Below are 71826 nucleotides of genomic sequence, written 5' to 3' on the forward strand. Positions count from 1 at the left end.
TGCCAATTGATTTAGGTCAATGAGTTATTGTCTTAGAGTTTCAGTTTTTTTCTCTGTTAAATAGGGATTATTGAACAAGTTATGTACCTAGGACAGTGCCTGAAAGTTGGCAAGTTGGGTTAAATAATCAGTAGCCACTTCATCCCAAATCCTAAAATACATATCAAACTGAACCCATCATTCCTGTTTAAGATGAGAAGCAACTATACTATCCCAGGGCAGGGAAAGTCTCCTCTGGAATCCAGGCCCAGAAATTACAAGGCTATTTGGCTTGTATGGCCCAATTAATAGTCCTCTGTCCCATGGGCCTCTTCAGATACCCCAGCTTTTGCCCTAGGGGGCCCTCAGCTCAGCAACGCCTGCCCACCTGTGAGGACAGAGGCTCCCCACTTTCCTGATGAGAAAAAAGGTGCATCAAAAGGAAGCAGCCCCTCTGGTTGCTGAGCTGTGGAAAATAATTAAACTGGGGAAGAAAAAAACACTTCTTTTAAAAATCAGGTTAAGTATGAATGTACAGGGTGTGGCCCCTGCATAATTAGCCTGTCTGCTTGTAAGGCGCCCTTGTGTCAGGTTTGCACCAGCTGTCCCTCCTCTCTATTCCTCCTCCTCCCTGTTCCTGTAGGTGTGTCTCTGGGTTCTGTGGCTGCCTGTCCCACTTCCTACTCAGACTCCCTCTAGAGAGGTCACTACCTTGCAGACCCAGTGAGCCTGAAACAGACCAGCCAAGTGCCTGCAATGGAAGCTACAGATGCCTCCCAGAGCAATGGGGCCAACCCAGAATCCAGGGAAGCCCACAGCCTTCCAGGCCCCCCTGGCAGTCTGGAGAATGGGGCCAAGGCTGATGGTAAAGTTGCCAAGACCACCAATGGGCATGGTGGGGAGACAGCTGAGGGCAAGATCTTAGGCAGCACCCTGAAGCCAGGTGAAGGAAAGAGCTCCCTGTTTTCAGGGAATGAGTGGCGGCGGCCCATCATTCAGTTTGTGGAGTCCGTTGATGACAAGGGCTCCAACTACTTCAGCATGGACACTGGGGAAAGCAAGAGATCCCCCTATGCTGGGCTCCAGCTGGGGGCTGCCAAGAAGCCACAGGTCACCTTTGCTGAGAAGGCGGAGCTTCGCAAGTCCATCTTCTCAGAGCCCCGGAAGCCTGCCTTGCCGATTGCCGAGCCTGGTGAAGTCCGAAGGAACAGCTACCCCCGGGCAGACACGGGCATCCTCCTGCACTCCAAGCTGAGCTCAGAGGAGGTCCTGTGTGACTCCTGCATTGGCAACAAACAGAAGGCTGTCAAATCCTGCCTGGTATGCCAGGCCTCCTTCTGTGAAATGCACCTCAAGCCCCACCTGGAGGGCGCTGCCTTCCGCGATCACCAGCTGCTTGAGCCCATTCGGGACTTCGAGGCCCGCAAGTGCCCCCTGCATGGCAAGACCATGGAGCTCTTCTGCCAGACGGACCAGACCTGCATTTGCTACCTCTGTATGTTCCAGGAGCACAAGAATCACAGCACCGTGACAGTTGAAGAGGCCAAGGCCGAGAAGGAGGTAACTTACTGGGCCCCTCACTGGCCCTCCAGGCCTTCCCTCTCACCACTCGTGTCTCTCCATCTGATCTCCTCCACTGGGGATTTCTAAGATTGGGGGCTTAAGTCTTCACTGCCCCTGGCTCATTTTTGCTTCTGTACACCCCCAGACTTGGGGTCAAAGACAGTTCCCCAATCCTCTAAGGCATCAGGAGATAAGGACTTTTCCTAGATGAGCAAATAGAGGCTCAGAAAAGATTGGGTGCTTGGCCAAGATCATAGGATAAATCCAAGTTGATAACAGAATCAGTACTTAATCCTGGGCTCTGTGCCTTGGCTGGGGGCTTTTCTTCCTTCCTTCCTTCCTTCCTTCCTTCCTTCCTTCCTTCCTTCCTTCCTTCCTTCCTTCCTTCCTTCCTTTCTTCCTTCCTTCCTTCCTTCCCTCCTTCCTTCCTCTTTTCTTTCTTTCTTTGTTTCTTTGTTTCTTTGTTTGTTTGTTTGTTTGTTTCTTTCTTTCTTTCTTTCTTCTTTTTTTTTCTTTCTTTCTGATTTATTTCTTTCTGATTTCTTTCTTTCTTTGAGAGAGAATTCTTAAATTCTCTTTAAGCAGGACTGGCCCCTGGGGAATGGGTCATGGGTGAGGGGAAGGAAATTTTGACCTTTAAATGTCCTTTTTTTTTTTTTTCCTGGCTTTAGAGTTTGCTTTTGCAGGACAGTGACTTCTTGATATTCTTTTTTTCTTCTTTTCTTTTCTTTCGAGGTTATACTTTATAACTTTCCCCCTTTATACTTTTCCCCTTTCTCTTTTTTTATTGTTGTTCAAGTAGAGTTGTTGCCATTTTCCCCCCACCACTTTTCCCCACCCCACCCACCCCCAACTCCCACTCTCAATCCTATCCCCCTTTGGCTTTGTCCATGGGTCCTTTATACCTGTTCCTTGACAATCCTTTTCCATCTTTCCCATGTTATCCTCCTTCCCCCTCCCCTCTGGTTACTGTCAGTTTGCTGATTCCCCCAGCCAGTCTCTTGACTCCCTCAGTGGCCTCTCTGTATGCTTTTTGTGTATGGTTGCATGGAGAATGTGCCTCTGTCTGTAGGTGGAAACTATTAGTAAGGGTTGTTGTTTGTATGTGTGGGGTGTGTATACACATATGTGTGTGTGTGTTTACAGGCATGTGGGGATTTATGTGTACATGTAGATGTTTACATATATTTGCATATGTGATATGTAAGTATGTTTGCATGGGCTCTATATATGTGGTTATGCCTGTACTTCTATGCAAAGGAGTAGAGGCATGTGAAGGTTGTGAATTTGGTAGAAATGGAGAAGGTGCTCTGGTCTAAAGGCTGAGCTTTGGCAGCTGCCCCTTGCCCCATAGAGGTTGGACATGCTATTTCCAGCAGCCACACAGCTTCCTGCATGGGCAGCCTCCCACTGGGATGAACCTTCTAGTGGTCAATGCAGGGGACCGATTTTCCTCAAGAGCTTCTTCACCACTCAGAATGGGGGCTGCACAAGACCCCTCCATGACTTTCCTTCCTGAGCCAGGAGCTCTCCCTGCACCCCTTGCCCATACCCCTGGGCAGGGATGGAAAAACTGGAGATGGGGAAATACTCAAAGATGCTTTTCAGAAGCTTCATTTGGCCCAGGAAGAAGGTGTTCCCAGTTCCCCCTACTTTCCCACCCAAGCCTGGCTTCAGGCTTCATACTGGGAAAGAGATAGGGCAGAGGTCATGGAACCCATCCTTTGGAAGCTTACTTGAGGAATCAAAACAGAAGAACAAGCAATCATCTTCATCCACTGCAACCAAGAAACTGATTGGGTTTTAAGAGACCTGACTGAGTTCTCTTTCTGGTTTTTGCCTCTAATCAGCTGTGGACAATTCCCTTCTATTCTCTCAGTCTTGTTTTTCCTATACATGAAAGCAAGGCTTTGGAATAGACAAATTACCCTTATGGAGTACTTTGAATCTTGGAAATTGTCTTCGAGGCCTCATGGATGAGAAAGGGACAAGATTGGTGCAAAGAAGCCAGGACTCCAGGTTCCCACATCTACTACAACAGCACACACTCTTATTTATCTGTTTTATAGGTAGGGTTTGGCCCCAAATTTTATCTGAAACAAGGGTATCATCAGTTAAGAAAAACCCAAGTGCCCCTGGAGGACAAGAAAGGCCTTGGGTAGCTCTCCTTGGAGGCCCCAGGAGCTTGGAGTTCATGCCCTGACACTGGGGCCTATTGAGTGGGGTAACACTCAAAGACACAGTCCTGGCCCTTGAGGGATCACGATGCAGATAGAGCTCAGACACACAAACAAGTTGGAGCATCTACCCCGTTACACAGTAGTAGCTCTAGGTAAACATCAAATCATAGAGGACAGAATGCCAGGCTGCATGGAATATTAGCAATCTCATCTGTCTCCTCTTCACCTTGCAGATAGGAAACAGGCCAGAGAAAGGAAGGGATCCATCCAAGCTTGCAGAGTTTGAGTAAGAGTCCGCCTAAATTCACTTCCAGTATTTGAGAAAAGCATTGAAGGGATAGGATTCAGAATATGTATGCTTTACAGGAGCTTTCAGGGAAAAGCATCTGATCCACTGAAGTGATTTTAATGGTGGGAGCTTCATGCAGCATGTGTGCTATCAACATAGGAGTAGACAGGAAGGAGTGGTGCTAACCAGCCAGGAGACTGAGATGGAACAGAGCAATTTGTCTAGGCCTGGCTCTGCTGGAATGTAAGAAGTGGGGAACATTGGCACAGAGTGGAATTACATCAATCCTGGCATCTTTTCAAGGCATCCTCTTCAGACCCAAACATCAGCCCCCACACAGCTTTTTACAAGGAGCTCTGTCCAGAACCTGTTATACAGGCTGGCTGATGAATACCCAGGTTAGATCATCTTAGACCTATTGTGGCTAGCTACAGGAAGCTGTACATGACACAGGGCTATGGGTGTTCATTTGCTGGGCCTCAGCTCTACCTCTAGACTCTGAGCAGAGGCAGTGTTGGAGCAAGGTCACTTGGTATGGCAATAAGACAATCCTTCCTCTGGTGGACCTGAGATCAGAATATTTTTGATTTCACTCTAAATGCCATAAGGGGTCCCATGGATATCATCTTGTCTACCACCTCTGCCTCTGGACATTTCCCAGGCTAGATTAGGTTGGTAAAAATTACCATGCCCATGTGCATCCTTTCTTGTGTCTACTCAAGTCCCTCCTGCCACATTCAGTTAGGATGGACTCCCCCTGGTGAATGGCTGCCTGCTCTGGGGCAGCCTCCCTGACTTCTGCACCCACCAGTGTCCTTTCCCTGTTTTGGGTTCAGGCTAGGCTCTTGGTTGGGAACATGGTAAGCCATGTGTGGAGGAGCACTCAGTCCAGCATCACTCTGGACACATAAGTGCCCTGCTCTTCAGTGAGGCTCAGATTTAGCACCTCAGCCACTCTTCCAACTCCATTATTTGGCTTACTTTGTTACTCTGACTGTGCCCCATAGCTTTGCTTCTCACCTCGTTGCCTCATTCCTTCATGAAAACTGAGCTGCTAGGCTGTTGGGCATGGGTAGTCACTGGTCATACAGCCTTAAAGGCTGTGCTGGTGTAGGCAAGAAAGCTCTTTGGACAGATGACAGTAACTGGGGTTTAGGAAGAGAAGTCAGGCTAAAGGCCTGGGATGTGATAGAGGGGCTGAGACCACTTTCCCAGGAGATTTGGGGGGAGAACTCTTGCTCTAGGACAGGGTAGGTAAGAAAAGGATGTGGGATGATTTCCATGGGTGCTGAGTGTGAAACAACAAAATACAAGAAATTTAGAGATAGGAGGCAAAGGAAGAAAGTGAAGAACAAATGGGTAAGACACACACACCAGTCTTTATCTGTGTGCTAGGAACTGACCTTGACATTGACATGATTGCTGCTGACAACAGTCCCATGAGGTGGAGGTTACCTCACTAATTTTATAGATGAAGAAATAGGCTCAAAGATGTCAAAAACTTACCCAAAGTTACAGTACTGGGGACTGGCAGTGTTGTGGTTCAAACTATTAGTATGCCTGCAGCCCAGGCTGTTTCCTTTCCACCATTTTAAACTTTTTCATAGGACTGGCAGGCTGTCCTTGGAGACACTGAGTCCAGTGGCTTCTAAAAGCCAATCTCTGACCTGAATTGCCTGATGAATTGTTAAGACACAGATTCCTGGGCCTTACCCCACAAGGTTCCAAACCAGGGGGTCAGAGCCTGGGATCTTTATTTATGTTTTTAAATTATATTTTATTTTATTTTAATTTTTAAAAATATTTCATTTATTTTATTTTTAGACAGAGGGGAAGGGAAGGAGAAAGAGAGAAAAACATCAATGTATGGTTGCCTATCACACACCCTCCACTGGGGACCCAGTCCACAACCCAGGCATATGCCCTGACCAGGAATCAAACCGTCAACCCTTTGGTTCATAGCCCGTGCTCAATCCACCCAGCTATACCAGCCAGGGCTAGGATCTTTATTTTTAAGACTCCCATGGGGATCCTAATGTATTGCCAGGCTGAGAATCAAGGATCTAGGTCATTTTCACCAGTAGGAAGCCAAGGCCCAGGGAACTGGATTACTTCCTCAAGGGCCATATCTTGTCTAGAGATACCTGGGTGATGTTCTTCCCACCCTATTTTACCTCTTCCCTGTTCTAACACCTGAGGAAGAAGAAGAAAAGATAAGCCCCAATTAAGAAGACTAATAATGGGCTTGTTGACATCTGAGTGGAAACGTGGAAATCTATCTAGATTTTCAGACTCTTATCCAGATAATTACCATTTGTCTGAGAGTACAAATTTGGCAATTAACTGGCTCATTTGGCAAATGTTACAGTCAATGGCCCATGTTATTAATTTGGCCAGAGGAAGATCACAGCCTGATGTCCAATCTCCCCTCTCCTGAGGGCAGTGCAAGTACACATGTCCAGGAAAATATTCAGCTGTGTCTGCACCTGAAGGCCCCATCCAAGCTGAGACAACACCAGCTGCTGTGCCACTTTCTACTTTCAAGGAAACCTCTGATTTCAATGCTGAGTGGCCCACACAGGGCCTGTCCCAGGCACCAGAGTGAGAGGCAACCAGACAAGTGTGGGAGAGGGAACAAAGGAGACATTTAGGGACAGTCCTGAGCAGGGTGAAAAGAATGAAGTGGAATTAGGAGAGAGTCAGGAAGGAGGGGTAGATAGGGAGCTGTGGGAAGCTGAGGCCCCATCAGACATCAGGGACTTTAATCACCTACCAAGGGAGGAGGGAGAGAGGGAGAAAGACAGCTGGGGCCTTAAGTGGCACAGAGAAGGGTATGGGGAGGAAAGGGGAACAACAGGAGAAAGAGATGGACTCACCTGTGACGTGAGAAAGCCTGGGTGAGCTGAAGTAGCAGGAGTGGAAGGAAGGATGATGTCCTGGAAGGTACAGAGGACAGCCTTGAGGCTAAGAGGCCACATGATAGAGTCAGAGTGTTGTTGCATCTCAGCTTCACCATATGCCAGCTGCGAGAACTCAGAAAAGCTGTGCTGTCTTTCTAGGCCTTGGTTTCTTCGTCTGTAAAATGGGGATAATACTACTCGCCTTTACAGTGGTTTGTGCAGATTAAAGGAGAAATGCCTGGCAAATAGTAGGGGCTCAGTAATACAATTACTATCCTTTCTTCCCTAGTGTTACAGGACAACCCAATATCTTTGGAGTTTTCCTTTGTTACATTATTTTCTATATCCTGGCCTTTCTAGCAGGGCTATTGACAAGAGGGAAACAGAAGCTGGATAGATCTCCAGAGGTCTCACTCTAAACCCTCCTCATCCCAGAAGTGAGAAAGGACCACTCTAGCAGCACAGAGTTTCCAGTCTAAGACCCCTTCCAAGATCCCACTGTGTTCTGCAATTCTGGTCTTGCAAGGTGTGCTGTAGGAGCAAGGCCTCCTCCTAGCCTGTGTTAAACTTCCTTAGTGTGCCAAAGAAATAAGACTACTCTCCCTATGCTAATTGATTTTTCCACCCACTGCTGCAGACAGTGCATCTCTACTTTTGACTGCCCTCACATGGTTCCAGACCAGCCACCTCCCCCTCCTACCCTGGTTATTGGCAGACACCTCTCCACACCTCAGCTAGCTTTACAGGCTTCCCTCCCTCTTACACAGGATGGACTCCCATGGACTGACTCCCTCTGCCCTTGGCCTAGGCTTTTCTATTTTTCTAAACATCATCAGATTCTTCTTCATCAGTGCTCAGTTGCCTTCTTCCCTCCTCCAGTGAATCCATGCTTGTCTGGGTATGACCTTTCCTCACCTGCAGGCCTTGATGCAGCCTCATCCTCTTCACCCCTCATAGCTCCCAGAGGGTCTCCCTGAGCACTTCTGCTCACTCCACACTCTTAACTATTTTGGCTTTCACCTTTTCTGAACAAATCTCCCACTTACAGCTAGTTAATCGACCCTCACCCCCTTTTTCTTTCCTCCATTCTGTTTTCCCCGCTAAACTCCAAACTTCAATTATCCATGATGAAAGCCTCTACTTTGCACCTTTGGTCTAAGTCTCAGTCTCCTGGCCTTTCTGTGTACACTTCACTCTGTATCCTGACAGTATACACATTACACCTGGACCCCAATGCAGTGACACATGCTACACTCATTACTAAACATCAAGATTTCACCTGATTTTACTTGTCCACTGCCCTCACTTACTTGTGCCCTGCTGGCTTGCCTGCCACACTGCACTTAACCCTTTGGTGCATGTAAGGTGCCACAACAGTGACACTGGGATCAGTATTCAGTTCTTTCTCCATGCCAGGCACCTTCTGAGAGCTTCATTCCCTGATACTAGTTCATCCCACAGCCTCCTTGGGGGGCAGTCCTCTTCCTACCTCTATGAAAGATAGAGAGTCTGAGACACCGGGAAATTAGGTACTTTGTAAATACCACCTGCCTGGAGGTGATGGTAACTGGATTTAAGCCTTTGGCTTCCCAGCCCTGTGCTCTGGGTGGACTTCCTCCTGGATTCCCCATGCTCATTTCATGGAAAGCCTGCCCTTCCCCCCACTCCCACCAGGCCTGAGGTGGGATTGTATGAACTTTTGTTCTCTGCTTTCCTGTCTATCAAACCTTGTTTAGGGGATGGTGAGGTGGGGATAAGAAACTTAAGTGCTAATTTCTCCACCCCTGAGCCAGTGGGAGGGAGGCTTCCAGCTGTCCCATCAAACTTAGGCCAGTGTGGGAGTTCTCCAGGGATGGAGAAGTTGCCTGGGACAGACCTGTTATCCAACCTCTTGGTCCCTTCCTCACAGCTTGGATCTGCCTTTCAGGTCCAGACTTCTTGGGACTTTCTAGGACCCTGGCTTTGCCAACTCTGTGTTGGGGACTCTTGAGCTCTACATCTTCAGACAGTGTGAGGATTGAGTCTCTGCTGTCCACAATGGAGTCTTACTTTTTTTGCTCTCTATCTTCCCACCACTGTGGCTGTTCCCACTGGGTCAGGTTCCTCCTCAGCCTTTTTCCAGAGACCTGGCTAAATCTCCATACTTGCCTTCTTTTATTCCTTCCCCTTGACAACAATTTTCCGTCTCTGGTGAGGAATTTTCCATGCTGTGGGATTTCCAGCTCATTGCTAGAAGGATAGATGCTTTCTGAGAAGAACCTGTAGTCTCCTGGATGGAAAGCCCAGGAGTGTGTTTTGGGCTGGGGGGTGGAATCAGGGACTTTCTTTTGGGGAGCTCGGCAGTGCCTGCCCCAGGTCTTTCCCACCTTCTCTACGAGCATCCCAGCCCTCTGGACACCTTTTCTGAACAATCCAGGGAATTTCTCTCCACCACCAATTCACTTCCCTGGTGTGTGCAGAAGGTTCTCCATCAGCAAGCCCATTGGTGACGTGAAATGTTCAGGAAGTGTGACGTGTGGGGAAATCTGTGCCCAGCTGCTCAGGACTCCTTGCTGATGGAGCTCATATTCCTAGTTGTTTATGGCTTCCTCATCTTGACTATTCTTGTCGATTCTTCAAAGAAATGGCAGGAGAAAGGGGTGGACTTTGCATTTAAAACCCAGTGTAGCAAGGAGACTTGGTACACTCCAAGGCTTTCTCATTGACTTGGTTTTTCTGCCTGTTAGGTAGATATCACCCACCTGTCTTCCAAGCTGGAAGGTGCTCTGAAAATATTAGTGGGGAGCCCAGCAGAAAAATAGGTGCCCCTTGGCTTGCCTGAATTGAATTGGCCTTAGCTTCATGCCTCCTCTCTTGCCTCTATTGTAGTTGCTTTTCAGAGTAAGTCATTTTTCCAAATGGAAGGTAAGTATGGATATAAGAGCTCATGTCCTAGTACATTCCTGATAAATCTTCTCAAACTTCTTCATACCCCAACAGCCCGTGTTCTGCTCTTGAGCAGGGATCCCTACAACCTCTCCTGCTCTTCCCGCATCTACCCATAACTTCCTCACTCACTAAATAAAGTTTCTAACTTGTCCAAACTGCAGCTTGCATTCCTTTTTCCATACGCAGGTTTATAGCTGTGCCTGCCCAGACAGAGTCCTCAGCAGCAGTAAACCTGGCTCCAGCTTGCAACATAGGCCTCATGTCATGCCATAGAAATGTTACACACTGTTTTTGCCACAGGACACTCCCTGGGCTGGGCTGGGCTGGACTGGGCTAGGCTGGACTGGGATGAGCTGGGCTGAGTCCCCTCCACCCCTTAGCCTGAAAGAGGCAGGAGCTTTCCTCCCTCTTCCCAGTGGCCCTAGGTCCATTAAAAGGAGTGGAAACCCCATAAATGGGCCTTCCTCCAGCTCACATTGGGTGGACAGGACTTGCAAAGGTTTAGCCCTTTTAAAGATATGGTCAGGATGTCCAACCCCAGAGGTCTGAGTTTACAGTGAGACAATATTTTGGATCCTTGGCAACTGACATGGTGCCTGGCCTATCTGAGGTCCCGATGAGGGTTTGCTAAATGAGTGTCTGAGTGGATGAGTGAACTCTGTCAAGTTAACTCCCCTGGTAGGACCCCTCCTTTATTCTTCCACCTCTTTCCCCTAACTTTTCCACCAACCCTGTCCCTTCCTTGCAGACAGAGCTGTCACTGCAAAAGGAGCAGCTGCAGCTCAAGATCATTGAGATTGAGGATGAAGCTGAGAAGTGGCAGAAGGAGAAGGACCGCATCAAGGTAGGCAGCCCCCCAGGCCTCTCCCTTGCTGTACTCTTACCCCACCTGTCCTCCTGGGAGGACGCAGACCTCTTGTTTAAGATAGGCCCACATTTACATCCTACACTTGTTTGTTTTTGGATTTTCCCACTTACCAATTTCCCTTCTAAGTCTGGGTCAGGCATCCAGGTAGAATCTTGTCCATCACCTAAAACTCATTTCACATTATACCAGGAAATAACGACCTTAGAACAACCTGTCTTCAACCCATTGTCTGCTCTGTCCACCAGACTACCCAGACACCAAATGCTTGCCATTTCTTCTTTACTTGTACCAGTGTGGCTAGAAGTATGTCTGCCAAGGTTCAAGTAATTGCAAACCACGATGTGAAATTATTGACTCATGACCCTGGCTGCATAAATATCCATCAATTCACTTTCTGAATGAGGTTTTGTTCTGGTTGAGGTTTCAATGAGCATACCCTGACTCATGCAGGCACTTCTGGGCCCATAGCTTTGCCCAAGGGTAGAGTGATAGTAGGGAAGGAGCCACAGATAGATTAGGAAAGGTGGGCTATAAAAAACCTGGCCATCTCTTTCAAAAATGGCATCTCTCAATGATGCTTTGAATGAGAATTTTGGCCAAACAGACTTGCTGGGTTGAGACAACCTGACTGTGTTGGGAACCTAAAGGTACATAGGGACTAATTTAAAAACCATAAAGAGATTTTTAAACTCTCCTTCCTCTATCCTTTCACTCAACCTAGAGTTTCACCACCAATGAGAAGGCCATCTTGGAGCAGAACTTTCGGGACCTGGTGCGGGACCTGGAGAAGCAAAAGGAGGAAGTGAAGGCTGCATTGGAGCAGAGAGAGAAGGATGCTGTGGACCAGGTGAAGGTGATTGTGGATGCTCTAGACCAAAGGGCCAAGGTGCTACATGAGGACAAGCAGACCAGGGAGCAGCTGCACAGCATCAGTGACTCAGTGCTGTTTCTCCAGGTAATCAGCAACTTTTCCATCATTCAATCCCTCAGTCCTCTCATCCACTTTCTCGTACCCTCATTGATCATCTATCCATATTCCCATTCATCATTCATCCATCCAAGCTCTTCCATCTATCCATTTAATTTTTCTCTCCGACCCATTTTCCTACCAAATCCTGTCAAGGTTCAAGTAATTGCAAACCACGATGTGAAATTATTGACTCATGACCCTGGCTGCATAAATGCAGAAGATGACATACAAAATTCACACAAAATTCATACAAAAATTCATACCAATTTCAATTGATATGCACCAACAGTGCCCCAGGCACAATAGAAAAAATTCTGTGATTGATTAGTGATGCCTGCTTTGGCTATAGGATAGTGGCAGGTAAGTTTTGCTTATTTGTTATCTTTGATCTTGTCTATTTATCAAATCATCCATCCACCCTTCTATTTGCTAACGTATTTTGGGTACTACTGCATGCCTAGTACTCTTATTAGGGATATGAAGGATAAATTAAGAACAATCTGACAGTAACCAGAGGGCAGGTGGGAGGGGATAAAAGGGGGCAAGGGGGAAACCGTTTTCAGGAACAACTATAAAGGACACATGGAAAAAAACAAGGGGGGGTGGAAGCAGGGGAGGGAGGTGGAGAAGCCTGGGTGTGGGGGAGGAGTCATGGGGGGTAAACGTAGACAACTGTGTTTGAACAACAATAAGATAATTTTTAAAAAAGAATAGAGAAGTATAGTTTTTGCCATGGTTTTTGCCCCAAGGAGCCACATCTAACTGGGAAGATAAGACATGTACAATTAGAGAACAATATATAAGACTGTATAATTAAATGATAAAATGTGATTCAGGAGGTAAGTGCCTGTGGAAGCTCTGAGAAGGGCCAGAAGACATGAGTAATATAAGACAGCTTTGTGGAGGAGGTAGAATTTGAACTGGCTCTTGAAGGCCCATTAGGATTTGCAAAGAAATAGAGGTTCTTTGGTGAGGAGTAGGGAAAAGTAGAGGTGCAAAAGTGTTGGGGCAGGATTGAGTGTGGCATATAAAGGTGGAGATACCAACATGACCAACATGCAATGCTCTAGTAATTCTTTGCACTTCTTTAGCGCTTTCACTCCCAAAGTCTTCATAGCTCATTTTACTCTACTAAACCTTATGAGATAGTCATGATGTACCCAGTGTTGGAGGTGAGAACTATGGAGCCACATATGTGACTGCTAGTCCTAACAGAAATGTTAGCATCTAGTGGATTTTAGTCAAACCATTTCATTTTACAGAAGGAGAAGCTACTGTCCCCAGTGAAGAGAAATGAGGCTAGTAAATAGAAGAGCTGGATCTAGAGCCCAGCACCTCTGGATCCCAGTGCTGAGTCTCCCAACTGGTCTGTGGCAGTGCTCTACAGAGAAGGATACCCCAAAACTTCGAGAAACCCCAGAGGTTAATGTCTTCTTTCCTTTCTTGGTAGGAATTTGGTGCATTGATGAGCAGTTACTCCCTCCCACCTCCCTTGCCCACCTATCATGTTCTGCTGGAGGGGGAGGGCCTAGGGCAGTCACTCAGCAACTTCAAGGATGACCTACTCAATGTGTGCATGCGTCACATTGAGAAGATGTGCAAGGCAGACCTCAGCCATAACTTCATTGAAAGGAACCACACAGAGAACGGTAGGTCCCTTAAATGGTAGGTATATTTAGGGTCTTGTGGGCAGGCCCTAAGGCCATGGGCATTTTTCTTCTAGGTCAATGCTTGCTGCCTGGTACGGGCTGGCATCCCCCAACTGACCCCTCATTGTTCCCAGCCACCTATTGCGCCTAAGGTGCTGGTACTAAGATTCAGGGATTGTAGCCCCTCATTGAACTTGCTGCAAAAGTTAGGCAGCCATTACAAGGGGCCTCAAGGGCAAGGAGCAACTAGGTGCTGGCTGCCCATATGTCTCTGTTCTGTGGTGGTCCATCAAACTCAGTAACTGGTCTCATTCAGATACACATTTGATTTTCAGGCCCAATCCAGCAGCTCTGTAGATGCTGCCACTTGTAAGGGCCAGACTCCAAACTGGTAGCTTTGCAGACTCCAGTAAATGTGACCTAGAACGGTGCTTGGAGGGAGAACTTGCCATGACTGTGCTGAGTGGTGTTACACCCAGAGGCTGGGTGGGGCCAGGATAGGGAGAGTGGAACGCAGCATGTCTCAGTGACTCACCAGCTCCCCTAAAGTCAGCTTCTCTTCTGAGTCATGCTGCACCCCACAGAGGCCAGTGGAATAATCTCACAGAAAGCCTCTGAACCTGAGAGACTACCCTGTTAAATCTTTTCCACCAGTCCCAACCCAGTCCTTTTAGCTCCTAAAGCCTGGATGCTTTCCCCAAAGCCCCACCCAGTGCCAAGGCCAACACAGGCCTTGAAGACACAGCTCGATTAATGAATTTTTGCCCCAGACACACCAAAGGAAGTGATCTCTGCTTTGGTCTCCAGATGAAGCATATGACTTTGTGGGGATGAGAAGGGGATAATTGTGTGCAGAAGTACCAGGGTTTAGCAGGGCACCTGTATATTTTGGAGATTGTGATGTCACACAGTGTCCCTGTGAAACTGGGGGACATTAAGTCACACCTGAGGACTGATAAGCCATTGTAGCAAGACAATCTCTTGGTTTTAAGTGGAACTCAGCTCCTGAAATCCTCCTTCTAGTGACAATGGCAATGGTGACAGCTGGCAGAGATTGAATGCAACTGTATGCTGGCTTTGTGAAACCTCCTCACTCACAAAATCTTCTTTTCCCTGTGGGTTGTATTGCATTTGTGTTTCACACTCTGCTACTCAATTTCCCATGTCTTCTCATCTAAGAAGATGCTAGTGCTGGTGGCCATGCAGAGGGTTAGAGAGTGTGATGATCACAGTCCCTGGGGTACAAACCCTGGTGGAGGAAACTTTCAGCTGAGGTATGGTCAAATCTATGAGGATCGCCCTGACTGTGTCGAGGTGGCCTGTGAGTCTTGCAGGGACCCTGCCTGTCATCCACCCATTGTGTAATTTCTAGGTCATGATGGCATTGGCCATGGCTTCTGTGCAGCATGGCCCTGTGCCCTATGCAAGGTGTGTTGGGAAGTGGCTTCCAGGAGCAGGGATGGGTGCTTCTGATGTCAACAGCCCTGCACCTGTGCCTGAGGCCCTGGGCTTCCATGTTTGTTTTTTGTTGCTGCTACACTGTGGTTGGGAATGTGTTTGGCTGTAGGAAGCAGAAGGTGTGTAACCCATGGGTCATACCTTGGAGTAACTATCCTCTCCTTCCTGAGACCAGCTCACATACCAAATCAGGGTCTCATTCTACCATCAAATCCCTGGGGGCTGAGGGACACTAGGCCACCTTCATCCTGGGTTTGGTAAAGGGAAGGAAGGGGCTAGGAAAACACATAGGAGGACATTTGTTTGTCATGGAATGCCTACTGTGTACCAGAGCCTGCTAGGCACAGGTGATGGAGATGAAGAATTAGGGTCTGAGCCACTCATTTCCTCCTCTTGCCCAGGGTAGAGAAAGAGGGAAGGACAGTGGGAAAAGAGGAGATGCGGAGACTGTGAGAGAAAGAAATGGGGCAGAGGGCAGCTATGGAAGGCAATCACTGAGCCATAAATTCATTTGGGTTTGCGGGTCTGATGGTTGGGGTGGAGGAGAGGGGAGGAGTCTGTGCCCCCTGTAAGAAGCTCACTCCTCTCTGCTCACCTCTGCGCAATCCCTGGCCAGGGAGACCAGTGCCAGGACACCACTCCACCCACTTGAAGTGTCAGCAGTGGTTGGGACAAAGCTAGGAAGTAAGGCAGGGCTCAAACCCCAACTATGTCCTCATTGGCCACGTGACATTGGCCAAGTGACTTTATTCACCTCCTGAACCTCAATTTCCTTATCTGCCACATGGCAATAGATCTTTGTAACAGTACAGGGGTTGATATATACATCAGATAAGAAATGGATATCAGCAGCACCTTGTAAATTACAAAGTACTATGCACATAATGTTACCCACAGGGTCTGTCCAAGGGAGGGTGAATGGCTCACTGTAATCCCCTATTCCCCCAGGAGCTCAAGAGCAGAGGGGATGCTGGGCAGGATGTTACTTTCCCTAAGGTTGGGGGCCATTGTCTCTCCCTGGGACAGATGGGGCTGTGGGCTGACTCAGCCAAGCTCAGGGATGCCCCCAGTGGGCCAGCTGCTCCTCCACACAGTCCCTCTGCTGACCCAACCTTGCTCCTTCCCAGGGGGTGACCATCGCTACATGAACAACTACACTAACAGCTACACAAGTGAATGGAATGTGCCAGACACCATGAAGAGATACTCCATGTATCTCACACCGAAAGGTAAGGGCGAGTCTTGCCACTCTGGGAAAGGACTCAGCTGGATTCCCTGTGGGTAAAGTGACTGGTTTCAGTCTGCCTGGGGCTGTCCTAGCATGTACCTGTTGTCCTGATGTAATCATTAACAGGGCCTCCTCTTTCTCTAAGAAGCATCCTGGTTTATGTGACATATTATCTGGCACCCTGCTCCTGAGAGGCTTCCTTCCCCTGTGACACAGGCAGTCCCTACCCTTCCCTTACCTCTAGCCCATACCCTTCCTTCTCTTTCCTTCCAGAAGGTCTCGTGGCTGCTAATCTTACCCACTTCCATCTGCCAGACCAAGCTGTGTTTTGCTTCTGCTTAGGTTTTTGTAGTTCTGTAAGAAGGTTAGCTCCCCCCAGAATCATTCTGCTTCTCAAGGGCAGGGAGACTGATGGCTCTTCTTCTCAATTCCTCACCATTCCCTCCATATGTGGGGTGGTATACCATGCATCCTGGCCTTCCCGGCCCTCCTCCAGGCCCTGGAGAGTCCTGTGCTAAAATGGTGGCAGCCTGGGTGTGTGTGTAGACCAGTGCCTGCCTGTCTTTGCCTTGTGGTAGCCTGTCACATTCTTTGGCACCAACAATAAACCACAACAATGCCCATTATATAAGGTGGGTGTGCCAGGCTCACCAGCCTCAGGTGGGAGGAGGGTGTACAGGCTTGTGTTTGGGGGTGGGGGAGTCTGGAGAAGATTAGGGTATGGGAAAAAGCAGAAAGGACACATGGAAAAGGCACAAGGGAGTGGGAGAGGGGAGCCTCAAGTCCTCAGCACTGATTCACACACCTCAGACACACATATATTGGGAGGGATTTAGGGGTTTGGCAGGATGAGCTCAGTGGAGAGGAACCTCTGCTGCCCCACCCAATTTGAAAAAACTACCCAAACTTCTGGTGGAGACCTGGCTAGACAGCTGGCAGTGGAGTCCCCCACCCCCACATTCCTGGTGTGGGGCTGCCAGTCCTGCTCCCTGCCCTTCTCAGTGTGCTTCCCTTTGTACTTATTCTGTGAGACCTACACTAAGCAACCACCCCAGCATCCCTCACTCAGGGTGTCTCTTTTCTAGCTCTCCCATTCCTCTGAGGACCAGACCCTGATGTGGCAGCAAGCCCCCCAAATTGCCCCTACTTTGCTCCCCTGTTCTATAGAAGATTGGTGAGAGTATAAGCTCCACTGCAGGGTATGAGGGGGGATGGAGAAAAAAGCACAGGCTCAACAAGATGTCACCCTGAGAGCACTGGACTGGTCACTGCCCCCTCAGTGTTCCTGTCTGAGAAGAGAGGATATTGGACTCACATGCTAGGAGGGCTTCCAGCTCTCTCAGTGGGAGTGAGGCTTTGACATCTGTAGGTGGAAGAAACAGGTTCATCCAGTGTCTCTGCCCCTACCTTGGGGACAGGAAGAAGAAAATTTGCCTTATGGGAGCTCCCAGGCTCAGGGTTGAGGCAAGGGAAGGGCCAAGAGAGTCAGCAAAATCAGGAAACAAGGCCACCAAAGGGCCACCAGCTTGAGTCTAGGAGATTTGGGGCAGTGGGATTGGGAAGTAAGGCTTCCAAGGAGAGGTTAGTCTCCAGGATCCTAAAAAAAGGGCAGAATGCTTAGTAAAGAGGGCATGGCTATGGTGGCAGAGGGCACTGGGGTAAGAGGAATGAGGAACTATGGGTACAAAGGTTTAGATAAAGAACCAGCAATTGCTGGGCCAGGTGTGTTGGAACTGGAGTGGGAAGTGGGCTGATTAGGTGGGAGGGGAGGAGTCAATAGAAGGATGCTGATACACATGGGGAGTATATTTTCTTGGTTTGTAAACTGGAGTATGTATCCCACTCTTCCATCCTTTCAAGATTGATATAAAAGCCCAAATTTGGGGGGTGGGGGGTGGTTGTGGTAAGCACGTGTGCAGTATAAGGCTCCCATCCCTAGAGAAAAGTATCTGGGTCATGTTCATGGGCACTGGCTCATCAAGCCCCTCACTTGGCCAAGGGCCCAATGCCTTATGATGACCATTGGCCCTCCTTCCTCATAGGAACCCCATTTCCCAGCTTCTGTGATTTCAGTCACATGGTGACTGGCTCAGGAGGGGAGTGTTGCCTTTTCTAGCTTCTGGTGATCCTCAGTGCCCCCAAATAGGGTAACCATGTGTGTCAGTCTGTCCAGAACTGCCCAGGGTTATGCCTGGTGCACTTGGCATAATTATCAGTAACACCCTTTCACTCTTAAAATTGTCCCAATTTGTATGGTAAATTAAGTGACCACCTTGTTCCAGACCAAACGGAGCTGTCACAGTGGTGGAATCTATGTTCTGGGACAGGTTACAGGGGTCATTTAGGAGCAAGGAGTCCTGCCTAACTGTCCTTCAAGTCAGAGACACAGGCTCCCTATTGAGCCAGACCCACCTTTCTGTGAGGACAGCCTCTCCTGCTTTGCTTCACAGGGGGGGCCAGAACATCATACCAGCCAGTGTCCCCCAGCCGCCTCTCCAAGGAGATCAACCAGAAGAACTTCAATAATCTCTACAGCACCAAAGGTAGGGGGGTGGCTCAGCTCAAGGGTGGGCAGGACTCTTGTGGGCAGGAGGGGGGAGTTGGCCAATGGGCAGAGGGGCTAGACTCCCCAATGTGAGGTGGATATAGGGGTCTGAGATAGGGTTGTGAGTTCAGAGATGGGTGGGGAGGTGTAGCTTAAAGAGTATGTGTGTGTGCATGTGCATGTGTGTGCACATGTGTGGCATCGTTAGGCTAGAGGAAAGGCAGCTATGTACTGCAGCATCACTGGAAAGTCATGAGTCCATGTGATCTTCTCATTGAAGGTTGATTCAGGGAAACTGGAAACTGGGGTTAGGTGTGGAGATCTCCCTCAACGAGTAGCAAGGCATGAAATATCTTTACTGATTTGTGTACTTCTGCACTGTAAAGTTGTCCAGTGGTTAAGACAAACTAGTGTAGATATAGATGGAAAGGATGGCATGATATGGAATGGACCCACCTCTGGAAATTGAGGAGGTGTTGTTGGCATGTGAGGTGAAATGAGATATTGACATGCTCTTAAGACCCACGGAGATTAAATGAGAGTGGAGACCTAGTTTCCCCAGGGAGAGAGGCCATGTACATACCCTCCCTGCCCAGGGTACTAAAGACAGGACCATGTGCTCAATGATCCCGGGCCCTAGGAGGCTCTGGTTCTACCCTGGGGGCTCCTTGGTGCTTTCCAGTCATGTGCAGAGAGGGAGGGGACTGAGCCAGCTCCACCATAGCCCCCACCTTGGACACGGCATCAGAAGGTCTGAAGAGGCAAAGAAGGGAGTGCTGGGGGTACTCTTCAGTGAGAACAAGGTCCTGGAGATCTGGAGGGTCAGGGGCACACATGAACAGGGTAATGCCCAGGCCTCTATGTCCAGGATTGGATTCACATTGTACCATCACATGCATAGCAGACTGATCTCTGTGAGGGCAGAAGCTGGGCCTGTCCTATTCACTGCTGCAACCCCAGGACCTAGAAGAAAGGGCTTAGGAAACATGTGTTGAAGGAAAGAGTGAACAAATGAATGAGTGAATAAAAGGGCAAAGCATATGGCCCCCCTACAGCCTTAGGTGGATATGCTCACTAAGGTCCATGCTGCAGAGGCTTCCTGAGGACCCTGTGAGAGAGGCTTCACACTGGAGCAGGTGGACAGTGCCAGTCATCTCTGACTGCTGACCCCAAACATCAGCCCAAGCCTATGCTGCAGGCAGCTATGGGAGAGGATTTCCAGGAATGGGGACTGTGCATAAAGTGAGGTTAATAAAGCTGCCCCAGACCTGCTGGAAGGGAAGGGCCAGAGAAGGGTGCATCATCCATAGGGGCTCTGAAGCTCCCCACTCAAATGCCCTAGTGGTGACTATGCTGTGCTGCACATCCTCCCCACTGCCTCTTTCCTCTAGACTGCAGGGACATGCTTGCAAATGGACATTTGTCAGCCCATTCCACTTGATAAACAGAATTGCAGGACTTGTATCAGCTGCCTCTGTCCCCAAGTTTTAACATGTGTTTGTATTTATTTGTTTGTTTGCTCATTCTTTCATCTGTCAACTATAAAATGACCACCTTCTGGAAACCAGGCTCTGTGCCAGGCATGGGTGTGATGCTGAGCCAGATGAGTAGACCCTGTGCCCCATGGTGCCCAGTAGGGGAGACAGACAATTGTACATCCCACTACAACCCAGGGGGGAAGGGGAATGGGTGAGGTGGGGCATGGGCTGAGTTACACACAGATTTGGGAAGATGACATGGAAGCTGACACCTGAAACCCCAACACATGAATTTGCATGTACAGTGTCCTAGGCAGAGGACCTGGTCTGTGCAAAAAGCTCAGGGCCAGAGAGCCTGGTGTATGTAAGGAATGCAGAATGCAGTCTGGGTGGAATGTTGGGCAGTGGAGAGGATGGGAGAGATGGAAGCCAGGAAGTAGAGTCTGTGGTGAGGGGTAGGGGCACCGGCCCATGAAAGAGCTGTAGGTTATGTATGATGGACTTTGAATCTTCACCTGATTACAGTGGATCCTTAGGTAGGGCAGGAACATGATAACACTTTATACTTCACGAGGACAACTTTGATGGAAAGGATTGTCAGAAAGTGTGCCTGGGCCCAGCAGTATCCTGGCTTGAGACATGACAAGGGCTGAAGAGTCACAGAAATAGCTCAACCTGCCTCTGACCCCCTTGCCAGACTGCCTTGGTCTGAGATCCCTCCTTTCCACACCTCCAGGTAACTACACATCCCGGGTCTGGGAGTACTCTTCCACCATGCAGAGCTCCGATGACCCACCTATGGCCCAAGGCAGCTCCTCCTTCTCCCTGAAAGGTGAGCTCTGTACCTCCTTGCCCTCCCTGCTTTTCCTGTCACCCACCAAGCCCTGAATTTTTCTCTGCTCTCTCACTCACCAGTTCCTCACCTTGAAGTGGCAAAGCCTTGGATTGAAAGCCGGACAGCTGCCACTATCCATGTCTTCACTGTCAGGGACAGCTATATCCCAACAGCATTTCTCGAACGTGTCTCATCACACACTGTTCCCTAAGGGGTAACACTGTGCCCTGTGGTAACAGGCTTCAGCCTCAGGGAGACAGGGACATGACACACCTTATACAGCCACCACCCCAGATATCCCCAGGGGGCTTCCATCAGGCCAAACTCCCTAGTCCTCCTACTTCAGAGTCTATTTAACTTTGTTCACCCACTGACTTCTGGCCATGGTTGAGTCTAGAACCCTATGACCATATGACACCTGTCAAATTTCAAAGAACCAGGTCCTGCAAAGCTTCTTTGGGAAAAGTGGGACTAGATAATCTCTAAGGCCTCCATGTCTGATTCTGCTCCTAGGACTCTTTGACAAGGCTGAGTAGTCAATGCCTCCTGTTTCCTGTGGCTGGGTCATTTTGAGAGAAAGGCTTGAGCCAAACCCAAGTTCACAGTGGAGCCTAGTGCCCTTACATCTCTTTGGAAATGCCCAAGTGACAGCTCTGGTGGGTTTTGGTGGGAGTGACCCAGTTTGTCTTCTGGTACCTAAGATGTCTAGCCTGGAAGAAAGGATAAGCAGGTTGGGTGGGCTTAGGGAGGGGGGAAAGGGGCTGTGCAGGGCAGGCAAACTCCCAAGCAGAGGTCTCTGAAGGTGGCTTTATCATCCAGTGGTCCCTTCCCAGCTGGGATCCCAACCTATGCTGAGGGCAGAGATTCTTGGAATGATCATCAAGGTGAAGGAGAAAGGAATATGACTAGAGGGTCCCAGCCTACAGGAACCCCTAGGAAACTGGGATTTCCTTTGTCTGTCTGGCTTCTAACAGATCCCCTCCCCCTTCTCTCTGATCAAGCCCAAGTCAAACACCACCCAGCAGGTGTGATTTAGAGCTTTCATGTTCCGCAGTATCTCCCCATCAGCCTGCAGAGCCTCTTCTACAGGTCTTACCTTAGAAGAGCACCTTCTCAAATACACCATGTCCTTTAAGAACAGCCTTGGGACATCTGCTGTCACCTTCATGCAGATCCACTCACCAAATCCACTGGGAATGGCCTTGGATGAGGGTTCTGAACAGGGCTACATGTGTGCAAGGAGAGCCCCCACCTGTGAAGACCAACCCCCCCACACCCACTCTAGCAGCCCTGGGGGAGGCAGAGAGCATGCTCTGAGTGCTGGGCTAGGGCTGAGCAAGGGCTGTGGAATGGCAGCACCCCAAGATGAAATGTGATTCCCTCTGGCCCCTCCTGAGACCAGCACTGTGCTGCTAACACCTCTCTCTCTCCCAGCAGGCACTGAGAAATTCCCTTATCAGTTCACCACCTTGGGACAGGCCACCGCAGAGTTTTCCAAACCATTGGACACCAATGGGCTGTTTAAAAATAATTCTGGTACCTCTTTGTTTCCCTTCCCTCCCCTTTTACTCCCACAGTAGGGAGGTGGAACAGCCTGTGGGACTGTCTGCCACTTCTAGGGTGTCCTGGTTCCTCCTGCCCAAAGCCCTTTGGAAGAGTGATGAATGCCCCACTGCCATCGCTGGCTCCCCTCCCCTTTTCTTCTACCTGCTGCATTAAGGCTGGTCTCCCATACTCCCTCCACCCATTCCTACCCTCACCTCTCTTATGGCTGGCTGTCATGGGACTATCTTTCTGGGAATGGAATGAGACCTGAATTCCCTCTTTCTCAGCTTCCCACTCAGGATCAGTACAACCCTCTCTTTCCAAGGCTGTCCATCCCCAATGCAGGGAGAGACCTGGGTTCTCTGCTTTGTCTCTGCCCCTTTGCCAAGTGCCAACCCAGGAAAGGGCCAGCTGGATGGCATCCTGGCAGTGCTGCAGGTGGTTTCTGGGTCTAACCAGCTTATTGTCTCTAAGAGCAGGCCAGGACAGGACTCTAGGCCCCAGCCAAGGATAGACCCTGCGGATTTCTTGAGTTCCTCTGCATTCAGGTCACAGCCTTTTCTTTCCCTACAGTCTGATGGCTGACACTGAGAGTTCTTTTTACAGTTTTGTGGACCACAGCTCCTTACAGATCTTACTGGGGAGGAGTGGGGAGGTAGGCCCAGGGAGCCCCACCCTGTACCAGTGTCCTCAGGATTAGACCTGGATAGTGCCCAAATGCTCCAGGCCTCTTGGGCTTGCTATCTTACCCCTGGACCACAGCCACATGGCCCTCTCTGGGTCCCACCTTCCTGCTTCTGACTCAGAGTAAAGGCAGCAGAACTGGGCAGGAGGAACATGAGGGTGGGTTTTGGAGCCCAGCAAAACCTGGGTTCAAGTCCAGCTCATTAGCTGTGGAGCTTGGGGCAAACTGCTGAACTCACAGAAATGGGGTGGAGGCTCAATGAGACATTTGCAAAGTCCCAGCATGGTGCTTGGTACACGTGGGGTCAATAAATGGGGAACATCATCCATGTACACTGGGGAAATGGAATGAGCACATCCTGGTGGAATCCTGGCAGGTTGTGCTTATGAAATGGCTTACCTAAGCTTTGGGAGGGAGGGTCAGAGGTGTGAGTTCTCAGGATGGGTGGGGGAAATCCTGACCTAGATTTGGGGGTGACAGTCTTCTGCTGCCTGACTCCATCTACTTAGCCTGCTCCTCCTCTTTCTGTCTGCCTTGGGGCCACTTCCATTTGGCCATCCTCCCCAGGATTTCCCATTGTGGGACCCTGGCTGCTGCACACCTCTTCAGGGATGGCTATATTTGGCAATGGGTTGGATAGAGTTTGGTGACCTCTTTGGAGATGGTATCTGCACCCTGTAGGCTCTGACTGCCTGGCCATGCTTCCTGTGACCAGAGCCTCTTGTCTCCCCAGGCTATCCCTCCCTCATGAGGAGCCAGAGCCCCAAGGTCCAGCCCCAGACTTGGAAATCTGGCAAGCAGACTTTGCTGGTGAGTGGGGAGTGACAAGGAGAGCCTGTGGGCACAGGCATGTAAAGACTGGACACTGAACGGGTCTCCCCAGGGAAAACAGGTCATCAGTTTCCTGGGGCAAGTGGGAGGATGGTGATGTGTCTGGAGCATGGGACAGTAGGAGGAGGCAGTAGTGGCCTGAATACCTGCATAGAGCTAAAGGTAATAGAAACCCAGGGCTAATAGGCAGGGGGCTGGGTAGCATGTACTTTTTGAGCCTCAGTTTTCTAATTTGTAAAATGGGCAGCCCTGTTTTTTTGTTTTTGTTTTTCATTTGGCAAATGGTTGTGGGTACCTATGCTTGTTAAATGATAGCTTGGTTGCCGCCAGCTCTGGGAATGTAAAATGCTCAGCCCAGAGGACAGGAGTCCTAGAGATGAGTTCCATGTCCTTGGGACAGCACAGAGATGATTGGGGTGATAGTGGGGTGAGGAGAGTCTGCAAAGTTAGGAACAGATACATTTAGGTTTCGGTAGCTAATGACACTGAGCCAGAGCCATTGAAGAACAGCACAGAGGGAAGCAGAGCCTTAATGTTCAGCTACCTGCTGGCTGGGGGTCCTGAGCAAGTCAGATTTCTCTTTGAAACTCTGTTTCTTTACGTTTATAATGTGGTGCTGAGATGAGGTGACTCCAAGTACCCTGTAGTCCTGACATGCCTGACCCCTGCCCAAGACCTCACCAATCAGGGACTTTCCTTCACAGGCTGTGCCTCTACTCCCACAAATGCTTCTGTCAGGAAGGTCCAGGCCAGGCCCTGCTGAAGGAGACCAGACAGATGTCCTAGGTGTGGGTGACATCTACTGAAGTCAAAGGGTGGAGCCCCTGGCTCCCTGCTGTCTTTGCATTTGGAGGTCAGAACAGGAGGAAGTGATTTGATGGGGGCCACAAAGACTGAGGGCAGTTTAGTTGGAGAGACTAATTTTCTGGCGATTGGAGCTATGTGATTGTATGTGTAATTAGAGCTGGGCCCAGGGGCATTGTAGCAGCAGGACTGCAAAAAGCAGATATGGAGAGAAAATAGAAGCCTTACATTCCTGAGCTCAGTCCTTCCCCTCTCTACCACATACTTTCCCATATCCCAGAGCCTGCATCTCAGCAGAGAAGGCTCATCACCACCCAGAGACACCTGGCAAAGCAGGGCTGTAGTGTCTCCAGCTAAGCATCCAGTCCTGGGAGAATAGAGGCAGATAGTAATATGCTGGCTGGAATTCAGTCTGCCTGGGATCTGGTCCCAGCCCTCCCACCAACTTGCTATGTGACCTCGTGTGAGTCATTCTTCCTCTGTGCCTCAGTTTCCCCACCTGTAACATGAGTCACATGACTGGGATGATTTCATAGCTCTTCAAGCTCTCACATGTTGTGACTCTGAACCAGGAAGGGTACAGGGGTGGGCAGAGCAAAGAGAGAGCATCCTTTCTAGATGCCATGGGGTTCTCTGTTTCTGCCTATCCACCACCCTGGTCTCCTAAAAAGATATCACTGTTCACTGCCTTTAGCTACATTTTATTGACCCAGTCTTCCTGAAAGGAAGGCTATAGCCATTGCCATGTCTATTCACTTTGCTTTGGGGTCCAAGCTGACACCCGGAGTTCAGGAGTGCTGGTCCAGACTGTGCCACCAAGTAGTTGTGTGACTTGGCCTGTGTCATTCCTTCATTGGGTCTCCCTCTCTTCCTTTGTTTCACTGAGGTCTGAGCTAAGGTTTAAGTAGCTAATGATGCTGAGCCAGAGCCATTCCAGATGTCATGTCCTATGTCATTTCCTATATGTCCATCATTCCAGACAGACATAGGAAAGAGGCTACTAGTAAATATGTTTCTAGGCTGACAAGGACAGGGGCTGGAGCACTCTTGATGTCTTCTGCATGAGGATCAGTCAGGTATTTGCTGGGCTCAGTCTCTGACCCAGCTCAGGGACAAAGCCACTCCTGGAGACTCTCTAGGGGTCCACAGTGCCTGTATTGGCAACCAGTAGCTAAAGTGTGCACTTCTACTTCAGGTGATTTCTCAGGGTTGTGAGAGGGATTGGGAAAAGAGGGGAGTGCTGATTTTGTGAAATTGCTGAAGAATATAATACATAGAGCTGGCAGGAGAGTTGTTGCTTGCTCTGTCCTAAGAGATGCTCCCTGAATAAGAAGCCAGGATGAGAGAAGAGGAGGGGTTGAGGTGGGGGCCCCTGGTCTCTGTTGGGTTGGGATAGTTGCTTGCCCTCTCTTCACCCCTCTGTCAATGAGAATTATGCAAAGAAAGCAGAAGCAAACGCTTGGAATTCTCAAGACTCAAGAAGTGGATTGGGCAAATGGGTGGGGGTGGACTGTGGAGCCAGACTGCTGGGCCTGGAGTCCTGGCTCCTCTACTTACCAGCTAGATGACCTTGGGCAAATTGCTTACCCTCTCTGTGCCTTGGTTTGTTCATCTCTAAAATGGGATGGTAGCAGTTACCTACTTAACTGGGTGGTTATAGAAATTCCATGAGTCCATCTATACAAAACAGTGGTGTGTACTGATCTGTCAAGTAGAAAGTATTACATAAATGGGAGCTATAATGGTGCTGCGAGGGCCTTCCTGGGCCACGTGGAGAAAGTTCGATGATGGGCCCAAGGTTCAAGCTCACCAATCAACTGAGGGAAATAAACTCTAAATAGGATTTGAACCTGGAGACTCTGATAACATTGGGACTCAATCCTGATCACAGGGTAGAGTGAGTTGCAGGTTTGGCCACACACCCATAGAATTATTGGGGTTCAGACCACTGCTGCTTCCTGGGGGAGTTTAGAGTTGGGTGGGTCTGGCTAGTAGGCTCCATTGTCATCTGCCTTCTCTAACTACTCTTATTCCCTGCAGTCTCATTACCGGCCATTCTACGTCAACAAAGGCAATGGGATCGGGTCCAATGAGGCCCCATGAGTTCCTGACAGGCAGGAATGAGTCACCGCCACCCCTGCACTCCTAGCCGACCCTGCCGCTGTTGCTACTGTTCTCATTTGGGTTGGAAGAAGACTGGTCCTGTGACTGCTCTCCCCGATCCCTCTCAGGCCATCCTGGCTCCCCCCCCACCCCGCTTTCCCCATTAACCACAGTCCATCCAGGCCACTCTCTGGCTTTGAAGCTTCTAATTGTTACCATCTTTGTTGTGCTCAGAAGTCAAGCATCTCAGAGGTGATAAATGGACTTCTCTCCCCTAACCTACTAGCTCTTTCTTCATATTGGGGCTAGCAATGGGTGACCACATAGTACTAGCTTGCCTCTTCTGCCCATTCCTTTGCTGTCTTCAGGCCTGTTGACCATTTCTCTCCAAGGACCCTTGCCCCATGATGCACACAGTATATGCCTGGCCAAGACAGTTGCTCATCTCCCATCCGTGTGGGCCCACATTTTTCTTTCTAGCAGCATTGCCCCATAAGGAGAAGACTGGTTGTTTATGCCCTGCTCTGGTCCTACCTACAATGCCCAGCCTGGCAGAACCTGCAGCTTTTGGCCACCACAGAAGGAATCATCTCAATGTCTTAGAATCATCCTTCCTATCCTTGGGTCTCACTACATCCACTTTGAGTCTACAGTCCCTGAGGGCAGGCTTTCCTGGTTGGTGGGATGACCGTATTCAAAATAATCCTCTCTTCTACCTGCTGGGATAAGCAACTCCCTTGACATGATACCAGTGAAAATAGCTTCTGGTCCAGCTTCCTTGAGGAAAATATCATTTACCTATCGAATTTAATGACTTATAACTTTGAATTCTCCTGGCCATGGGAAGTGAGCATGCCAGTGAAAGTGTGGCTGGGCTGCTAACTGCCAGTGCTGTTTAACATGGTTCCTGATAAACCTGCCCCACCTCCATCCATTGACCTGTCAAGTTGCCTTTTTCCTCAGACTGCCCTCCATGCTGCCATGAGGCTCAGAGACTGCAGAGGAGACCAAATTAGGAGCAGCTTGGTGGGGACTCTGGGGAGGCTGGGCCAGTTTGCAGGGGTGGGACAGGGAGGGAGATATTCAGCTCAGGCTTCCCCTGAATAAACCATTGATCACCTGCTTCTTCTGTATTGAACAAGTGTTTCCCTCAAAGTCACCTGTGGGACAGGCTGCAGTTCTTCTGAACACACTTCCCAACTCTGATGAGTATGTGATCGTCTTCCCTCCTTCCTCAAAAAGATGTGGCTCCTTTGGGTATCCCTTCTACCCCTCCCACCCCCATCTGAGTCCCTGGGATGCAGTGCAGGAGCCTAGACCTTTCTGAGGCTGGCCTCAGTTAACAATGAGGAGAAGGGAGGACAGTGGCATGGGGTCCTGTGATATGTTGACTACCCTGAGGGCTGAGTGCTCCGAGCCCCTGCCAGGCTCCCCTGGAGCCTCCAGAAGAGAACAAGGTCCAAGAGTGGCTAATCACAGGCTGGACTGCAGACCGAGAGATTTCTCAGTACTGGGGAGGAGTCCCTGAGCTGAGGGCAGGCAGGAAAACTGGGATCCTGAGGGCAGAACTATACTGGATTTGGGGCATGGAGAAAAGAAATGAGAACTCCCAGTCCCTGGAAGCCCAGAGAAGCCTGGAGGAGCAGTCTGAGAAGGCTTCCTGGGAGAGGCAAGCAAGACAAGGGGAAGTATTATTGAACAGGGAGAAAAGAAGTTAAAAGAAAACCATACTCTTTCCCCTGGTGTAGCCAGGCCCCTCCATTCTTATATCCTTCCTCGCTCTGCTTTTCACCAGAGGCCAAATGACACCAGGGAGCAGCCCCCCTACCTTGTGAAAGTACCTAAATGACCTCACTGCTGGTTTATCATGGAGGGGCAACAACCTTTCCCCCTTCCTCACCCTGCCTTGCTGGCTTCCCAGAAGAAGTCTTGGAATCAGAAAAAGGAAGGAAAAAATAGATAAGAAGAGGGAGACAGAGAAGAAAGAATGGTAAGAGAGGAGAGGAAGGTGAAGGGATCTAGTGCATCCTTGGAGGACCTTCAGGCACTGTCTGGAAGAAGAGATACCACAAGTGAGGCTTAGCCACCTCAGTGCCCTCCCTTGGGAGCTGGGAGCACAATGTCCCTGGGCTGGCTGGTACTCTCTGAAGTCCCCTGCCCCAGGTACTGGCTCCATGAACAATGCCCTCTGAGGAGTATTCTCTGCCAGCTCCCGCCGCCAGCAGGCCCATTTCTGTGGGCCCCCAGTGCCCTGTAAACTTCCTGATTTTAATTAGGACCTGCAATCACTGTGTCCATAATGGTGAGGAGAGCCATACTGCTGGCCTCAGGGATGCCCAGATTCTCTGAAAGAGGCCCTGGCTGCCCAGAGGAGGGAGATGGACAGGGACACAGGTTTGGCTGAAAGTCAAGGACAACTGGGTCCCTGCCTGTCTTTGGCCTGGGCTTCACCAGGAGTGGTCATCTGCAGTGTGGAGGCTGGGAGGGTAGGAAGACAAAACAGCCCTAGACCCTCTGCTGGGGCCCGGGTGGGGACTTCCCCAAGCATTGCTTTCCCCCCATCAACCCTTACCAGTTCTATTAATGTTGGAGCTATAATTATAAAGCAATCAGGGGAATCCTTTATCCCCACTTTTTAGAATGCCTCCCTCCTCAGCATGAGTGAAAACATCAGGGAAGGGGAGTGGTCAGGCATCTCTCCCCTGAATGGGTGAGAAAGAAGAGAAGTAGACTCCATTTCCATTGTCATTCTTCTCAGGCCCAACAAAGTTCTGGTCCATGCTTAACTGTGTCATGGCCTCACCCAACTCTGGGCTTTAGGCAATTCCAGGAGTGCTGTGGGTAGTCCATTGGCAGATTGGAAAAGACCCCTTGAGGTCTGGATTGGAGAAGGAGGGAGGCAGAGCTGAGACTCATTAGAGAGCCCTGACCAGGTAGTTGGGAGTTCTCTTCCTGACTCGGTCACTTTGGGCTGTGAGAGCTGGGCAAGCTGCTTTTTCTCTCTGGGCCTGACCTTCCCCATCTACAAAATGAGGTGTTTTCACTGGGTCATTCCTGAGGCCCCTTCCCAGCTCTAATAGTCCATGGGGTCAAGACTACAGTGAAGGTTGTTGGAAGGGACTGGAAAATTGAGCTTGGTCCCAGGTTGGGGCTCCATGATAAGGATGGGGTTGAGAGCCAGGTGGATTGGACTCCCAAATCCCCGAGGCTCCACTTACTTAGCCCAACTGCCTCACATCTCCTTCAGATCCTGATGACTCTCAGGGGCATGGGTCCTATCTAAGGCTCTGCTTTGGGCCTGGATCTTCAGGGCCCACTGAAAGGTGGGTTCCATATCAGGAGTTACTCTCTCTTGTTTCCTTAGAATGATGCAGGAACTTGAACAGGGCTTGGAGGCTGGAAGCAGTTAACTTGAGGAAAGGTGGTGGGAAGAGAGGGTGAAATAAACAAAAGGGAAAATAGGGAGATTCCCAGTGAGGGGATAACTGTGACACTTCAATGTGTCAGCTTCTGAGTTGGAGTACAGGGTTTGGAGACAGACTGCCTGATTTAGAACCCTGACAGTACCATTCACCAGCAGCGTGACCTTGGGCAAGTCTGTAAGAGGGTAACAACATCTTAAAGGATTATTGGGAAAAACAACAGTGTGTGCAAAGCACCTGGCACCGGAAGCACTCAGTAGTTGAGACATGACATTATTACTACTGTTGTCAAATCCTCAACAACAACAATGACAACATCTCAACTTGGGACCAAGCTTTTTTTTTTCCCATTTTTTGACCTCCTGCACTTGGACAGGAGGGACCCAGTGGGGGCAGCTGGGTACTTTCTCATCCCTTTTCTAAAGCAGGGAACCCGCCCCAGGGCCCCCTGCAGTTTTGAGACATGACCAGCAGATGGAAGCATTTCACTGCAGTTAGTGTGCACTACCCTCTCTCCCCTAGCCCAACAGTGAGGATGGGCCACAACCACCTTCCACAAGAGTGGCCCTTTTCCCCCTCTTTCTGCATAAGCTAAATGGACCTTATTGTCCTAGGCTGTGCTGTGTGTGACAGCAGGATAACAGGTCTCCAGCTGAACAGGAATGAAGGGCTTGCTGTTTACCCCAAACACTACCTAACCTGGCATGGAGGCTGCACAGTGCATGGAGGTTGCCGGGTGGGCTCTCTCTGTGGATGGGAGGTGGGCCTGAGGAAGAAGGCTGAGTGGGAATGTCAGGCTCAGTTCTGCAGCCTCTGAAGGTTATGGGGAGGAGACTCTGTACAAGGTGCACCAAGTAAAGTGTGAGATGAAAAGGCAGAGTTCCTTGAAATTCGAGAGGTAACTAACTGAAGGGCTGCAAACTGCAGAACCCCTTGACTTCTATTATCCTCAGATGTCCTACTTACAGAGCAGGGAAATTTATACCTTCCTTCTGACAAAGTAAAGAGGTCAGATGGATAAAACTGAGACCCCAGGAATAACTGTCCAGAAGGGGTGGGTGGAGGCCAGCCCTGGCCTTGTTTTCCTACCAAACTCTCCAGTCATCTCCCAAGAGTGACCCAGGAAGTATTATCTCCCTGAGTATTGACTATTAAGTTTAAAAATAAGCTATTGTTCATCCACAGAAGCTGGAGATAAATGCTAATTGCTGGGAGGGTATGAAAACTCCTGGTTCCTAAATTATCACCTTGACAAGACTGAGGATAGGAAGGGGAAAAGGGAAAAAGGAGGGAGTAGGGGACAGCATGCTGGGACCCACTAGACCCTCTTTCAAGAGAATGTAACAATAGGGGGTGGACAGACACTCCTCCCCAGCTGCTGAGAATGATACAATGGGTTCCCAAGGCTCTCCAGGGAGGACAGGAGCCAGGGGAAGGAAAAGGGGAGGTGGTCTTTGGCTGCTTATGGATGTTAACAAATTAATCCCAGGTGGACTGATAATTTGTTCTCCCCTGGCCTTGTGGCCCAGTTTTTCTGAGGTTGGTTCCATCCTTATGTTAAGACCCTCCATGGTGCTGAACCGATGGGCTGCAAACCCCATGACTCATTGGCAACTGGTAGAAAGTGAATCTAGCAGTAGACAGCATGGCCTTCAAGAGCCTATCACTGAAAAGAATCATGATTATTCCCTAAGATGTGAGATTGTGGGTCTTTTGTGAGGAACTGTCTTGAAAAGGGGACTGGACTAGATGATCTGAAGCCCAAGATTGGGTCCACTGTGCAGGCCCAGGTGAGAGATGAGCACAGATGTCCTGCAGAAGGCAGGAGTGAGAATTTATGTGAAGGCAGGAGACAGGGGAGGGCTTTTCTAGGTATGTGGAGACACAATCTACTGCTCTTCATGGAACTTAACAATGGCCAGGGAGCAGAGGATTAAGTCACTGGTGAACCCATGGGCTAGTTTAGATGGACAGAGTTCCCTGTAGAACACAACACGTTGTTATGGTGGAAGGACAGGAGAGGTGGGTTCTCCCCTAACAAGGGCGCATCTGGGTTGAGACTAGTGAGGAGAATATCTGGGGGTAAGCAGATCCAAGCAGAGGAACCTGCCTTGGGGAGTGAGTTCTGTGTGTGTGAGGAGGGCAGAGTCTAGCTGGGCTGGAGGATGGTGAAGAGATCACAGAGAGCAGCAAGGTGGGCAGGGTCTGATCACCTCATAAGGGTTTTACTGTAAATGCAGTAGCTGCCTCCAAAGGAGGGAGAATGATCAGATTAGTAGGAGGTGGGTAGAAAAAGATATTAGGAGAATAAATGGTGACAGAAAGAAACTTGACTTGGGGTGGTGAACACACAATACAACATACAGATGATGTGTTATATAATCATAACCTGAAGCATACATAATTTTATTAACCAATGTCACCCCAACATATACAATCAACAATTTTTTCCAATATTTAAATTATTTTATTATTATTCCATTACACTTCTCTGCATTTTCTCCCCACCTCTCTACCCCACCCCAGCCAAACCCACCTCCCTCCCCTGTTTCCACCCTCCCCTTTGGTTTTGTCCATGTATCCTTTATGGTAGTTCCTGAAAACCCTTCTCCCCACTATCCCTTCCCCCCACCCCTCTGGCTATTATTAGATTGTTCTTAACTTCAATATCTCTGACTAAATTTTGTTTGCTTTTTTTCTTTTGTTTGTTATGTTCTTGTTAAAGTTCAGATCATATGGTGTCTGTCCCTCACCGCCTGGCTTACTTCACTTAGCATAATGCTCCATGCCATTCCATCCATGCCATTGCAGAGGGTATAAGCTCCTTCTTTCTCTCTGCTGCATAAAATTCCATTGTGTAAATGTACCATAGTTTTTTGATCCACTCGTTTGCTGATGGACACTTAGGTTGCTTCCAGTACTTGGCTATTGTAAATTGTGCTGCTATGAATATTGGGGTGCATAGGTTCTTTTGGATTGGTGTTTCAGGGTTCTTAGGGTATAATGCCAGCAGCGGAATTGCTGAGTCAAAGGGCAGTTCTATTTTTAGTTTTCTGAGGAAATTCCATAGTGTTTTCCACAGTGGCCACACCAGTCTGCATTCCCACCAACAATATACTAAGGTTCCATTTTCTCTGCATCCTCTCCAACATTTGTTTGTTGATTTGTTCAAGTTGGCCACTCTGACTGGTGTGAGATGGTACCTCATTGTGGTTTTGATTTGCATCTCTCTGATGGCTAGTGATGCTGAGCATCTTTTCATATGTCTCTGGGTCAGCCCTCTGTATGTCTTCCCTGGAGAAGTGTCTGTTGAAGTCCTTTGCCCATTTTTTAATTGGGTTGTTTGCCTTCCTGGAGTGGAGTCATGTGAGTTCTTTATATATTTTGGAGATCAGGCCCTTGTCTGAGGTATCATTAACAAATATGTTTTCCCATACTGTTGGTTCCCTTTGTATTTTAATGCTGTTTTCTTTGGCCCTGCAGAAGCTTTTTATTTTGATGAGGTCCCATTTGTTTATTCTTTCCTTTATGTCTCTTGCTTTAGGGGACGTGTCTTTGAGGATGTTGCTGCGTGGAATGTCTGAGATTTTCCTGCCAATGTTTTCCTCTAAGATTTTCATGGTCTTACAACTTATATTTAAGTTTTTTATCCATCTTGAATTTATTTTTGTGTATGGCATAAGTTCGTGATCGAGTTTCATTTTTTTGCACGTAGCTGTCCAGATCTCCCAACACCATCTGTTGAAGAGGCTGTTTTTGCTCCATTTTATCCTCCTACCTCCTTTCTCAAATATTAATTGACCATAAAGGCTTCAGTTTATTTCTGGGCTCTCTGTTCTGTTCCATTGGTCTATGTGCCTGTTTTTATGCAAGAATTAGGCTGTTTTGATTACAGTGGCCTTGTAATACAGTTTGATATCAGGTATTGTGATCCCTCCTGCTTTGTTCTTTTTTTCTCAAAATTGCTGCAGCTATTCCGGGTCGTTTATGGTTACATATAAATTTCTGAAATATTTGTTCTATATCTGTGAAATATGTCATGGGTACTTTAATAGGGATTGCATTGAATCTATAAATCACTTTGGGTAGTATGGCCATTTTGATGATGTTAATTCTTCCAATCCATGAGCATGGTCCATGCTTCCATTTGTTTGTGTCTTCCTTAATTTCTTTCTTCAGTGTTGTGCATTTTTCTGAGTACAGGTCTTTTACCTTCTTGGTTAGGTTGATTCCTAGGTACTTGATTTTTCTTGTTGCTCTATCAAATGGGATTTTTTTCCTGATTTCTGTTTCTGCAGTTTCATTGTTGGTATACAGGAATGCCTTTGATTTCTGAGTATTGACTTTGTATCCAGCTGTTTTGCCAAACTCATTTATCGGGTTGAGTAGTTTGATGGTGGAGTCTACAGGATTTTCCATGTACACTATCATGTCATCTGCAAACAGTGATAGTTTCTTTTCTCCTTTCCAATTTGGATGTCTTTTATTGCTTTTTCTTGTCTGATTGCTGTGCCTAGGACTTCCAGTACTATGTTGAATAGGAGTGGTGAGAGAGGGCATTCTTGTCTTGTTCCTGATCTTAGTGGGAAAGCTCAAGTTTTTGTCCATTGAGTATGATGTTGGCTCTAGGTCTCTCATATATGGCCTTTATTATGTTGAGGAATGCTCCCTCTATTCACACTTTGTTGAGGGTTTTTATCATAAATGGTGCTGTAACTTATCAAATGCTTTTTCCGCATCTATTGATATGATCATGTGATTTTTGTCTTTGCTGTTGTTTATGTGATGTATTATGTTTGTTGATTTGCGAATATTGTACCCTCCTTGCATCCTTGGGATGAATCCCACTTGGTCATGGTGTATGATCTTTTTAATATATTACTGGATGCAGTTTGCCAATATTTTGTTGAGAATTTTAGCGTCTATGTTCATCAGTGATATTGGCCTGAAGTTTTCTTTCTTTGTTATGTCTTTAGCTGGTTTGGGGATTAGGATGATGTTGGCTCTGTAAAACGAGTTTGGGAGTCTTCCATCTTCTTGAATATTTTGAAATCATCTGTGGAGGATGGGGGTTAGCTCCCCCTTAAATGCTCTGTAGAATTCTCCTGTGATACCATGTGGTCCAGGGCTTTTGTGTATCAGAAGCTTTTTGATTACTGTTTCAATTTCGTCAGGCATTACTGGTCTGTCCAGGCTTTCTCCTTCTCTTTCATTGAGTTTTGGAAGGTTATATTTTTCTAGAAATTTGTTCATATAGGTTTTCAAATTTTTGGCATACAGTTCTTCATTGTAATTTCTTACAATCCTTTGTATTTCGGTTGTATCAGTCGTAGTCTCTCCTCTTTCGTTTCTGATTCTGTTTATTTGAGTCCTGTCTGTTTTTTTCTTAATGAGCCTGCTTAAGGGCTGGTCGATTTTGTTTATCTTTTCAAAGAACCAATTCCTGGATTCGTTGATCCTTACAATTGTGCTTTTAGTCTCTATGTCATTTAATTCTGCTCTGGTCTTGGTTATTTCCTTCCTTGTACTTGCTCTGGGTTGTCTTTGTTGTTGTTCCTCGAGTTCTTGTAGGTGTAGGGTCAGGTTGTTTGTTTGAAATGTTTCTATCTTTTTAAGGTAGCCTGTATTGCTATGAACTTCCTTCTCAGGACTGCCTTTGCTGTGTGCCATAGGTTTTCGATTGTTGTGAGTTCATTTCATATGTTTCCAGAAACTTTTTGATTTCTTTCCTAATCTCATTCTTCACCCATTCATTGTTTAATAGCATGCTATTCAATCTCCCTGTTTTTCAGTGTTTTGGGTTTTTTTTCCTTTAGATTTGTTTCTAGTTTCAATCCCTTATGGTCAGACAAAATGCTTGATATGTTTTCAATTATCTTGAAACTATTGAGGCTTTTTCTGTCTCCTATATGTGATCTATCTTTGAAAATGTTCCATGTGCATTTGAAAAGAATGTGTATTTTGCTTCTTTAGGATGAATAGCTCTATATATATCTGTTAAGTCCATTTCATCTAGGGAATTTTTCAATGCCACAATATGTTTGTTAATATTTTGTTTAGAAGACCTGTCTTTGACAGTGGGATATTAAAATACCCTACTATAATTGTATTGCTGTCAACATCTTTCTTGAAGTCCTCCAAGATTTTCTTTATGCATTTGGTTGCTCCATGTTGGGAGCATATATATTTACAATGTTTTTGTCTTCTTGGTGGATTCTTCATTTGAGTATTATCAAATGACCTTCTGGGTCTCTCTTTATGGCCCTTCTTTGGAACTCTATTTTGTATGATATGAGTATTGCTACCCCTGCTTTTTTTTCCTATCCATTTGCTTGGAAAATTTGTTTCCAGCCCTTCACTTTCAGTCTGTCTAGGTCTTCTGTCCTAAGGTGGGTCTCTTGTAGGCAGTATATGTGTAGGTCATGCTTTCTTATCCATTCAGCTATTCTATGTCTTTTGATTGGAGCATTTAATCCATTTACATTGAAGGTTATTATTGATAAGTACTTATTCATTGCTGATTCTTTGTACTTGTTTGTCTGGGAAACTCCTTATTTGGCCTTCTGTCTTGATTGAGAGACTTGCTGGGTAAAGTAGTCTTGGCTGCAGACCTCTGGTTCTCATTACTTGGAATATTTTTTGCCATTCTCTTCTGCCTTGGAGTGTTTCCATTGAGAAGTCAGTTCCTAACCTTACTGGGGCTCCCTTGTGTGTTTATTCCTGTCTCTCCCTTGCTCCCTTTAAGATTCTTTCTTTGTCTTGGAATTTTGCCATTTTAATTATAATGTGTGTTGCTGTGGGCATCTTTGGGTTCCTCTTGATTGGGACTCTCTGTGTTTCTTGTATTTGTGTGACTTTTTCTCGTATCAAATTGATGAAGTTTTCTATTATTACTTTTTTAAACAGGTTTTCTATCTCTTGCTCTTCCTCTTCTCCTTCTTGTATCCCTGTCATACAGATATTATTTCGTTTCATGTTGTCCTGCATTTTCTTAACCCCTCTTCATTCTTTCTGATCCTCTTTTCCTTTTCTTGCTCATTCTGGGTGTTTTTTTTTCTAGGTTGTCCTCCTATTTGCTGATCCCGTCCTCTGCTTCATTGAGCCTGCTTTTGATTCCTTCTACTGTGTTCTTCAGTTCAGAAATTGTATTCTTCATTTCCTCTTGGCCCTTGTTTATAGTTTCTATTTCCTTTTTCATGTTGATACAGTTTTCAGTGAGTTCATTTTAGTTTCCCTGTGGCTTTTGGTAATTCTGTGTGAGCTCATTAAGCTTCCTCATGACCAATTCCTTGAACTCATTATCTGATAGTTGACTTGCCTCTTTTTCATTTAGCATTGTTTCTGAGACTTCCCCCTTTCCTTTCATTTGGGGATTTTTTTCTTTGTCTTCCCATTGTTTGTGAGACTCTTCCTGTTAGCCTCTGCTTCTTAAGTTGCTCTGTTCTGACCCCCTGGGTTTTTGGTGTAAACTTTTGTGGTAGAATACCTGTGAGACTCAGTGGTACAGTCTCCTTGATCTCCCGAGCTTACTGATCTTGGGTTGTGGTTTATGTTGGCTCTGTGTATGTCTTTGGTTATTGGCTCTTGTTGGGTCTTTCTTTGGTTGGTCTTTCCCACCAGCTGGTTATCTGAGGGTCAGCCTGTCCCCCACCTCTTGTTTTCTGTTGTGCAGGTGTGGGCAGGTTGTGTTGGAGCTGGTTCTTCCACATGTACAAGGTTTTGAGGCCTTTCTCTTGCTCTTGTTCAGTTGTTTGTTCTTAGTAATTTCTCCGCCATTTAGTTTATTTCCAGATAGGTCAGTTAGTGTCACTTCCCCTGCCTCCTTCACCTTCTTCTGTTCTTAGCTGTTGGTGTTTCCTTTGTTGGTGGGTTTCCTCTTGCAGGAGATATCCTGGTGTTCACAGCTTTTACCTACTCTTTTTTATGGTAGGTTGTAGGGTGAAGGTGAAATGGTTTAAGACAGCAGGAGTGTATTGTATGATATAAATTACCAGCCCTTAGAGAAGAGATAGGAGATCCTTTGGATATATATAGTGTTAACTGTGTATTTCACCCACCTAGCCACTTTTTAGAAATGGTGGAAAGAAGATAAGCCTCTTGTTGTGAGGGAAAGGATTGTAAATTGAATCTAGAAAGCTTTGAGCTTGTGGGAGGTCAGATTATGAGGTAAAGTGAGATTAAAGGGTAGAAAATAGGTGTAATGTGTGAGAAAATAGATTTAACCACACTGGTAATAACGTTCAGGAAACAGTGAAGTGGGTTGAGATCTGAGAGGGGCTCTGTGTAGTATTTACAGATGTATGGAACAGCTATTATTTACAATGGTAATGGAGCAACAATCATATGACAGAATCTATGTGATCTGGATAACTAGAATAGGGAGTATATAGGTCCTAGAGTAATGTGCTAATGGAACACAAGTGAAGTGAAAGACAGTTAATTAACAATACAGTGTGAAAGAGAGAACAAGGGGAAACCAGTCAAACAATGTAAATTCACCAGTCAAGGGAAGAAGACTAAACATATAGAAGAGAGATACAAAAACACTATTTAAATGAGTGATGTAAGAATAATGAAAAAACAATAATAATACAAATATACAATAACTTGCAAGTTCTCTGGAGTAGCAAAGTGAAATTTGTTTCACTCTCAGCTGTTTGGATGCCCCCTGTTTGGGTCCAACTGTGGTCTTTTCACAGTTCCAGGTTTTATTGTGTCACTCGTGGGAATTTTAAAAAAAGGCGGAAGGAAAAAGAGATATAAAGGAAGAGAACGGTGGAGTAGAACAAAAGAGAAGGAAAGCAAGGAACAAGGTGTTAAAAGAAAGAAAAAAATAATAAAATAAGAATAAAGAATTACTTAAAATAACAATAAGAACAACAACAAAAAACAAGCCTGCTGGCCAAGCCAGTTTTGCTGGTATTTTTTGGTTGCATCCAACTCAGGCAGCCTAGCCCAGCTCTTCTCCATCCCAACCAGCACTTGGGCAGCCTCTGGCCCAGGTCTCCAGTGGACCCTGGACCCACAGGTTCAGGCACTCACCCTCCTCTGAGATATGGGTGTGTGCTCAAATGGGGCCTTCCTTGATTTGCACTCTCCCCGTGCCTGTGGTCTGACGTCTCTCTGAGTTGCACTCTCACAGTTCAGTGCCTGTGGTCTTGGATGTGCACTCTCCCCTCGGTGCTTAGGATTTGGGCTCAATATCCCCCACACCCCCGCAGGAGTGCTGGGCAGCCAGGTGGAGAGGAGACTGGAGCTGCTGCTGCAGAATTCCTCAAAGTTCCTCCGAGGGTCTTTTTCTTTTTGGGAAAATCCTCCTGCTCAAATCCTGCTGCTCCATACAAGGAAGGGCCTGTCCTCTCACACAGACCACCTCTCAGGCTAGACCGGGGACTGTCTGGGTCAGGGCTCCACACGGCCGAATTCTCAACTCTCCCCACGGTCTCTGTGTGTTTACCACACTTCATCCTTATTCCCCTCCTTTCAACTTCAAGCAACCAGGTGTCTCTCAGTGCTGCTCAAGCCTTGTTTGGCAGGGGAGGGAGCCATTAACCCGGCTCTCTCCCGGGAGTCCTGCCACAGGCTCTGCGGGCACAGGCCTGGGGCTGCAGTTGCCCTGTTCCCCGTGCTGGTCCCAGGGACCTTTTTGTCCTGAAGGAGTCCCCTTACCGTCTGTTTTTTCAGTGTCCTCTATACTTTTTGGTTTCCTATCTTCATAAACACTGGGGTGCTGTTGGCCGTTCGGCTAGGCGTTTCACCTATGTGCAGGGGGAAGTGGACTCTTCTCCCACCTTCTCGCTGCCATCTTTCCTCCGCTGCCCTGGGGTTTTTTGTTCTGTGGTTCTTCTTTGCCCAGTGCCAGTAGGAATTGTGGCTTTCAATGTCAGAGTTTGGTAAAAAGGAAAGGAACTATTTATTTAAAAGTTATATAGGTTCAGATTAATGGCTGAATGTCACCATTAAATCCCAAACTCCATTTAAAATACCCACAAACATACACACAGTCCTGCCTCCCCTTGCCAAACTAGGCCAGTCAGGGTTACTGTATTTCAGGAAAAGAAAAAAGAAGTCCATAGCTCAGCTAGGCTCTCATTCTTAATCTGAAACCGCATCCTCATGGTGGGCTGGGGAATCCTTCTGCATCCTTTCAAACCACCTGGCCAGGAGAAAGAGCTCCCAATGGCTGCTACATCTTGCTTTCCTGCTTTCTAAGCCCTGTGGTCAAGAGATCCCCCCCTTCACTCCCAAAACCACATGGTTAAGCCCCATCATGGCTGCCATGCTTGGGTTTAAATCCTGGTGCAGATCTTCCTCTGTAACTGCATTTCTGACTCCTCCCACACTGGGTTATACCTGCAAGTAGTCCGGTTTCTTCTGCCTTTCTTGGCTGCCATTGTTAGTCAGGGCAAGTGTGGCTCCGAGTTGCAGAAGCTGCTTCCAAGCTGCTCTCACAGGTGCAGGAAGCCCGTCTGGCTACATCACGTCATGAATTAGAGTCATACCCAACACCCTGGCTCTGAGGCAGGCACAACTTTATAATGTTATTAAAACACTGGCCAAGTTCTTCCAACACGCAAAGTAGCTCTCAATGGCCCTGCTTCACTTCCCTCATCCCTCAGGTGATAGCTATGGGGGGTTTCTCCATTTGGGGGGACTTTCAGTTCAACACCAGAAGAAGCCATTCCCTCACCATGCTGGAGCAGACAAGTCTTGGTCCCAGCCTTTCTTTGGTAACAAAAGCATGCTGAGGTGTAAAATGTCACACAACACAGGTAATCATACAGACAGACAAACACAGAGATCTTTTTAGCCATGAGACAGGAACCATAATGCAAAGCTCACTAGTTTAAAAAAGAACAATGGGAATAAATTAAATTGATATCTTCAGATGGCTACGTTTTTTATTCAATAAGAATTTCCTTCCTGATTTGGAAGATGGCAGCGAGATAGTTAGGAGTGGAGTCCACTTCCCCTCCCCACCAGTGAAACACCTAGCTGATCTGAGGAACGAAGCAAACAGCCAACGGTATTTGAGCATATACGAAGATCAGAGACCAAAGATAGAGGACATTGAAAGATCTGACAGTGGGAAGAGTGCTTAAGGACAATAAGGTCCCTGGGACCTGCGTGGGGACCAGGGCAGCTAAAGCCCCAGCCCGGGTGCAGAGTCTGCTGCAGGATTCATGAGAGAGAGCCAGACTGGGCTGTGTCAGAGTCCAGGTGCTTGTTTGGACTAGGGGCGCTTGAATAGGAAGAATTTCTCAAAAATAAAAAGAGAAAATGGAGGCACTCAGTGGCTAATTAGAGAACTCTCCTCAGCAGCCGCGGCCTCTGGCGCCCCACACCCCTCAGCCGCTGGACTGTGAACATGGGATAAAGAGCCCCAGCACTCACCTGAAGCCCACCTGGCGCGCACCCAGATTAGCGGACTGGGTGCCCACGCCTGAAACCTAGGGTGGGTGCACATACGGATCAGTGGCTGGCTGCCCCGTGCACAGGCCCACAGCCGCAGATCGGCTGTGCACCCCAGGCCCAAAGCCAGGGATAGCCCGCACAATGGGATCAACGGCCTGGCTGCCAGAGAGTGACCACACCTAAAAGCACCAGTTCTGAACAACTCCTATCTAGCCCCTGCACAAAGAGCCCTACAGGGTCTACTGGCTCTCTAGCAGGAAGGCAGAACGCCGACCAGAGGGGAGCTGCAGGGCTAGGGGAGACTGCATTCCCCGGAAAGACTCCACCCAGTAGGGGGCTGAACTACCCCATAGCAGCACCAAGGGCCCCTAGCATCTAAGAAAGCAAAGAGCAAGAAGGGGGAGTGTGAGTCACCCCTAATTGGTGCAACTCAAGGACGGCGCAACTGGTGAACTAAAGGCCTAGTGGGGAGCAGAAGGACCCTGAGGAACTGGACTGCAGGCTGAACAACAGCGAAGAGTGTGGCTCAGGAAGGGAGAAAAGTGAAACCAATCCTTCCAAACACCCCCTCCCATTTCACAGACAGGAAGAACAGCAGAACTAACCTGACCAATTTAAAGCCAGCAGAAGACTTTTTTTTTCTTTTTTCTTTGTTTCCCCCTAAATTCCTTCTTTCTTTCAGTCCTTCCTTCCTTTTTTATTCCTTCTTCCTTCCATCCTTTACCTTTTTTATTCCTTCTTCCTGACTTCTTTTACTGATTTTTTTATTTTAATTTTTGTTAAAATTCCATCTTATCTTTACTCCAATCTTTTTTAATTACTTCCTTCCTTCCTTCCTTCCTTCCTTCCTTCCTTCCTTCCTTCCTTCCATTCCTTTTCTATTCCCTCTTCCCCTCCTACCCTTCTCCCCCTGTCTTTTTCCTTCTTTTTCTTTTCCTCACAGGTGACACAATAAAACCTGGAGCACTGGAAACATCAGAGTTAGACCGTGTTACACCCATAAAAGTCAGCTCAAGACCAGTGAGCACGGGAGATTAAGGAGATGGCACCACTGAATCTCATTGGCATTATACCATAGAAATTCATACCATAAACCCAGGGAGTCAGAACAGATCAATTTAAGAAGCAGAGGCTAACAGAAAGAGTCTCACAAACAATAGGAAGACAAAGAAACAATCCCCAAATGAAAGGAAAGGAGGAAGCCTCAGAAAGAATGCTAACTGAAATAGAGGCAAGTTAACTATCAGATACTGAGTTCAAAGCAATGGTCATCAGGAAGCTCACTGGGCTCTCTGAGCTCAAAGAGAACTACCAGAAACTACAGGGAAACTACAATGAACTCATTGCAAACTATATCAACATGAAAAAGGAAATAGAAACTATCAACAAGAGCCAAGAGGAAATGAAGAATACAATTTCTGAATTGAAGAACACAGTTGAAGGAATGAAAAGCAGACTTGATGAAGCAGAGGATAGGATCAGCGAGCTGGAGGATAAAGTAGAAAAAAACACCCAGAAGGAGCAAGAAAAGGAAAAGAGGCTCAGAAAGAATGAAGAGGCAATAAGGGAAATGCAGGACAACATGAAACGTAACAATATCCGTATAATAGGAATACCAGAAGGAGAAGAAGAAGAGCAAGGGATAGAAAACCTGTTTGAAAAATAATGATGGAAAATGACCCTAATATGATGAGAGAAAAATTCACAAAAATCCAGGAAACACAGAGAGTCCCAAACAAGAGGAATCCAAAGAGGCCCACTACAAGACACATCATAATTAAAATGGCAAAATTCCAAGACATAGAAAGGATCTTAAAGGCAGCAAGGGAGAAACAGGAAATTACATACAAGGCAGCCCCAGTAAGGTTAGCAACTGACTTCTCAATGGAAACACTCCAAGACAGAAGGGAATGGCAAAATATATTCCAAGGAATGAGAACCAGAGGCCTGCAAACAAGACTACTTTAACTACCAAGGCTCTCAATCAAGACAGAAGGCCAAATAAAGAGTTTCCCAGACAAAAGAACTCTAAAAGAATACACTTCCACCAAACCAGCTCTGCAAGAGATGCTAAAGGGACTTCTTTAAGGAAAGGAAGGAAAAGATAAAGAGAGAGGAACACAGGTAGGAACATATAGCAATGAATAACTACCTATTGATAATAACCTTAAAGGTAAATGGATTAAATGCTCCAATCAAAAGACATGGAATATTGTAAATTGTGCTGCTATGAATATTGGGGTGCACAGGTTCTTTTGGATTGGTATTTCAGGGTTCTCAGTACTGGAAGCAACCTAAGTGCCCATCAGCAAATGAGTGGATCCAAAAACTATGGTGTATTTACACAATGGAATTCTACGCAGCAGAGAAAAAGAAGGAGCTTATACCCTTTGCAACAGAATGGATGGAACTGGAGAGCATTATGTTAAGTGAAATAAGTCAGACAGTGAGGGACAAATAACATATGAACTCACCTTTAACTGGAACATAATAAATAGGAAAAAAAGGAAACAAAATATAACCAGAGACATTGAAGTTAAGAACAATCTAACAATGGTCAGGGCGGAGTGGGGAAGGAACAGTGAGGAGAGGGGATTACAGGAACTACTATAAAGGACACATGGAAAAAATGAAGGGGGAGGGGGGAGGTGGGTAGGGAGGGGGGTTTGGCTAGGGTGGGGTGAAGGGACGGGGAGAAAAGGCACAGAACTGAAATTGAATAAAAATAAAAAATTAAAATTAAAAAAAATAGAATACCTGAATGGATAAGAAAACATGACCCACACATATGCTGCCTACAGGAGACCCACCTCAGGACAAAAGACTTACACAGACTGAAAGTGAAGGGCTGGAAACAAATTTTCCAGGCAAATGGACAGGGAAAAAAAGGCAGGGGTAGCAATACTCATATCAGACAAAATAGACTTGAAAAGAAGGGCCATAAAGAGAGACCCAGAAGGTCACTTCATAATACTCAAAGGAAGAATCCACCAAGAAGACATAAACATTGTAAATATATGCACAACCAACATAGGAGCACCCAAATACATAAAGAAAATCTTAGAGGTCTTCAAGAAAGATATTGACACCAACACAATTATAGTAGGGGACTTGAATACCCCACTGTCAAAGATGGACAGATCTTCCAAACAAAATATCAAGAAGGATATTGTGTCACTTAACAATACACGAGATGAAATGCACTTAGCTGATATATACAGAGCTTTTCATCGCAAAGAAGCAAAATAGACATTCTTTTCAAGTGTACATGGAACATTTTCAAAGATAGACCACATAATAGGACACAAAGCAAGCCTCAACAAATTCAAAAAATTGGAAATCATACCAAGCATCTTCTCTAACCACAAGGGACTGAAACTAGAAACCAACCGCAAAGGAAAAAACGCAAAATACTCAAAATCATGGAGACTGAATAGCTTGCTATTAAACAATGAATGGGTCAAGAACGAGAGTAGGGAAGAAATCAAAAACTTTCTGGAAACAAATGAAAATGAACTCACAACAATCGAAAAACTTGGGACACAGCAAAGGCACTCCTGAGAGGGAACTTCATAGCAATACAAGCCTACCTTAAAAAGATAGAGACATTTCAAACAAACAACCTAACCCTATGCATAGAAGAACTCAAGGAACAACAAAAAAGACAGCCAGAGCAAGGAGAAGGAAGGAAATAACCAAGATCAGAGCAGAGTTAAATGACATAGAGACTAAAAGCACAATTCTAAGGATCAATGAATCCAGGAGCTGGTTGTTTGAAAAGATAAACAAAATCGACAAGCCTTTAACTAGGCTCATCAAGAAAAAAAGAGAGAGGATCCAAATGAACAGAATTAGAAATGAAAGAGGAGAGATTACAGATGGTACCACCAAAATACAGAGGTTTGTAAGAAATTACTAGGAAGAACTGTATGCCAAGAAATTTGAAAACCTAGGTGAAATGGACACATTTCTAGAAAAATAGAATCTTCCAAAACTGAATGAAGAAGAGCCAGAAAACCTGAACAGACCAATAACAGCATAAAAAATTGAAACAGTAATCAAAAAACTCCCAACACACAAAAGCCCTGGAGCAGATGGTTTCACAGGAGAATTCTACAAAGCCTTTAAGGAAGAGCTAACACTTATCCTCCAGAGAGTATTGGAAAATATCCAAACTGATGGAAGACTCCCAAACTCTTTTTAAGAAGCCAGATCATCCCAATCCCAAAACCAGATAAAGACACAACGAAGAAAGAAAACTTCAGGCCAATATCGCTGATGAACATAGACACTGGAATTCTCAAGAAAATATTGGCAAACCGCATCCAGCAATACATTAAAAAGATCATACACCATGACCAAGTGGGATTCATCCCAGGGATGCAAGGATGGTACAATATTCGCAAATCAATAAACATAATACATCACATCAACAACAGCAAAGACAAAAATCACATGATCATATCAATAGAGGCAGAAAAAGCATTTGACAAGATAAAGCACCCATTCCTGATAAAAACACTCAGAAGAGTGAGAATTGAGGGAGCATTCCTCAACATAATAAAGGCCATATATGAGAGACCTAGAGCCAACATCATACTCAATGTACAAAAACTTAGAGCTTTCCCACTAAGATCAGGAACAAGACAAGGATGCCCTCTCTCACCACTCCTATTCAACATAGTATTGGAAGTCCTAGGCACAGCAATCAGACAAGAAAAAGCAATAAAGGGCATCCAAATTGGAAAGGAGGAAATGAAACTGTCACTGTTTGCAGACGACATGATAGTGTACATGGAAACTCCTATAGACTCCACCAAAAAACTACTCGACCTAATAAATGAATTTGGCAAAACTGCTGGATACAAAGTCAATACTCAGAAATCAAAGGCATTCCTGTATACCAAGAACAAAACTGCAGAAACAGAAATCAGGAAAAAAAATCTCATTTGATAGAGCAACAAGAAAAATCAAGTACCTAGGAATCAACCTAACCAAGGAGGTAAAAGACCTGTACTCAGAAAACTAAACAACACTAAAGAAAGAAATTAAGGAAGACACAGACAAATGGAAGCATGGACCATGCTCATGGATTGGAAGAATTAACATCATCAAAATGGCCATACTACCCAAAGCAATTTATAGATTCAATGCAATCCCTATTAAGGTCCCCATGACATATTTCACAGATATAGAACAAACATTTCAGAAATTTATAAGGAACAATAAACGACCTCGAATAGCTGCAGCAATTTTGAGAAAGAAGAACAAAGCAGGAGGGATCACAATACCTGATATCAAACTGTATTACAAGGCCACTGTAATCAAAACAGCCTCATTCTTGCATAAAAACAGGCACATAGACCAATGGAACAGAACAGAGAGCCCAGAAATTAACTCAAGCCTTTACGGTCAATTAATACTTGAGAAAGCAGGCAGGAGCATAAAATGGAGCAAAAGCAGCCTCTTCAACAGATGGTGTTGGGAGATCTGGACAGCTACGTGGAAAAAACTGAAACTCGATCACCAACTTACGCCATACACGAAAATAAACTCAAGATGGATAAAAGACTTAAATATAAGTCAGAACACCATTAAAGTCCTAGAGGAACACATTGGCAGGAAAATCTCAGACATTCCAGGCAGCAACATCCTCACAGACACATCCCCTAAAGCAAGGGACTTAAAGGGAAGAATAAACAAATGGGACCTCATCAAAATAAAAAGCTTCTGCATGGCTAAAGAAAACAACACCAAATTACAAAGAGAACCAAGAGTATGGGAAAACATATTTGCTCATAATACCTCAGACAATGGCCTCATCTCCAAGATATATAAAGAACTCACACGCCTCCACTCCAGGAAGACAAACAATCCAGTTTAAAAATGGGCAAAGGACTTGAACAGACACTTCTCCAAGGAAGACATACAGAGGGCTCAGAGACATATGAAAAGATGCTCAGAATCACTAGGCATCAGAGAGATGCAAATTAAAACCACAATGAGGTACCATCTCACCCCAGTCAGAGTGGCCAACATAAACAAATCCACAAACAAATGTTGGAGAGGATGCGGAGAAAAGGGAACCCTAGTGCACTGTTGGTGGAATGCTGACTGGTGAGGCCACTGTGGAAAACAGTATGGAATTTCCTCAGAAAACTAAAAATGGAACTGCCCTTTGACTCAGCAATTCCGCTACTGGGATTATACCCTTAGAACCCTGAAACACCAATCCAGAAGAACCTGTGCACCCCAATGTCATAGCAGCACAATTTACAGTAGCCAAGTACTGGAAGCAACCTAAGTGCCCATCAGCAAACAAGTGGATCCAAAAACCATGGTATATTTACACAATGGAATTCTACGGAGCAGAGAGAAAGAAGGAGCTTATACCCTTTGCAACAGCTTGGGTGGAACTGGAGAGCATTATGTTAAGTGAAATAAGCCACACGGTGAGGGACTAATACCATGTGATCTCACCTTTAACTGGAACATAATAAATAGAAAAAAAAAAAAAGGAAACAAAACATAACCATAGACATTGAAGTTAAAAACAATCTAACAATGGACAGGGGGGAGTGGGGAGGGGACAGTGAGGACAGGGATTACAGGAACTACTATAAAGGACACATGGACAAAATGAAGGGGGATGGTGGAGTTGGGGGAGGGAGGGGATTCCCCTGGGTTGGGGTGGAGGGATGGGGAGAAAAGGCACACAACTGTAACTGAATAACAATGAAAAATTTAAAAAAATTAAAAACGTGAAAAAAAAAAAAGGGAAACATGGACAAAATCAAGGGGGATGGTGGAGTTGGGGGAGGGAGGGAATTCCCCTGGGTTGGGTGGAGGGATGGGGAGAAAAGCCACACAAGTGTAATTGAATAACAATAAAAAATTAAAATTTATAAAAAAGAGAAAAAAAGAGAAAAACAACCTTAACCTTAGTGAAATAAGAGCTTGTGGTCAACCCTTTCATTAAGTGAATAATTGCAACTCATTCTTTTTAAATTTATTGTATCATCAGTTTACCTCTTCATATCTGGATTTTATAAATGTGAAATCCAAGTGAAAAAAAAAAAGAGAGAGAGAAATTTTATTTAGAAAGTCACAGAGGTAGAAGTGAACCATAGAAGAAAGAGTCTTAACAAATACTTAAGAAGGCAGTCTTTGTTGTTGTTCCTCCAGTTCTTGTAGGTGTAGGGTTAAGTTGTTTTTTGGAAATGTTTTTATGTTTTTTAGGTAGGCCTGTATCTTTATGAACCTCCCTTTCAGGACTGCCTTCGCTGTGTTCCATAAGTTTTGGATTGTTGTGAGTTCATTTTTGTTTGTTTCCAGAAATTTTTTGATTTCTTCGTTGATCTCATTCTTAATAGCATGCTATTCAATCTCCATGAGTTTGAGTGTTTTTGAGACTTTTCCTTGAGGTTTGTTTTTAGTTTCAGTCCCTTGTGGTCAGAGAAAGTGCTTGATATGATTTCAATTTTCTTGAATTTGTTGAGGCTTGTTTTGTGCCCTATCATGTGGTCTATCTTTGAAAATGTTCCATATGCATTTGAAAAGAATGTGTATTTTTCTTCTTTGGGATGAAAGTTTCTATATATATCAGTTAAGCCAATTTGATCGAGGAAATTGTTCAATGCCTCAATGTCTTTGTTGATGTTTTGTTTGGAAAATCTATCCATTTTTGACAGCAGAGTATTAAAATTCCCTACTAAAATTGTGTTCCTGTCAACATCTTTCTAGAAGTCCTGCTAGATTTTCCTTATTTATTTGTGTGTTCCATGTGGGTGCAAATATATTTACAATGTTTATGTCTTCTTGATGGATTGTTCCCTTAAGTATTATGAAGTGGCCTTCTAGGTATCTTTTTATGTCTCCTTTTTTGAAGTCTATTTTGTCTGATATGAATATTGCTACCCTGGCTTCTTTATTCTTGTCCATCTGCTTGGAATATTTTTTTTTAGCCCTTCACTTTCAGTCTGTGTAGGTGTTTGCTCTCAGATGGGTCTCTTGTAGGCAGCATATGTGTGGGTCCAGAGCAAGTAGAAGGAAGGAAATAACTAAGATCAGATCAGAATTAAATGACATAGAGACTAAAAGCACAATCTTAATGATCAATGAATCGAGGAGTTGGTCTTTGAAAAGATAAAATCAACAAGACTTTAAGCAGACTCATCAATAAAAAAGGAAAAGGGCCCAAATAAACACAATCAGAAATGAAATGAAAGAGGGGAGATTACAACTCATACCACAGAAATATAAAGGATTGTAAGAAATTAGTACGAAGAACTATATTCCAAGAAACTTGAAAATGTAGGTGAAATGGACAAATTTCTAGAAAAATAGAATTTTCCAAAACTCAGTGAAGAAGGAGCAGAAAGCCTGAACAGACCAATAACAGTAGATGAAATAGAAACAGTAATCAAAAACTCCCTAAACACAAAAGTCCTGGACTGGATGGTTTCACAGGGGAATTTTGCAAAGCATTTAAGGAAGAGCTAACCGCTGTCCTACGCAAACTATTCTAATAAATCCGAGAAGATGGAAGACTCCTAAACTCTTTTTATGAGGCCAGCATAATCCTAATCCCCAAAGCAGATAAAGACACAACAAAGAAAGAAAGAAAACTACAGGCCAATGTCGCTGATGAACATAGATAATAAATTCCTTGACAAAATATTGGCAAACCCCATCCAGAAATACATTAAAAAGATCATGCATGCTTAAGCCAGGAGAGATGGCGGCAACATAGGTGGGAGCGGAGTCCACTTCCCCTCAACGCCAGGGAAATACCTAGCTGATCTGAGGAGCAGAGCGAACAGCCAACAGTATTCCAGCATATACGAAGATCAGAGACCAAAGATAGAGGACACTGAAAGATCTGACGGTAAGAAGAGTGCTCAAGGACAATAAGGTCCACGGGACCCAGGACCGCGCGGGTACCAGGGCTGCAGAGGCGCCAGCCCTGGTGCAGGGGCTGCTGCAGGAGTCCTGGGAGAGGGCCAGGCTGCGCTGTGAGCAGCCAGGTGCTTGATTAGACCAGGGGGGCTTGAAAAGGAGGAATTTCTCAAAAAGAAAAAGAAAATAGAGACACTCAGGGGCTAATTAGAGAACTCTCGGTAGTAGCCGAGGCCCCTGGCGCCCCTCCCCCTCCACCCCTGGACTGCTACGCTCACCTGAGGTCCGGTCGCGCGCGCGAGCAGATTAGCGAACGGGACCCACACTTGAAACCCCGGAGGGGCGCCCACACCTGAAACCTCCGAGATAATTTGGAGCAGAGACTAGCTGCTCCACCCACAGGCCCAAAACCTCGGAACCGAGTGCCGCGTGATTCAGTCCCAGGGCGGCCCCGCCCGCCCGAGAGACTCAAGCCCAGGGTGGCTGGATCGGGCCCCCAAGCACAAAGCCTGTGGCTCAGCGGGCTGCGTGCGCTCACCAAGCTCAGGGCCGGCTGGGTGCCTGTTTTCCAAATACAAAGCTGCTGGCGAGTGTCCTAACCCCAAGGCGGCTGAATCCGCCACCTGCGCGCCAGCATTCCAAGCCCTGGCGGCTGGATTGGTCCGCTGGCTGCGCGCTCAGGGCACAAAATAACGTCACAGACCCAAAGCGGCTGGATTCCCCGGCTGCGCACGCACGCGTCACAAGCCAAAGCGGCTGGATTGGCTGATCAACGGACTGATTGACTGCCAGGGACCACACCTACAAAACAGTGAAGAGTGTGACCCAGGAAGAGAGAAAAGTGAAACCAATCCTTCCAACCACCCCCTCCCGTTTCACAGACAGGACACCAGCAGAAATAACCTGACCGGTTTAAAGCCAACAGAAGATTTTTTTTTTTTTTATCCTTTTTCTTTTTTTTCCTTTCCCCCTGAAATCCTTCTTCCTCTCTCTTTTTTTTCATTCCTTCTTCCTCCCATCCTGTACCATTTTTATGTCTTCTTCCTGCCTTCTTTTATCTATTTCTATGTTTTAATTTTTGCTAAAATTCCTTCTTATCTTGCCTCCGATCTTTCTTTATTCCTTCTTCCCTCCTTCCTTCCTTTCCTCCTTTCCTATTTCCTTTTTCCCTCCTTCCCATCTTTGTTTTGGTTTGTTTTGTGTGTGTGTGTGTGTGTGTTTTTTTTCTTTTCTTTTGCCCCCCCTTTCTCTTTTTCCCACAGGTGAGACAACAAAACCTGGAGTGCTGAAAAGACTAGAGTTAGACCGTGTTAAACACATAAACGTCAGCTCAAGACCAGTGAGCACAGGAGAGTAAGGAGAGAGCACCACCGAATCCCATTGGCATTCTACCATAGAAGTTCATATCATAAATCCAGGGAGTCAGAACAAAGCAATTTAAGACGCAGAGGCCAACAAGAAGAGCCTCACAAAAAATGGGAAGACAAAGAAACAATTCCCAAATGAAAGGAAAGGAGGAAGTCTCAGAAAGAATACTAACCGAAAAAGAGGCAAGTCAACTATCAGATACTGAGTTCAAAGCAATGGTCATCAGGAAACTCACTGAGCTCTCTGAGCTCAAAGAGAACTACCAGAAACTACAAGGAAACTACAATGAACTCACTGCAAACTATATCAACATGAAAAAGGAAATAGAAAATATCAACAAGAGCCAAGAGGAAATGAAGAATACAATTTCTGAACTGAAGAACACAGTAGAAGGAATTAAAAGCAGACTTGACGAAGCAGAGGATCGGATCAGCGAGCTGGAGGACAAAGTAGAAAAAAACACCCAGAAGGAGCAAGAAAAGGAAAAGAGGCTCAGAAAGAATGAAGAGGCAATAAGGGAAATGCAGGACAACATGAAACGTAACAATATCCGTATAATAGGAATACCAGAAGGAGAAGAAGAAGAGCAAGGGATAGAAAACCTGTTTGAAAGAGTAATGATGGAAAATTTCCCTAATCTGAGAAGAGAAAAAGTCACCCAAATCCAGGAATCACAGAGAGTCCCAAACAAGAGGAACCCAAAGAGACCCACTGCAAGACACATCATAATTAAAATGGCAAATTTCCAAGACAAAGAGAGGATCTTAAAGGCAGCAAGGGAGAAAAAGGAAGTAACATACAAGGGAGCCCCAATAAGGTTAGCAACTGACTTCTCAATGGAAACGCTCCAAGCCAGAAGAGAATGGCAAAAAATATTCCAAGTACTGAGAACCAGAGGCCTGCAACCAAGACTACTTTACCCAGCAAGGCTCTCAATCAAGATAGAAGACCAAATAAAGAGTTTCCCAGACAAAAGAAGTCTAAAAGAATACAGCTCCACCAAACCAGCTCTGCAAGAGATGCTAAAGGGACTGCTTTAAGGAAAGGAAGGAAAAGAGAAAGACAGAGGAACACAGGTAGGAAAAAATGGCAATGAATAACTACCTATCGATAATAACCTTAAACGTAAATGGATTAAATGCTCCAATCAAAAGACATAGAACAGCTGAATGGATAAGAAAACATGACCCACACATATGCTGCCTACAAGAAACCCATCTCAGGACAAAAGACTTACACAGACTGAAAGTGAAGGGCTGGAAACAAATCTTCCAAGCAAACGGACAGGAAAAAAAAGCAGGGGTAGCAATACTCATATCTGACAAAATAGACTTCCAAAGAAGGGCCATCAAGAGAGACCCAGAAGGTCACTTCATAATACTCAAAGGAAGAATCCACCAAGAAGACATAAACATTGTAAATATATATGCACCCAACATAGGAGCACCCAAATACATAAAGAAAATCTTGGAGGATTTCAAGAAAGATATTGACAGCAACACAATTATAGTAGGGGATTTTAACACCCCACTATCAAAAATGGACAGGTCTTCCAAACAAAAGATCAACAAAGATATTGTGTCACTTAATAATACCTTAGAGGAAATGGACTTAACTGATATATACAGAGCTTTTCATCCCAAAGAAGCAAAATACACGTTCTTTTCAAGTGTCCATGGAACTTTTTCAAAGATAGACCACGTGATAGGACACAAAGCAAGCCTCAACAAATTCAAGAAAATTGAAATCATATCAAGCATCTTCTCTGACCACAAGGGTCTGAAACTAGAAACCAATGCCAAGGGTAAAAACCCAAAACACTCAAAAGCATGGAGACTGAATAGCATGCTATTAAACAATGAATGGGTCAAGAATGAGATTAGGGAAGAAATCAAAAACTTCCTGGAAACAAATGAAAACGAACTCACAACAACTCAAAACCTATGGGACACAGCAAAGGCAGTCATGAGAGGGAAGTTCATAGCAATACAGGCCTACCTTAAGAAGTTAGAAACAGTTCAAACAAACAACCTAACCCTACGCCTACAAGAACTGGAGGAACAACAACAAAGACAGCCCAGAGCAAGCAGAAGGAAGGAAATAACCAAGATCAGAGCAGAACTAAATGACATAGAGACTAAAAGCACAATTGTAAGGATCAATGAATCCAGGAGCTGGTTCTTTGAAAAGATAAACAAAATCGACAAGCCTTTAAGTAGGCTCATCAAGAAGAAAAGAGAGAGGATCCAAATAAACAGAATTAGAAATGAAAGTGGAGAGATTACAACTGATACCACAGAAATACAAAGGATCGTAAGAAATTACTATGAAGACCTGTATGCTAAGAAATTTGAAAACCTAGATGAAATGGACACATTTCTAGAAAAATATAATCTTCCAAAACTGAATGAAGAAGAAGCAGAAAACCTGAACAGACCAATATCAGCAAAGGAAATTGAAGCAGTCATCAAGAAACTCCCATCACACAAAAGCCCTGGACCAGATGGTTTCACAGGAGATTTCTACAAAGCATTTAAGGAAGAACTAACCCCTATCCTTCACAGACTATTCGAAAAAATCCAAACTGATGGAAGACTCCCAAACTCTTTTTATGAAGCCAGCATCATCCTAATCCCAAAACCAGATAAAGACACAACGAAGAAAGAAAACTTCAGGCCAATATCGCTGATGAACATAGACGCTAAAATTCTCAACAAAATATTAGCAAACCGCATCCAGCAATATATTAAAAAGATCATCCACCATGACCAAGTGGGATTCATCCCAGGGATGCAAGGATGGTACAATATTCGCAAATCAATAAACATAATACATCACATCAACAACAGCAAAGACAAAAATCACATGATCATATCAATAGATGCGGAAAAAGCATTTGATAAGATACAGCACCCATTTCTGATAAAAACACTCAGCAAAGTGGGAATAAAGGGAGCAGTCCTCAACATAATTAAGGCCATATATGAGAGACCTACAGCCAACATCACACTCAATGGACAAAAACTTAGAGCTTTCTCACTAAGATCAGGAACTAGACAAGGATGCCCTCTCTCACCACTCCTATTCAAAATAGTATTGGAAGTCCTAGCCACAGCAATCAGACAAGAAAAAGCAATAAAAGGCATCCAAATTGGAAAGGAGGAAATGAAACTGTCACTGTTTGCAGACGACATGATAGTGTACATGGAAAACCCTATAGACTCCACTCAAAAACTACTCGACCTAATAAATGAATTTGGCAAAACAGCTGGATACAGAGTCAATACCCAGAAATCAAAGGCATTCCTGTACACCAGCAACGAAACTGCAGAAACAGAAATCAGGAAAAAAATCCCATTCGATATAGCAACAAGAAAAATAAAGTACCTAGGAATAAACCTAACCAAGGAGGTAAAAGACCTGTACTCAGAAAACTACACAACACTGAAGAAAGAAATTAAGGAAGATACAAACAAATGGAAGCATGTACCATGTTCATGGATTGGAAGAATCAACATCATCAAAATGGCCATACTACCCAAAGCAATTTATAGATTCAATGCAATCCCTATTAGAGTACCCATGACATATTTCACAGATATAGAACAAACATTGCAGAAATTCATATGGAACCATAAACGACCTCGAATAGCTGCAGCAATTTTGAGAAAGAAAAACAAAGCAGGAGGGATCACAATACCTGATATCAAACTGTATTACAAGGCCACTGTAATCAAAACAGCCTGGTACTGGCATAAAAACAGGCACATAGACCAATGGAACAGAATAGAGAGCCCAGAAATAAACTCAAGTCTATACAATCAATTAATATTTGACAAAGGAGGCAGGAGCATAAAATGGAGCAAAAACAGCCTCTTCAACAGATGGTGTTGGGAGATCTGGACAGCTACGTGCAAAAAAATGAAACTCCATCACCAACTTACGCCATACACGAAAATAAACTCAAGATGGATAAAAGACTTAAATATAAGCCGTAACACCATAAAAGTCCTTGAGGAAAACATTGGCAGGAAAATCTCAGACATTCCACGCAGCAACATCCTCACAGACACATCCCCTAAAGCAAGGGACATAAAGGAAAGAATAAACAAATGGGACCTCATCAAAATAAAAAGCTTCTGCATGGCTAAAGAAAACAGCACCAAATTACAAAGAGTACCAACAGTATGGGAAAACATATTTGCCAACGATACCTCAGACAAGGGCCTGATCTCCAAAATATATAAAGAACTCACTCGACTCCACTCCAGGAAGACAAACAACCCAATTAAAAAATGGGCAAAGGACTTGAACAGACACTTCTCCAAGGAAGACATACAGAGGGCCCAGAGACATATGAAAAGATGCTCAGCATCACTAGCCATCAGAGAGATGCAAATTAAAACCACAATGAGGTATCATCTCACACCAGTCAGAATGGCCAACATAAACAAATCCACAAACAAATGTTGGAGAGGATGCGGAGAAAAGGGAACCCTTGTGCACTGTTGGTGGGAATGCAGACTGGTGAGGCCACTGTGGAAAACAATATGGAATTTCCTCAGAAAACTAAAAATGGAACTGCCCTTTGACCCAGTAATTCCGCTGCTGGGATTATACCCTAAGAACACTGAAACACCAATCCAAAAGAATCTGTGCACCCCAATGTTCATAGCAGCACAATTTACAATAGCCAAGTACTGGAAGCAACCTAAGTGCCCATCAGCAAACGAGTGGATCCAAAAACTATGGTATATTTACACAATGGAATTCTACGCAGCAGAGAGAAAGAAGGAGCTTATACCCTTTGCAACAGCATGGATGAAACTGGAGAGCATTATGCTAAGTGAAATAAGCCAGGAAGTGAGGGACAAGTACCATATGATCTCACCTTTAACTGGAACATAAGCAATACAAGAAAAAAGCAAACAAAATATAACCAGAGACATTGAAGTTAAGAACAATCTAACAATAGCCAGGGCGGGGGTGGGGGGTGGGGGCGGGGATAGTGGGAAGAGGGTATTACAGGAACTACTATAAAGGACACATGGACAAAACCAAGGGGAAGGGTGGAGAGGGGGGAGGGAGGTGGGTTCACCTGGGGTGGGGTAGAGGGATGGGGAGAAAAGGCATACAACTGTAATTGCATAACAATTAAAAAAAAAAAAAGAAAATAAGATAAAATCTTAAAAAAAAAAAAAAAGATCATGCATTATGATCACATGGGATTCATCCCAGAGATGCAAAGATAGTACCATATTTGGAAATCAACACAGGTAATACATCACATAAACAAAAGGAAAGACAAAAATCACGTGATCATATCAATAGCTGAGGAAAAAGCATTTGATAAGGTACAGCACCTATTTATGATAAAAACACTCAGCAAAGTAGGAGTAGAGGGAACAATCCTTAACAAAACAAAGGCCATATATCATAAATCTGGAGCCAACATCATGCTCAGCAGACAAAAACTAAAAAAAAAAGCCTTCCCACTAAGATCAGGAACAAGACAAGGATGTCTGCTTTCACCACTTCTATTCAACATAGTATTGGAGTCCTAGCAATAGCAATCAGAGAAGAAAAAGAACTAAAAGGCATCCACATTGGAAAGGAGGAAGCAAAACTGTCATTGTTTGCAGATGACATGATAGTGTACATAGAAAATCCTATAGACTCCAACAAAAAACTGCTGGACCTAATAAGTTAATTTGGCAAAACAGCAAGATACAAAGTCAATATTAAGAAATCAAAGGCATTTTTGTGCACCAACAAAGAAATATCGGAAACAGAAATTAGGAAAAAATCACATTTGATATAGCAACAAGAAAAATAAAGTACCTAGGTGTGGGGGAGCTTTGCCCCAACTTTTAGAGTAGGTCGTGTGGTTGCCTCAGAGATGAGCTGCACAATGCTGATAGGTCCTGCTTCAATGACAGCTGACAGAGCTCTTGCTGCTGGCAACATCAGGGAGCTTGACCCTGAATGAGAAGAAGCATCTTCCTTTGCTCTCAATGACAACCTGATAGCCCCTGGGAACCACATTAAAGTCAACTTGTCTGGCCAGAGAGTCTCTGGTATGGCATCTAGTCATGAACACATCCTTGACATTGCAGTGAAGGGTGGGAGTTGGGAATTATGAACTTGAGAGTTTGTATTCCCAGGTGTGTATGTGGGGGGAAGCTGGAATAGAGGATTTAGGTACTTTGGGATTGAGGCATTCTCATATGCCTTCTCCAGGAAGCATCTCTGGATTACTCATCAGAACCTCACTAAACAATGATTTCAATGGCACTTCTATTTTCTCAGTTTTGAGGGCTCTAAACCTTGGAGTCAATTTTGTCTTCCTTCTCCATAAGTCTTCATATCAAATTGGTCACTGGGTCATTTCCATTTCTCCTAAACAATGAGCTTGAGGCCATTTCTACTCTTGTCAAACTGGTCTGAGTTTACATCCTAGTGGGCTTTCAGACTTCAGGCTCTTGACCCTCTAACTCATTTTCCATACAAGTGTCCAAATGAGTCTTCCTTAAATTAAGCAATCATCCTGTGACTCCTCCACTCATAATCTTCCATGGTTCCCTCTTTTCTAGTGCACAAGCAAATATACTGTCTAATCCTTCCTTATCTAGTCATCCTAATTTTCTTCTCTTCTCATCCTGGTTACCAATGACCTTCACATGGGCAAATCAATGGCCCCTTGTCAGTAGTCCTTGCCATAGGTAACTTTTCCTTAAATTCTCCTTTTCCCAGATTTCCTTAGGATCTATATCCCTTTTCTCCTTCTACCTCTCCATGACTCTTCCTCAGTTGCTCAGATTATTCCTACTTCTTTTCTTTCTGACAAACTCTTTTTTGTTTATTGATTTTAGAGAGAGAAAGAGGGAGAAAGAGAGAAACATCAACTTGTTGTTCCACTTATTTATGCATTGCTTGCTTCTTGTATGTGCCTTGAACAGGGAAAGAACTTCCAACCTTGGTGTATCAGGGTGTTGCTCTAACAAAGTGAGATACCCTTCCAAGGCTTTCCCAACTCTTAAATGTTGATGTTTCCCAATCTTTCATCCTTTGTGCTTCTTTCCCCCTCTATGTGTTCTCCTTGGATGACCTTATCCAGCTAGAACTTTAGCCATAATCTATTTGCTGTTGGTTTATTTAGGGGTTGTGTTTCCAAGGGAGTGTGTGCTAGATGATCTCTTGAAGTATAAAAAGAAAATATTGCCTTTATTTTTATCTAAAAAGAACAAAAATAAGCTTTCTCTATATTATATATCTAGACATACATATTAATTATGAACAAATATACACATATTGGGGGTACATGCCCCAAAATGTTTTAATGATGGGGTGTGTGGCAGAGATTTCTGCCACACATTTAATGATACCCATTTAATGATGGGGTGTGTGTCATTGTTTGCAGATGGCATAATATTGCACATAGAAAGTCCTATGGATTCCACCAAAAAACACTTGACCTAATAATTGAATATGGCAAAACAGTGGGATACAAAGTCAATAGTCAGAAATCATATGCATTTTTATACACCAACAATAAATATCAGAAACAGAAAGCAGGAAAAAAGATTCCATTTGCTATAGAAGCAAGAAAACTAAAGTACCTAGGAATAAACCTAACCAGGAGATTCAAGACCTGTACTCAGAATACTACACAACACTGAATAAAGAAATTAAGGAAGACACAAACAAATGGAAGCATGTACCATGTTCATGGATTGGAAGAATTAACATCATCAAAATGTCCATACCACAAAGCAATTTATAGATTCAACACAACCCTTATTAAAGTACTAATGATGTGTTTGATAGATATAGAACAAACATTGCAAAAATTTATATGAAACCATAAATGACCCCAAACAGCTGCAGAAATTTTGAGAAAGAAGAACAAAGTAGGGGGGTTCACAATACTTAATATTAAGCTGTATTACAAGGACACTGTAACCAAAAGAGCCTAGTACTGGCATAAGAACAGACACATAGACCAATGGAACAGAATAGAGAGCCCAGAAATAAACCCAAGCCTCTATGGTCAATTAATATTTGACAAAAGGGGCATAAGCATGAAATGGAGCAAAAATAGCCTCTTCAACAGATGGTGTTGGGAGAGCTGGACAGCTACGTGCAAAAAAATGAAACTTGATCACCAACTTATGCCATACACAAAAATAAGTTCAAGGTGGATAAAAGACTTAAATATAAGTCATGACACCATAAAAGTCCTAGAGGAAAACATAGGCAGGAAAATCTCAGACATTCCATGCAGCAACATTTTCACCAATATGTCCCCTAGGGCAAGGGACATAAAAAAGAAAAAACAAATGGGACCTCATCAAATTAAAAAGCAACTACATGACTGAAGAAAACAGCATTAAAATGAATAGAGAAACAACTGCATGGTAAAACCTATTTGCCAATGATTCCTCAGAGAAGGGTTTGATCTCCCAAATTTATAAGGAACTCACACAACTCCACTCCAGGAAGACAAACAACCCAATTAAAAAATGGGCAAAAGACTTCATCAGACAATTCTCCAAGGAGGACATACAGAGGGCCAGAGATATATGTAAAGACACTCATTATCACAGGCCATCAGGGGTGCAAAGGAAAACTGCAATGAGATACCATTTCACACCAGTGAGAATAGCCAACATAAACAAATCCACAAACAAATGTTGGAGAGGATGTGGAGAAAAGGGAAACCTAGTGCACTGTTGGTGGGATTGCAGCCACTGGTGCAGCCACTGTTGAAAACAGTGTGGAATTTCCTCAGAAAACTGCAAATGGAACTGCCTTTTGACCCAGCAATTCCACTGCTGGGATTATGTCCTAAGTACCCTGAAACACAAATATAAAAGATCCTGTGCACCCCAATGTTCATAGCAGCACAATTTACAATGGCCAAGTGCTGGAAGCAACCTAAGTTCCCATCAGTAAATGAATGGATCAAAAAGCAATGGTACATTTACACAATAGAATGCTACACAGCAGAGAAAAGAAGGAGATCCTACCTTTTGAAATAGCATGGATAGAACTGGAAAGTATTATGCCAAGTAAAATAAGTCAGGCAGTGAGGGATAAATACCATATGATACCACCTTTAAATGGATTCTAATTAAAAAAACAAACAAGGAAGGAAAATATAACTAGAGACGTTGAAATTAAGACCAATCTGACAGTAACCAGAGGGGATGTGGGAGAGGATAATGAGGGGAAAGGGGAAGGGTTTCAGGAACAACTGTAAAGGACGCATGGAGAAAACCAAGGAGGATTGGATGGAAGGCAGGGATGTGGGGATGTCTGGGGTTGGTGGGAGTAGTGAGGGGAAAATGTAGACAACTGTACTTGAACAGTAAAATAAAAAAAAAGAAAGCAGTCCATTTAGTATCTCTTATAGTGCTGGTTTGTTGGAGGTGAATTCTTTGAGGCTTCTTTTGTCTGTGAATCTCCTTATTTGGCATTCCATTTTATTTTAGAACCTTGCTAGGTAGAGTAGTCTTCATTGTAGGCCGTTGTTTTACATTACTTGGAATATATATTGCCATTCCCTTTTGGCTTTTAGTATTTCCATTGTGAAGTCAGCTGCTAGTCTTATTGGTTCTCCATTGTGTGTTACTTCTTGTTTCTCCCTTGTTACCTTTGTGATTCTTTACCTTAGAATTTTTCTATTTTTATTATGATGTGTCTTGAAGTGGGCCTCTTTGGGTTCCTCTTGATTGGGACTCTCTGTGTTTCCTGGATTTGTGTGACTTTTTCTCTCACTGAATCACAGTATTTTTCCATCATTACTTTTTCAAACAGGCCTTCTATCCCTTGCTGTTCTTCTTCTCCTTCTGGTATCCTTATTATACAGATATTATTACATTTCATGTTGTCTTACATTTCCCTTAACACTTAGTTGTTTATGCATCTTTTTTCTTTTTCTTGCTTTCTCGGCATTTTTCCTACCTTGTCCTCCAGCTTGCTGATTTGATCCTCTGCTTCATCTAGCCTGGTTTTGATTCTTTCTGCTTTGTTCTTCAATTCAGAAATTGTATTCTTCATTTCCTCTTGGACCTTGTTGATAGTTTTATTTTTTTTCTCATATTGATATAGTTTGCAGTGAGTTCACTTAAGTTTCCCTGTAGTTTCTGGTAATTCTCTGTGAGCTCTTTGAGCTTCCTGATAACCATTGCTTTGAACTCAATATCTGACAGTAGACCTGCCTCTGTTTCATTTTGCATTCTTTCTGAGGCTTCCTCCTTTCTTTTCATTTGGGGATTGTTTCTTTGTGTTCCCATTGTTTGTGAGACTGTTTTTGTTAGCCTGTTCTTGAATTGATGTGTTCTGACTCCCTGGGTTTATGGTGTGAACTTCTGTGGTAGGAGACCTCTCAGATTCAGTAGTGCACTCTCCTTGATATCCTGAGCTCAATGGTCTTGTGCTGTCACTTAAGTTGGCTCACTGTATGTCTTTGTGTTTTGATTGTTGTTGGGTCTTTCTTTGGTGGGTCCTTCCCTTCAGCTGGTTAACTGAAGGTTACTCCATCCACCTCATCTTGTATTCGTTTGTGCTGGTGTGGACAAGTTGTATGGAAGCTGGTTCTTCTGTGTGTCCGAGGGTTTTTTTTTTCTGCATTTAGTTATTCTTTTTTTAAAATATATTTATTGATTATGCTATTACAATTGTCCCATTCCCCCCCCCTCACTCCACTCCATCCTGCCCACCCCCTCCCTCCCACATCCCCCCCGCTATAGTTCATGTCCATGGGTCATACTTATAAGTTCTTTGGCTTCTACATTTCCTACACTATTCTTACCCTCCCCCTGTCTATTTTCCACCTATCATTTATGCTACTTATTCTCTGTACCTTTCCCCCCTGTCCCCCTCCCACTCCCATGTTGATAACCCTAAATGTGAGCTCCATTTCTGTGGTTCCGATCCTGTTATAGTTGTTTGCTTAGTTTGCTTTTGTTTTTGTTTTAGGTGTGGTTGTTAATAACTGTGAGTTTGCTGTCATTCTTACTGTTCATATTTTTTATCTTCTTTTCCTTATATAAGTCCCTTTAACATTTCATATAATAAAGGCTTGGTGATGATGAACTCCTTTAACTTGACCTTATCTGAGAAGCACTTTATCTGCCCTTCCATTCTTATGATAGCTTTGCTGGATAGAGCAATCTTGGATGTAGGTGCTTGCCTTTCACGACTTGGAATACTTCTTGCCAGCCCCTTCTTGCCTGTAAGGTCTCTTTGGAGAAATCAGCTGACAGTCTTATGGGAACTCCTTTGTAGGTAACTGTGTCCTTTTCTCTTGCTGCTTGTAAGATTCTCTCTTTCTGTTTAATCTTGGGTAATGTAATTATGATGTGCCTTGGTGTGTTCCTCCTTGGGTCCAGCTTCTTTGGGACTCTCTGAGCTTCCTGGACTTCCTGGAAGTCTATTTCCTTTGCCAGATTGGGGAAGTTCTCCTTCATTATTTGTTCAAATAAGTTTTCAATTTTTTGTTCTTCCTCTTCTCCTTCTGGCACCCCTATAATTTGGATGTTGGAATGTTTCAAGATGTCCTGGAGGTTCCTAAGCCTCTCCTCATTTTCCCGAATTCTTGTTTCTTCATTCTTTTCTGGTTGGATGTTTCTTTCTTCCTTCTGGTCCACACCATTGATCTGAGTCCCAGTTTCCTTAGCCTCACTATTGGTTCCCTGTACATTTTCCTTTGTCTCTCTTAGCATAGCCTTCATTTTTTCATCTGGTTTTTGAACAGATTCAACCAATTCTGTGAGCTTCTTGATTACCAGTGTTTTGAACTGTGCATCTGATAGGTTGGCTATCTGTTCGCTGCTTAGTTGAATTATTTCTGGAGCTTTGAAGTGTTCTGGCATTCGGGACATTTTTTTTGGTCTTGGCACGTCTGTCAAGTAAAGGGGTGGAGCTTTAGGTGTTTCCCGGGGCAGGGTAATGCTGGTCGCTGTGCTGTGACACTGTGCTGTGATGCTGTAAGTGGGGGAAGGGCTGAGAGGGAGTAATGGCGCCCTCTCCACTCTCTGCCAGATTTAAGTCACTCCCTCTGCTACCCACAATCAAATTGGGCCCTTCTGGTGCTGGTTCCCGAGTTGGTGGGCTTGTGCACATTGTAGGCCCCTGTGGGTCTCTCCAAAGACCTCTCCTGTGAGGCTGGGAGTTTCTCCTGCTGCTGTCCCAACCCCCACAGGTGTTTTCACTGGGAGGTTTGAGGCTTTATGTCACCACGCTGGAGCCCTGGGTTACACAGTCTGCTTCGCTCCCCGCCGTTCGTCGTGGCTTATCTATGCACGAATGTGGGGCTGCGGGGTCTGATACCTGCCACACTGCCTGCCCCGTTCTCTGCCACTCTGAGTCCTGCCCTCTTGGTTTATCTGTGTGTGAATGTAGGGCCGCAGGGTCTGCTAATGGTCAGACTGCCTGCCCCGTTCGTCCCACACTCCGCCAGTCTCGGTCCCGCCACGGCAATGCGAGTCCTCTCCGCCCCTCCTACCAGTCTGGATGAATGTTTATTTTTTATCTCCTTGGTGTCGGACTTCCTTGCTGTTTGATATTCTGTCAGTTCTGGTTGTGTGAGGAGGCACAGTGTGTCTACCTACACCACCATCTTGGTTCTCCCTGTGTCCGAGGTTTTGAGGCTTATCTCTTGCTGTTGTTAAGTTGTTTGGGTAATTTCTCCACCATTTAGTTGTATTTCCAGATCAGTCCTGGGTTGAGGTTAGTGTTGCTCCACTCACTCCTCTGCCGTCTTCATTTATTATCTGTTGGTGGTTCCAGTTTTGTTGGTTTGTCTACCAGCAGATATATTGGTGTTCACAGGTGTCACCTACTTTTGTATGTGATCAGTTGGAGGGGGAAGGCAAAATGGATTAAGACAGTGGGATATTATTCTAAGGGATTTAAAGTACCCACACATAGAGGGGAGATAGGAGATCCTTTGGATAAGCATAATTTTAACTATGATATTTCACCCAACTAGCCACTTTTTATAAAGGATGGAAAAGTGATAAGACTCTTGTTAAAGGTGGGAATGATTGTAAGCTTAATTCAGAAACCAGAGCGCTTGAGGGAGGTCAGATTATGAGATATAGTGAGAGAAGGTATAGAAAATAGGCATAGTGTGCAAGAGAATACAGTTAACCACAACAGTAATAAAGCTCTGTAAGACAGTGAAATGGGCTAAGATCTGGAGGGGAGCTGTGTAGTATTTACAATTATATGGAACAATTATTTACAATAATAAAGGAACAACAATTATATGACAAGAAATATATGTTCTGAATAACAAGAATAAGAAGTACATGACATAGAGTAGTGTGCTATAGGAACACAAGTGAAATGAAAATAGGAAAATTAAAATACACTATGAAAGAGAGAAGAAAGAAAACCAGTTAAACAATGCAATTGAACAAACACATAAGATGAAGAAAACTAAACAGAAAGGAGAGAAATAAAAAAATACTAATAAAATGAAAGAAGTAAAAATAATGAAAAAATAATAATACAAATAAACTATAACATACAAGTTCTCTAGAATAGCAAAGTGAAATTTTTCTCAGTTTCTCAGTTGTTGGGATTAGCCTTGTGATCCCTCTTTGGGTCTGTCTCTGGACATTTCACAGCTCCAGGTCTAATTGTCTCACTTTGGTAGGGAGAAGCCTCCTGATGACTTTAAACCTGCCAAGTGAGTTCTGCTGGTCTTCCTGGATACTGCAGGCTGAGGGGGTTTGGTTCCCTTTTCTCCCTTCCTATAGTTTGGAGAGGTTGGGGGCCAGGTTTGGGCTGCAGTCTTCACAGTTGCCCAGCCTCCAGCCCATGTCCTCCATGCACTGCCAGGCCCCCACTTTCCATCTGTGCCAGGCCAGAGTCTTCAATCCACCAGTAGTGCCATCCTTGAGGTGCACTAATTAGGGACAACTCACACACCAAATTCTTCCTTTTTGCTGTCCTAGGTGCTGGGCACTCTCAAAGTCTTTTCAGGGTAGTTCAGCTCCCCCTCTTAGTTAAGTCTTTCTGGGGACTGCTAACTCCCTGAGCCCTGGTGCTCTCCTCTTGGGGAGCCAGCCACTGTGTGTGGGTATGGCAGTGGAGGCTGTGGCTGCAGGGACATGACCTGGGTGGCAGGTGCAGCCACTGCTCGAGAGTTGACTAAACAGGGATGGAGAACCTTTTTTTTGAAGAAAATCCTCTTGTTCAAGCCCACCATTCTTAACAAACGACTGGTCTCTCACACAGCCCAACTTTCCAACCAGACTGGAGACTATCCAGGTCAGGGTCCATCACAGCCTAACTTTTCTCCATTCTCCAGGTGTCACCCGGCTCCCCAATTTCTCTGGTAATGACCCACTCAGTATCCACAGTCCCAATGGGTAAACACTGCCCCTGTGCATCTCACACTTCATCTTTATTCCTCCCAGAGACTTTAAGCATCCTGGTCTATCCTGGTGCCACTCTGTCCTCCCTGTTTGGCAAGGGAGGGAGCTGTTGATTTGGCTCTCATCCAAGGATCCTGTGTCAGGTGCTGGCTGGGGGTTTCAGTAGCCCTGGTCCCCATGCTGGTCCCAGGGACCTTACCATCCCAACACAATCTCCTTACTATCTGTTTTTCAATGTCCCCTACCTTTTGGCCTCCAACCTTCACATCTACTGGGTTTCCATTGGCTGTTCACTCTGTTCCTCAGAAGACCAGCTAGGTGTTCCACCTGTGTGCAGGGGGCAGTAGGTTCTGCTCCCACCTACCTCATCTCCATCTTCTCCCCATCTTTTTCCTGCCTTTTTTTCTTTTGAGTAAATTCCTCTTATTTGTGTCTGTCATTCTTAACAAGCACCCAGCCTTTCACACAGCCCAATTCTCTGACCATTCCAGAGACTATCTGGGTCAAGTTCCATCACAGACCAACTCTTCTCCCATCTCCACATAACACACAGCTCCCCCATTTCTCTGGTAATGCTCTAGCCAGTGACAACAGTCCCAGTGGGGGAACACTGCCTCTGTGCATCTCCCATTGCATCTTTATCCCCCTCAGCAACTTCAAGCATCCAGGTCTCTCCTGGTGTGATGCTACCTTCCCTGCTCTGGTAGGGGAGGTAGCTGTTGATCCAGCTCTCCAAAGCTCTTGTGGCAGCCGCCGACCCCAGTGCCAGGTGACATTTGGGGACTGCAGCAATCTTAGTCCTTGTGCTGGTCCCAACATAATCTCCTTACCATCTGTTTCAACATCATCTACAATTTTGGCTTCCAAACTTCGTATAAGCTTGGATTCTGTTGGCTGTTTACTCTGTTCTTCAGAAGATCAGCTAGTTGTTCCAGTTGAGTGTACCTGCAAGTGGGTTCGGCTCCCACCTACCTTGCACCATCTTCCAGTAATGGAGCATCTTTGAAACTTTCTTCCTGACCTGTGCTTTCATTGCCATACTCCTGCCTCCCTCTTATAAGGACCCTTGCCCTTACATTGGGCCCACCCAAATAGTCCAGAATAATATTCCTATCTCAAGATCCTTACCATGTTTGCAAAGTCCCTTCTACTGTGCAAAGTAACAATTCATAGCTACTGAGAACAAGGATGTGGACACTTTTAAGGGGTGGAGGGCATTACTCTGTCTACCACATATTCCTTTCCTCTCTATTCCCCTCACCTCTTCTCTTCTTTTTCCTATCATATGTGCTAAAACAAACATTAAAAATGTATCTGGAATAGGAAAGGCAGTAGGTTGAGCAAACATCTATCCACTAGTAAATAAAGCTGATTATGAAAGTAAGCTTTATAAAAGAAAGAGAAAGTGGGTTTAAGTTACAAATAGAAGTTGATTTAGGTATTAGAAAGCACTTATATCGAGGACTGTTTAACAGAATTACAGATGAGGAACCTCAACTGAAAGGCAAAGAATATAGCTTGGTGGTCAGACAGACTTGGGTTTGAAACCCAGCCTCTGTTACTTTTTAGCTGGGTGACTTTGGACTTTTCTGTTTATCCTCTATAAAATGCCAATAAATATATGAACTGTGTGGGATTGTACTGAGGAGTATGAGATAGTGTTAGAAAGCACTGAGATTCTCCTATCAGAAAGTATAGTCCTTCCCAGAGGCAGGGGTTGGGGGAGATGACCCTGGAAGGTGGAGCTGAATCTACCCATGTTGAGGCCCTGAGTATGTATGTGTATATCATATATGTGTATGTATGTGTATTTCAATCAATGTTTGCTGTCAGATGAATTCAGAGCTGGATTGCTCTTTGGAAGATCCTCCTGTTTCTAGCTTCTGAACTAGCTGAGTAAATCTGTGGTCTGTGTAAGGGCCCCTGCAGGGAAGTAGATGCATCAGTGAACTCTGCTTACCCTGTGAGTCTAAGGGAAAGGGTGGGATGCTTGCCTCAGGCCCCTGGAGTTGAGGACAGGGCAGTGGCACTTCTCTCAGCAGTGGAAGACCACCCACCCTTTGAAAATGCACAGGCCCACTCCACTCTGTGTCAATATGCTTAATGATTTGTGACATGCTTGATATATAAAGCAAACCAGCAGCGCATTGAAGGGAGATGAGGATGCTCTGCCCTGCTTGTCAGTGGGCCTTGAGCTGGAGTTAAGAACTGGGAGACGAGTCTCCAGAGAGAATCAACCCATTGTCAACCCTGGAGCAATCTGGAGAAAAAAACAAGGAAAGGCCACAGCCCAGAAAGGGAATAATAATGTGGGGAGCTGGAGGGAAAGAGCTCAGACTTATGAATGCACTCCCTCTGCACCTGCTTCTGTGGGGCTCAGTGCAGGTGAGTTAACACACATCTCTGTGCATTTGTAATGGTAGTGAATACAGCAGGAGCCCAGCCTAGGTCCTCTGGTCTCCCTCCTATGGTTCTGTGCTCCAGTGTCCGTGCTGTATGCCTCACTGCTCACAGCTGCACATGGAGGATTCCTCTGGGGCTCCTGATGCCACCTCACTTGAGTGCCTGGGAATTGACAACCCCCTCACTCTCACCCACCATTTCTGGGGCAGGAGTACAAAATCCCAGTACATTTGCCTCAAGATGGGAAAAAAATAATGCAGTTTCATTTACACTCTCGAGCTTTCCATGGGATCAGGCTGAGACTGGGACATCACTAAAATCACACCCTTGCTTTGTTTCTTCCCCTTCCCTGTTCTAACTGCCCCTACTACCTGACTAGTTTCTCCTGTACATGTTTCCTTTTCTAAGTATCTGTTTCAAGGGAATTTAACCTAAGACATATCCTAAGCAACTTTGGAAGAGATTCATAATAGCTGCAGTTAGTTCACAGACTCTTTGGTTTATTTCAGATTCTGTGCATGGATGTGCACCTTCAGCTACTCAGGTCTGGCTCCGGAGGATTATCATGATCTCCTACCACAACCCTACTCCCTGCCTCCTCCTGCCAAAAGTGGATTTGCTTTCCTATGTTTGCTTTGCTTGGGCCAACAGACATTAAAGTGACCTTGCATTCCCTGAGTACATACTGTCTAATGGCTGCAATATGGGTGTCTTAGTCAGCTTGGGTTACTATAATAAAAATACAATAGGTGATATAAACAGAAAATATTTACTTATCACAGTTCTAGAAGCTAGGAGTCCAAGATCAAGGTGCCAGCAGGATTTGGTTCCTGGTGAGAGCCTACCTTCTTGCTCTGCACTTACATGGCCTTTCCTTGGTGCATACTTGTGGAGAGAGAGCTCTGGTCTTTCTTCCTTGCCTTATAGAGACACTAGTCCTGCTGCATCAGAGCTCTACCCTAAAGACTTCATTTAACTTTAATTACTTCCATAAAGGTCTTTTCTATGAATACAGTAACACTAGAGGCTACAACGTGTATGCTTTGGAAGGACACAATTCAATCTATAAAAAGGGGGCAAGGCCTTGTTGAGTGATGGAAACAGGTCTGCTTGGAACCTGCAGTGCCAGGGTACCGCAGGGGTTAAACGCATGACCTGGATAGACCAGAAAAATATCTGCTACATATAGGTCATTGAGAATTCACTGTTAATGGTAAATAGGTTCTCAGGACATAGTCTTTTTGTTTTTGTTTTTTTGCTGGCTCACAATAGGGGGAAAAATATGTCATTTCTTTCCAGAGTATTTTCCCACTCCTGTTCAGAGTGTCAGACCCTCATTTGTTCATTCACAGAATAAATATATATTGAGCATCAATTGTAAAGGCTTCTGTTGTTTTGGTCACCCAGCTTCCACTGGCCCTGTAGGAGGTAGCTGCACTCCATCCAGTTTCTCTCTGAAGAAACCCCCCTTCCTTGATAAAGAGTGACACTTTTTAGGTAGTACTGACTCCACTTCCAGGGCAGTCTTGTGATCAGGCCTGGCAAATTAGAGCATGACATCTTTAGGGCAATGTAATTAGTTAAGGATGGACACATAACAAGTCTGGTCCAATGAGAGTAGACTCATGTTTTTTGTTTGGACTATTGGAAAAGAAAAGCTCTATCTTTAATCTGCTGGACTTTAATTGGTGAGGACATAGGTCTGGAGCTGTGGGCAACCATGCTGCTAACCACAGGGAACCTGAGGCAGAACCAAACAGTGGAAGAGAGCTAACCTAAGAAACAGAGAGTGACCACATCCTGATAACATTGTTTGAGGCCATGAATCCAGTTGTGCTTGGAGCCAGATCCTGGATTTCCTAGTTCTATAAGCTAATACATTTCTTTTCACTCAGAGTAGTTTTGTTTCTTTTGTTACTCTTAAACAAAATTGATACAGATGTTAGTTCCAGGAGTGGGGTTGTGCAAGTGTCGGACCACACTGATTGGAAGTGGGGTATGGGGCAGGAGGACTCACATGCCCTGGCTGAAAGGTTGTTACAGAGAAGTGATCTTCAGTAAGGTCCTATTAGAAAGTGACACACTTAGGTTGAAACTGGTTTGCTTGAAAGCAGAGGGCATTTACATTAGGCTTGACTAAAAGAGTTATTTCCTTCCTATGATCTGAAATCTAAAACAGCTGAGAATCCAGAAATGTGGAGGCCTGCAGCACTGGAAAGCTAATTTATCTTTTTCTAACTGCAGAAATCAGATTGGGACCTGGGGACACACTGGTTCCTTAGGCCCTTCCCAGTCACCTCCTGTGATGAGCACCTACTCAATGAAGGGGATACAGACGGAACCATGGAACCAAATAATCCCCTCCCATGCCCAAACCATTGTTTCAAATGACCTTGGGGAGGTGGAGACCAGGATGGAGTCCAGGAAGCTGTGGTTAGGGGAGTAGAGAAGTGCCTCTGCCTCAGCGAGATTTTTGGTTTCAGACAAAAAACCCATGGAGCAGACCAGAAGCAAACACCAACACCCTTCTAAAGACCTGAGAGAATTATTCTACAAAAGAAAAACATTCTATCAAATAACAATCTATGTAAGATGCCATCATGTAAGCAGTCCTCAGGTCCCCACTATCTCATTAAGTAGAGAGCTACTTTTCAGAGGCTCCATTTTTCCCAATGCTCCACTGCTTCCACTAGCTGTGGAAGACAGTGGGCAAGGGAAATCTCTCAGAAGACACACTGAAGGACAAACAACCTTGATCTCCTCCAGGCACTGGGAGTGGTGTGTACTATGGTCTGTACCTTCTGTGTATGTTATTTCCCATTCTCTTTTTTTGCTGCACTTATTCTGTTCTCTTTCCAGCATTATATACTATTGGGGGCAGGAAGGGGTTGTTAATGGTATAATTTAGACAAAGTTTGCCTGACCATAAGATGACATACCTGGAAGTGATCAAAAAAACAGGCACATATTGAGGGGAAGAACTATATAGTGTTTAATACACAGGTAATAGAAAGAAATAGACTTCTTCCTTCGTCTCCTCACCCTTTCACTTCACAGATAATATGATTAGACAAGTTCCTGTGTCTCTG

General features: G+C 45.2%; 1 protein-coding gene across 3 annotated transcripts; it reads left to right on the forward strand.

Moving 5' to 3' along the window:
• Positions 1-618: 618 nt before the first annotated feature.
• On the forward strand, positions 619-27973 carry TRIM29 (tripartite motif containing 29). Of its 3 annotated transcripts, none has more exons than XM_045202989.3 (10): positions 619-1539; positions 10588-10683; positions 11429-11662; positions 13128-13326; positions 15912-16013; positions 18463-18555; positions 20772-20867; positions 22305-22406; positions 23834-23910; positions 26776-27973. In XM_045202989.3, exons 1-10 carry the CDS (start codon positions 736-738, stop codon positions 26836-26838), a joined length of 1866 nt encoding a protein of 621 aa, XP_045058924.2. In that variant the 5' UTR covers positions 619-735; the 3' UTR covers positions 26839-27973. The 3 variants fall into 3 exon arrangements, with proteins under 3 accessions (XP_045058924.2, XP_045058925.2, XP_024425342.2); XM_045202990.3 differs by having other exon boundaries at positions 22308-22406; XM_024569574.3 differs by lacking the exon at positions 22305-22406 and having other exon boundaries at positions 620-1539; positions 26776-27972.
• The last annotated feature ends 43853 nt before the right edge of the window (positions 27974-71826 follow it).

Source organism: Desmodus rotundus, chromosome 5 (assembly GCF_022682495.2).
Source record: "Desmodus rotundus isolate HL8 chromosome 5, HLdesRot8A.1, whole genome shotgun sequence".
In the NCBI taxonomy this organism is placed as follows: Eukaryota; Metazoa; Chordata; class Mammalia; order Chiroptera; family Phyllostomidae; genus Desmodus; species Desmodus rotundus.

Coding starts and splice junctions, on each gene's coding strand:
- TRIM29 (XM_045202989.3), top strand. CDS start 736: ATGGAAGCTACAGATGCCTCCCAGAGCAATGGGGCCAACCCAGAATCC. Junction 1,540..10,587: donor AGGCCAAGGCCGAGAAGGAG/GTAACTTACTGG, acceptor CCTTCCTTGCAG/ACAGAGCTGTCACTGCAAAA. Junction 13,327..15,911: donor AAGGAACCACACAGAGAACG/GTAGGTCCCTTA, acceptor GCTCCTTCCCAG/GGGGTGACCATCGCTACATG.